Source organism: Salmo trutta, chromosome 4, assembly GCF_901001165.1.
Source record: "Salmo trutta chromosome 4, fSalTru1.1, whole genome shotgun sequence".
Classification (NCBI taxonomy): domain Eukaryota; kingdom Metazoa; phylum Chordata; class Actinopteri; order Salmoniformes; family Salmonidae; genus Salmo; species Salmo trutta.
This window is the reverse complement of record NC_042960.1, coordinates 13,061,947-13,119,436: the sequence shown is the minus strand read 5'-3', so window position 1 is coordinate 13,119,436 and position 57,490 is coordinate 13,061,947. Positions and strand designations below refer to the sequence as shown.

The 57,490-nt window shown below is 41.5% G+C and overlaps 3 protein-coding genes and 1 long non-coding RNA gene across 5 annotated transcripts; 2 read left to right on the top strand and 2 right to left on the bottom strand.

Moving 5' to 3' along the window:
• Positions 1–19,184: 19,184 nt before the first annotated feature.
• LOC115191383 (neurotrophin receptor-interacting factor homolog) lies at positions 19,185–38,338 on the bottom strand. Its single transcript, XM_029749261.1, has 6 exons — positions 37,832–38,338; positions 37,294–37,424; positions 36,971–37,135; positions 34,745–34,909; positions 21,725–21,836; positions 19,185–20,570 (listed from the first exon to the last, which is right to left on the bottom strand). Exons 1-6 carry the CDS (start codon positions 38,118–38,120, stop codon positions 19,618–19,620), a joined length of 1,815 nt encoding a protein of 604 aa, XP_029605121.1. The 5' UTR covers positions 38,121–38,338; the 3' UTR covers positions 19,185–19,617.
• On the bottom strand, positions 35,458–36,924 carry LOC115191368 (oocyte zinc finger protein XlCOF22-like). Its single transcript, XM_029749243.1, has one exon. It carries the CDS (start codon positions 36,722–36,724, stop codon positions 35,870–35,872), a length of 855 nt encoding a protein of 284 aa, XP_029605103.1. The 5' UTR covers positions 36,725–36,924; the 3' UTR covers positions 35,458–35,869.
• LOC115191391 (uncharacterized) lies at positions 38,065–46,846 on the top strand. Of its 2 annotated transcripts, none has more exons than XR_003877649.1 (4): positions 38,065–38,196; positions 42,759–42,861; positions 45,231–45,344; positions 45,708–46,846. It is a non-coding gene; the product is annotated as an uncharacterized LOC115191391 (long non-coding RNA). The 2 variants fall into 2 exon arrangements; XR_003877648.1 differs by having other exon boundaries at positions 45,231–45,577.
• Positions 46,847–48,129: 1,283 nt separating this feature from the next.
• Positions 48,130–49,611, top strand: LOC115191335 (zinc finger protein 214-like). The gene has a single exon (XM_029749214.1). The coding sequence runs from the start codon at positions 48,256–48,258 to the stop codon at positions 49,354–49,356; it is 1,101 nt and encodes a 366-aa protein (XP_029605074.1). The 5' UTR covers positions 48,130–48,255; the 3' UTR covers positions 49,357–49,611.
• The last annotated feature ends 7,879 nt before the right edge of the window (positions 49,612–57,490 follow it).

The following is a 57,490-nucleotide window of genomic DNA, read 5'->3' as shown; positions in this document are numbered from 1 at the left end:
CGCACTTTTAGATGTGGTGATTGGAGAGTGTATTTGTGAGAAATGCCATGTTTGTGAGATCAATCACCCCAGCCAGCAATGACATCCTTGTTTATATGACCCACCCAATTACTTCTCCTTCAACCACTTTGATGAACAGGTGAAAAGACTGTGGTCCGCCCGTTTTATAACATCGATGATCAGAGCCCTGGAGTCTATGGGTCTTGTGCCATCTATTGTTAGGGTTTATGGTGTAACAAAGGCTTTCCTACATGAACTGAAGGAGGCGATCTTCATCCATGAGAAACTCAAAGAAATCAGGAAAGCACTGGTGGACGACAACAAATACAAGGAAGCTTTGGTGGCTGATGTAGTGACTTTCTGGCTTAATAAGCCCCAAGAAAACGAGTTACATTTTTTTTATTTTTTTTTATTAGATAGTATGCAAATAGTTACCCATTGTTTTATATGTTAGAGAGAATAAATACATTTTTTCTTTTGAGAGAATTTACAACTCTTATTCAACAAATTATCGCTCTACACATCCAACAATAGAGGGGTTAATGCAGAGCGTGTGTTAAAAATGGAACAAATCATGAGTCATTTAAGACACACGGGGAAGACTACACTGGTCACAACAGGTATCACGTCTTGTGGATGATTCTGAAGAACTAGAAACATCCTTGTCTAAGATTTTAGTTTATTTGTTTGAACCATCATTTAATTGTAACATGTATCATATTTTTTGTTAATATACTTATATACTGGATGTATGTGTTTTAAAAATTCAGAGATATATGCCTGTAAATGTAAACCAAGTATACCATGTGTTGCATGCATGGGTCATTGAGAAAACAGGTACTAATATCTTGCTTCGTATCCTGAATTGTCTGGATACGTAATACTAAAAATGTATGCAAAAATGAAATGTTCTCGTTGTTTTAAATGGGCTCATTAATGTTATTGTACATCAGAGAGGCAAGAAGGACAGCTGAGCAGATGATGAAAAACATTTATTATACCCCCTCTAACCCCTTTCGGGGGAAGGAGAAGTTCCAGAGAGCTATAGCAGAAGAAACAGGTAGCAGGTTAGGCGACTCTCAAGTGAATGATTGGCTAGCAGAGCAGGATGCTTACACTCTGCATAAACCCGTGCGAAAACAATTTCCTCTAAATATAGTTTTTTCTACTCATTCCATGTCCCAGTTTCAGGCAGATCAATGTGACATGCAGGCCACTTGCTGATAAAAATGATGGAAATCGAGACATGCTAACGGTTATAGACATTTTCTCTAAAATAGCATTTGTAAGGGTCTTTAAAAAATAAGAGTGGGGCAGAGGTGACCTGGGCCTTTGATTCTATCTTGGAGGAAGGAGGAGCTCCCAAGAAAGTGCAGACTGACAGCGGTAAAGATTTTTTTTATAATACTTTTCAGAAACTCATGAAGAAGCACAATATCGTACATTTTGCTGCAGGTTCGGATTTGAAAGCTTCAGTTGTTGAACGCTTTAACAGAACTTTGATGGAGAGGATGTGGAAATACTTTACGGCTCACAACACCCATAGATATGTGGATATAGTTCAAGATTTAGTAAAGGGTTATAACTACAGCTACCATGAGAGTATACGTATGAAACCCTCTGAGATCTCTTACGAAAACTCTTCAAGTCTATAAAAATCTGTATGGTTTGTTTCCCTTTCGCTGTAAGAAAAAAAATGTGTTTAATTCATAGTGGGTGACTTGATACGTATATCCAAGTTGAGGGGTGTTTTCGACAAAAAATACGAGCAAGGTTACAGCGATGAGCTGTTCACAGTTACTGAATGTCTACCACATATACCTGTTGTCTACAAGTTAAAATATTATGATGGGGAGCTTATAGAGGGTTCCTTTTATGAGAAGGAACTCCAGAAGGTAAAGATGGGTAAAGACAAAGTGTTTCACGTGGAGGAGATTCTGGATCAAAAGAGAGAAAATTGTAAAAAAAAAAAAAAAAAGGGTTTTGGTCCGTTGGAAAAACTGTCAACAAAAGTTCAACAGTTGGGTATTAGAGGAAGAGGTGGTGGAGGCAGTGGGGGTTAACTTAAACCCTCATGCAGGATAAAAACACCTCCATTCGAGTGTACACTGGAGCACAGTGGATTTTACCTGACTCTCCCCAGTAATGCGTCTGCAAATATATATAGGAATAACAAAAGTTTGAATTATACAACCAATTTTCCAAAGCCTATAGAGTTATCAGAGGCTTGGGAAGTAGGTCTCAGCGAGATTACATACCCACATAGTTGATATAATATCAAGGATAAGGACCGTGGTTTTTTATTTTAAAAGGACATCTGAACCCCCTAAACCTATTAAAACCTCTTAGGGACCCCTTAACTGTTTGGGATAGGGGGCAGTATTTTCACGGCCGGATAAGAAACGTACCCGATTTAATCTGGTTGCTACTCCTGCCCAGAAACTAGAATATGTATATAATTAGTAGATTTGGGTAGAAAACACTCTAAAGTTTATAAAACTGTTTGAATGGTGTCTGTGAGTATAACAGAACTCATATGGCAGGCCAAAACCTGAGAAGATTCCATACAGGAAGTGCCCTGTCTGACAATTTGTTGTCCTTCTGTAGCATCTCTATCGAAAATACAGCATCTGTGCTGTAACGTGACATTTTCTAAGGCTTCCATTGGCTCTCAGAAGGCGCCAGAAAGTGTAATGGGGTGTCTGCTGTCTCTGGGCTAAGAACAGCAGGATAATTTGTTAGTGGTCAGCCTGGGAACAGTGACACTGAGAGGCGCATTCACGAGAATTCTCAATTTTTTTCTTTCAGCCTTTGAATGAATACAACGTCGCCCGGTTGGAATATTATTGATATTTTACGAGAAAAATAGCATAAAAATGTATTTTAAACAGCGTTTGACATGCTTCGAAGTACGGTAATGGAATATTTTGAATTTCTTTGGTCACGAAATGCGCTCGCGCGTCACCCTTCGGATAGTGACCTGAACGCACGAACAAAACGGAGGTATTTGAATATAACTATGGATTATTTGGAACCAAAACAACATTTGTTGTTGAAGTAGAAGTCCTGGGAGTGCATTCTGACGAAGAACAGCAAAGGTAATCCAATTTTTCTTATAGTAATTCTGAGTTTAGTGAGCACCAAACTTGGTGGGTGTCAAATTAGCTAGCCTGTGATGGCCGAGCTATCTACTCAGAATATTGCAAAATGTGCTTTCGCCGAAAAGCTATTTTAAAATCTGACACCGCGATTGCATAGAGTTCTGTATCAATAATTCTTAAAATAATTGTTATGTATTTTGTGAACGTTTATCGTGAGTAATTTAGTAAATTCACTGGAAGTTTGTAGAAAGCTGTTTTTTGATATAAATATGAACTTGATTGAACAAAACATGCATGTATTGTATAACATAATGTCCTTGGAGTGTCATCTGATGAAGATCATCAAAGGTTAGTGCTGCATTTAGCTGTGGTTTGGGTTTATGTGACATATATGCTTGCTTGGAAAATGGGTGTGTGATTATTTGTGTCTACATACTCTCCTAACATAATCTAATGTTTTGCTTTCGCTGTAAAGCCTTTTTGAAATTGGACAATGTGGTTAGATTAACGAGAGTCTTATCTTTAAAATGGTGTAAAATAGTTGATTGTTTGAGAAAATTGAATTGTGGTATTTTAATTGGTTTTGTATTTCGCGCCGTGCGATGCCATTGGCTGTTGGCTAGGGGTTCCGCAAGGCGGAACAGGGTTCCGCTAGCGGAACGTCGGTCCTCAACAGGTTAAAGAGGAGTCCATAATTTGCTTTCTAATGATCATGATCTTTTCTTCAAAGAAGTTCATGAATTTATCACTATTGAAGTGAAAGTCATCCTCTCTTGGGGAATGCTGCTTTTTAGTTAGCTTTGCGACAGTATCAAAAATAAATTTAGGATTGTTCTTATTTTCGTCAATTAAGTTTGAAAAATAGGATGATCGAGCAGCAGTGAGGGCTCTTTGATACTGCCCGGTACTGTCTTTCCAAGCTAATCGGAAGACTTCCAGTTTGGTGTGGCGCCATTTCCGTTCCAATTTTCTGGAAGCTTGCTTCAGAGCTCAGGTATTTTCTGTATACCAGGGAGATAGTTTCTTATGACAAATGTTTTTGGATTTTAGGGGTTCGACTGCATTTAGGGTATTGTGCAAGGATAAATTGAGTTCCTCAGTTAGGTGGTTAACTGATTTTTGTACTCTGACGTCCTTGGGTAGGCAGAGGGAGTCTGGAAGGGCATCACGGAATCTTTGGGTTGTCCGAGAATTTATAGCATGAATTTTGAAGATCCTTGGTTGGGGTCTGAGCAGATTATTTGTTGCGATTGAAAACGTAATAAAACGGTGGTCCGATAGTCCAGGATTATGAGGAAAAACATTAAGATCCACAACATTTACTCCACGGAACAAAACTAGGTCCAGAGTATGACTGTGGTAGTGAGTAGGTCCGGAGACATGTTGGACAAAACCCACTGAGTCGATGATGGCTCCGAAAGCCTTTTGGAGTGGGTCTGTGGACTTTTCCATGTGAATATTAAAGTCACCAAAAATTAGAATATTATCTGCCATGACTACAAGGTCTGATAGGAATTCAATGTATCTAACATTTTTCCTGTTAAGTGCTGGAACATGTGTCAACATGTCATGCATAACATTATCTTCAACATGCATTTGATCTTCAACCTGTAAGATCTCCGGTCCAGGCATTACAGGGGCATGGCTCTCTCTATGCTCTTCATCCTTTAAGGGTTCCGGTAGGGAAATCGATAAATGGTTGGTCTCTCTCTCGCCTTGTTTTACCTAGGCCAAATACCTTTGCAAGAGGTTTGTGTATTTTTAGATCTCATCATAGGGATTCAATCCTTTTCTGTTCAAAATATCCTTCATGGCCATATCCAAATCATTTTCCGCTGTTTGTCTGATATTTTCAGGACCCTGTAATTGTTGTTTAAGTCTATCCAACTCTTGTTGAGGCACTAAGTACATTTTATTGGCCATCATACTCTGTGTTCAACCCCCACGTCGGGCAGCAATAAGGCAGGTGATGAAGGGCACGGCTATACTTAGTAAAGGTAGAAGAAAACCCAGACTGTTGTATGGTATGTCTTTTCTTTTGAAGACTTGCCCTTTTATTGGCAAAGAGTTTGATCGCTGTCTTTTGTCTCTTTTTTAATTTTTTTAGGGTGAGTGGAATGCGTCCTTTGAGAAGATTCAAGCAATCTCACATAGTGATAATATCTGAAGAACAATGACCCAAGATGGCCTTACGTTCTTCATGGGTAGCCCCAACTAGGGATCTCAAGAGTGGTAGGTTTTCTTTTTAAACGCAGAGAATTATATATATACATTTTGTTTTTTTACTTTTTCAGAATGTAAACTGTCGGCCACTCCCACGGAAACAATCCTGTTATGAGCCTCAGGTGTTCTGGAGTATTTGATTTCAAATCCACGATTAAATAAGAAAATGGTGCTTTGGTAGCATCCTCATAGCTTTCCATAAAGTAGGATTTCCGTCCAGGGTACATCTGCTGAGCTAGAATGTTTATTTGTAGTTTGTCTCTAGGGTCATAGACTACCCGGAATCTTTTAGTAAGTGGGACATTACGTAGATGGAACCCCTTTTTATCCCTAACAATCTTTTTGTAGGAGTTCAACATTTCTAATACACTATTTCGGTCATTTATAAAACCCTCGACTAAGCATGCGATTGATTCCAAGTTTACACGCGGGGCATTTTCATAGTTTTGTGTCACGCCTTTGGCTTTCAACACCATGTGATTGTTTTTAGTCCTAAAAGCATTGCTTTTGGGGCCACAAGTTGTCCATTCTATGATATGGTCACCATCTTCGAGTTCACTTGTTAAACCACCCAGATAGTTGCTAAGAGCGGGGTTCCAATCACCAGGTTTGATACATAGACCACATAGTCTGTGTCATGGTAAAGAACCCACCTCTGCAGCTGCTCCATGAGGGTGTATGGTTCAAGTCGCCCATAGGCCGTGGTAAATGCTGCAAGAAACACATTTACATTACCCGGGGGTAGAACCCACTTCTTGTTACGTCTCCATAGCACCAGAGCTATGTCTTGACTCAACAAAAAAAATGTGAAATTTTATATTGGTCTGAAAAAACAAATTCCATAAATTCTTCGGTACCTTTAATGATAGATGTTGTTAACATATTGCTTCTCTGGGCCATTTTGCCCCAAAGCGAATTCAGAAATAATTTTGGTATATTTCTTTTGGTTTTGTTGACCTCTATTCTGTCAGGGTCAAGACGTATGCCTTCTTTTTCATGATAGTCCTGAATGTATCTGTCTTTGCTGTCTTGATCAGTGACTGATGCAGGATGCCCTGAAGCCATTTGCTTGCATCTCAAGAAGGTCTTGATGTACTCTTTAAAAAGAGTGTCTGATTTCCTGGGAAAGTTCCACACTTCAAAGATTTTGGCCACACAATACCCCTTCTCTATAGCCTTAGAGAATTCAACGGTGACCCATACACCGGTCAAGGCACTTTCTTGATCTGATTGATCACAAGGCATTTCCTGGTGGTTGTTTTCACTGCAGGTGCGACAAAGGGGAAAGAAAAGTTTTCCTTGAGTCCTTGTAAGGCAACACTGGCAGAAACAAGCCCCGGGGAGGGTAAACAGTTGCATTTATCAGACCAAAATAGTTTTGTGGTAAGTCAAAGTCACAGTGAATAATTTCAGGATGCCCTATAGGATAACGAGGAACTCATTACATGAGGATAAAGGGAAGTAAAATATACATATCCAATTTTCTCATCAGGTTGCACTATATACCTTAATGTCAAAGAATTGGTATGACCCCCAAACAAGGCCTTGCGAGTTTCCATGGGTTCCAGTATGTCAAAGGTGGGAAGGAAAGATCGAACATGAGGATCAGACTTTTTGAGTTCTGTCCACTCGTGCTCCCACATCACTGTCACTTTCACCCCATAAGCAACCTGTAAAGATTCCAATTCCATATCCACAAAAGTATTTTGGGTTAAGACACACATGGCCTGGGGCACAAAGCAAGATTTACAACCGTGGAAGAAACAACCGTTGTACTCATACACTGTCTCAGCACCGTCAATATGTGTGTGACCATCTACATGGTAGGGTCCAATCTTTTTTTCCCCTTTATTCAAAGCATGTTGAATAAAAATGTTTTTAGCCTGGGACAAGTACTCCAACCATTGAATGGAGCCGCTAGAGTATGACTTGAATTGTCGGCGGTAGTTGTCAGGCGATGGAATAGCTATATAGGCTGGAGTTAAAAAGTGTGTACGATAGGTTTCCATGCATGCCGATGCAATAGTTGTACAAGTCAAGGGGTCAATGCAGGCATCTTTGATTACCTCTTCTCTGAATCTGAAGCATCCTTCACGCAGTATAACCACATCCTTGTCACAGTATAATTCCATCTCTTTATGGAAATCAAAGGTATTATGACATACAGTCTCATACCATGTCATGAATCTCTCTCGCTCTTTGGGAGACATTTGATCACACCCGTACATTTCGGGACTGGTATAAGCTCCAATATGTTGTAGATTCTCCTCAGATGTGAAGAAATTAGGAAACCAACCTTTCACCGAGTTTTCAAAACCCAAGGCCTCTGGCATTGGAGCCAATCTCATGGGTAAGAAACGTAAACTGTCAATGTATCTCTGGTTGAAGGCTGGGTCTACAAAACACAAGATTGTACTACCTTGGGCTATGACACTGGGTGCAACGCCTTGTTGTATCAAGGGGTTCAAAAGAAGATAGGAATCATAGGCTCTAGAATTGTGAGCTACAAAAGAGAAGTTTTTGTACTGGGGTTTTCTGAAATGTTTTAGTAAGAGTAGTGCACAATTGGGGCCCTCTGCCGACCACATTTCACCCTTGAAAGTCATGGTAGATACAAAAATAGGCAGATGAACCCCTGATTGCTGATTACTCTCAAAGTCATAAAACACATATTTCTCTGAATGTTCATCTTCAGCCAAGGGCTGAATATAGAACTCATGTTCCACTTCTTGAACCACTTCAGTGTCTCTGCTTTTCAAAGCCCCATTACAGATCGTGCAGTGTATGATACCACATACGTGAGGTTGGGGGTTGTCTATTTTAAGGTTGTAATTACAATGGCATTTTGGACATTTCTTGTTAATGTCACAACTGCTTACAGATTTACATGCCTTGGGGTGCCATGTTTCAATTTCTTTTTTTTTTTGTAGCAGTAGGAGGAACGACATGTACGATGACAATCCTCACATGGTGTTAGGTGTAAGGGCTGCATCGGACATTTTTCATCCTGACACACTGAACAGTTATAACGACGAGTGCACCCCCGGCGGGTGTAGCCTGAATGACATGATGGACACACATATGGTGCTCCTAAGAAAGCTCTGATGTCGGTAATCCCATAAAAATGGTTGTTTTGCACATAAAAGTACAGAATACGAGGATGAGGTTGAGGGTTGTTCTGGAATTTCAAGAAAGCTGAATTAGCTCTACTATGGTACAAAACCACAATCTTGATGTTAAGCAAATTTGACTATGTCAGAGAAAGCCACAGGCTCATGTATACATAGACCTACATCCTTTTGGAGGTCACTAGCCTTTTATAAAACTCCTAGATCAGTACATCCAGGGTTGAGTATATGTGATAGGCCTACATCCTTTTGGAGGTCACTAGCCTTTTGTAAAGCTTCTAGATCAGTACATCCAGGGTTGAGTATATGTGATAGGCCTACATCCTTTTGGAGGTCACTAGCCTTTTGTAAAGCTTCTAGATCAGTACATCCAGGGTTGAGTATATGTGATAGGCCTACATCCTTTTGGAGGTCACTAGCCTTTTGTAAAGCTTCTAGATCAGTACATCCAGGGTTGAGTAAATGTGATAGGCCTATTGCAAAGCATAACTGATTACCAGGATTGTTAACGTTTATGAGATAGGCCTGCTTATTTTTTATGAATTCTGATTACATGAGACTATCAAGTTTCCTTCTTTGTCCACCTCCGCCTAGGGGTTGGCGGACTATTTGTATAACAAGTTCTAAGGTCCTATCAGCTATGATAGATAAATTAGATTGAACAAGATGTTCCAGCAGGGCTATAAATTGTTCAAGATCTGCTTCGCCATTAGGTAAAACAAGAGATAGTATGCAAAACACAGTATCACCACACATCACGAGTTTCTGCAAAATCTGTAGCCCGTTCTAAAAGTTCTCCTAGATTATCCAAAATCATCACATAAAAAACAGCATAATCATGGCTCTGATTCATACAGTGAAATAAAAAAAACGACAAATCTCTGTATTGTTAATTTTATTGCGATACAAAACACAGACACTTCTATCAATACCGCCCCCATCTGATTTATTACACAATTTTCCCATTCATCAAAATCATTGTGGGGTTGCTCATTGTCTTCATAGCCTGCAGGGGTTGTAGGTGCCATGTCTTGATGTGTGGGGGGTGTTGTTGAAAGAGGGCATATACTCGTTAATTTGGTTAATTAAGGAGCTAAGTTCTGGTGGGACCTGTGATAATGTGTAATTTGCATGATTTAAAAGAGGAGTTGAGGGTTGTTGTGTGGTGTTGAAGGAGGGGTGCTCTCGTTAATTTGGTTAATTAAGGAGATAAGTTCTTGGGGTATTCTAGAAGTATCCATGTTACGTACGGCTTTTATCGTTTGTTTGGGCGTTTATTAATCAGATTGATGCTTATCAAGCTTGGCATGGTTTTCTTCCAGAAAGCTAGGTTTTGGCTGTACTGCCGTCTTAGTAAAGCAACCATACGTTTGTGTCGCTGGACATTTCTGGCTTTTAGAGCCCTGTAAAAGGCTGTGAGAAACCTATCTCAAAGATCTATATCATGATCAGTGTCCTCATTGATGCCATCTTCAATCAGTATAGGCTCTACCTCAGAATTGATTGTATCAAGCTGATTAGCCGCATCATGCAACATCACATCATCTTCATCATAGCTCAACCCTTCATCATCCCCATCATTGACCTTAGCATCATTGACATTAACAGCATTGAATGTATCAACCTGTTTAGATGTTTTACTCAGTGTGTCATCATTGTTCTCGTCCTCCTTTTCCTCCTTTTCCTCTTGTTGTATTGGGTCTTCTATGTTTGTATAGGCCTTGGAGGAGTCTGAAAGAAAAATATATACAAAATAGTGTATTAAAAATAAAATATATATATAGTAATAAAAGAGAAGGCTTTTTTTAAACAGTACATTTTAAAATATATTAACACATCAATATATCCTAACTCCCTGTTTCTGTTTCTCACTGTTAGGCCTTGGAGTTTTTTAGTTAAATTACCTTTGGTTGTTTGATGCCAGTTTTTCTGAGGAGTCCTCGATGTTGTGTTTTCTACCCGATGTCCTCATGATGTATAGACTCGGCAAGATCCCTATAGGCATGGTCGGACTCTGGAAAAAAATATATATATATATTTGAAATTGTTTTAACATATTCTTTCAAAAAAATTATAACTATAATAAAAACAGGTCATACCATATCCATAAAGAGCATGTTTTTAATAAGGTATTATATAACCATATATATATGGTTATATAATACCTTATTAAAAACAGTAATTTTATAATATACAATATATATATATTTATAAACCTGCATCGTTAGATATCAAAAGCATTCATTATATTGTAATTTCAACTCACCTTCAAAATGCTCCATGGGTGATAAGGATTCACGGAGTCTCTTGAGATTGTTCTGTCAGCAGTCCTATGGTCCTCTGTGTCCTAACTGAGAAAATGTATGGACTCTCTTTTTATAGGTTGTATGGATAGGTAGCCTCTTTGTTTAAGAGAATGGCCTGATTGACTGCGACAACCACACCAGGACATATTCTGAGAACACATAAAAACTGTTTTCTGCCTTTTTTTGTTGTTGCTGACCCTACATATGGATATGCCGAGAAGTCTTTTGGAGGAACCCTTGGCTCGTGTGTAGAGAGAAACAGATCGGCGAGACAGGGAGAGAGACATAGAGCGTTCCTTCATTAAAGGTAAGATACAATTTTCTTTTTAAATATAACATTTTCTTCCAAAATGTTAATCCCGCAATGCCTACTGTACAGACCTTTAAACATATTATTATTAAAAAGTGTACCATTTAATATTAAACTATAGCTGTTTTTTTTACTAAAAAGGTATATTAAACATATACATTATTATCACACAATACTACACTTTAATACCCCTTAAATGTTTACATGCATAATTGTTTTGTTGTAAGAAAGACAGAGACATATGGCCCGAGGAAAAGCTGTCATTCATTGAAGTTAAATTACATTTTAAAACCCTTTTATTTTCCATCGAAATGCCTACTGTACAGACCTTTAAACATGTTACAATTATTAAAAATATGCCGGATTTTATTTGTATTTTTACTAAACATGTATATAAATCATACATATTATTTCCCAATACTACACTTTAATATCTATTAAATGTTTACAGTTATAATTATTCTTTAATTCCTTTCTTAGAAAATTATGTTCTCAGCAAGTTTCTCTGCTTGTAACCTAACGCCCTGCCACACCCACATGTTCACACCCCGAGGGGGGTGACAAAGGTCATGAGCTCCTCAGGCACCACAGGACCCCCACTGTTTTCAGACAGTTGTTTCAAAGACCTTCCACACACACAAACATGCACACGCACACTGACGCACACACACACAACCTTTGAGGGACAGAAACAGCCTGATATTTCATTCATTTAGTACCAAAATGCATACATATTACACGTTATTATTGAACAATACTACCGTCTAGGTTTTGTATGTTTTCTTTTCCATGATAGGTCAACCTTCTTGCCTTTAGCCCCAAGTTATGTCCTGAGGACAGAAGGGCTCATCTGCGTAAATGTTCGTAAATGTTCACGATGTTGGAAAGGATTTTCCACTTGTTTCATCATTTCAAGGACTTACATATATATATATTTTTTTATATTTAAAAAAAGAAAAAGAAAATGTATGAAATGTATGCATTCACTACTGTAAGTCGCTCTGGATAAGAGCATCTGCTAAATGACTAAAATGTAAAATTATTTTTATAATAATCTCCCCACCTAAAGCTAAAGACAGGCACAAAATAGTTGCCCTCTGTGCAGGCTTTTGAAAATACATATGAACTAACTGATTTGATTGCATTTGAACTATTGAATTTGGCACGACCAACAATTGTCACTTTGGAGTCTGGACTATATGCCACTGAAGAGATTCTTATGGCTTTCACATCTTCTCGCCCGCAGACTTCCTCTTCCAATGCGTACCCAGGCAGGGATGTTCCACTCAGGGCCTGTTCGAACTGACATAGAGCAAGTCTCATCTTAAGCCATTCTCTCATCCACAACGTAGGAGAAAAACTCACAGTTTTTGGTTGAAAAAGGGTGCTGAGGCAGCTGTTTGTGAAAATCTTCACCGTTGAATCGCCGGTTGGAAAATGTACTCCACATGTCCGTCACACCATTAAAACAATCAGGTGCATCACAAAGAATGGCTTCGATGGATTTGTCATTGTATTCATGGCATGAAGGACACAATACCCATTGGTCTAGGAGCCATGTTTTATTTCTTCTTTAGTCTTCGGTGGTTTATCTCTCGAGGTTTCTTGTCGCTCATAGTGTTCACAGCTCTTACTTATACTCAGGCATACCTACCCCAGAAATGACTGTTTCATATACAAGATCCCTAAACAGCAGAGCCATAAGTTCACTACAAAATTTCCCAACTCTTTCAAATGTTCAAACACATTCCAGAGCTCAACAAGGTCACTACACAGCAATCACCAGGACAGCTTTATTGCAAACACATGCTTTACCCAAAACAGCTGCACTATCAGGTTATATAAGCACTCCATCTATAGCATGAGAACATCCGGACAGGATGTACATAAATGGGCATAACCACGTGACACATAAAATAGGTCATCAATCACTTTCGGACACATGCCATCTACTGTATTCTCTTATCTTGATCTCAGCCTCTGGGCATCGGGTGTAGTGGTCCAATATCCATAGCCATGGCATTTAACAGTTATCACTGGCCCTTGCTCAGCCTTACTCACCAAGAGCCAACGCCGAGGCTTCTTGCTAGCAAAGTCACTGATCAGCTTGTTTTTCAACATCCTCACTTTGTCTGTCTCTTTCTGTGCACCTGCTCTCATTTGCTCCATCATCATCATCTGTATTGGTACTGCCGGCACGGTCTTTCACCTCTTCCTTCACTTCCACACTTCTCCCTGACAAAACTGTATCACTTGAAGAGGTTCCTGGCTCTGTAGAGTGTACATGACACATATGATAATATATCCTATAATATAATACCATTTGTAATAACATCAACCAAAATTTCAGTTACTTCCATTTTGTTGATTTAAATTAACTGCATGCATCATGGAAAAAACGAAACTGCACTGAATCTTGCAGAATATGGACCCAAATTACCAGCAGTTGCGTATTACCACCACTAGATGTCAGTAAACGACCATATTTCAGTCTGCTTCAAAGCCATGGAGACATACCTTGGCTATTTTTATTTATTTATTTATTTATTTCACCTTTATTTAACCAGGAAGGCCAGTTGAGAACAAGTTCTCATTAACAACTGCGACCTGGCCAAGATGAAGCAAAGCAGTGCAACAAAAACAACAACACAGAGTTACACATAATCAAACGTACACTCAGTAACAGAAAAGAAAAATAGAAAAAAATAGAACATCTATGTACAGTGTGTGCAAATGACCTGAAGCCCTGAAGGTATTATTTTAATATTGGCTGTCACTTATACAGACTGAGTCACTCTGCTTCAAACTATCCAGCATCCAATACAGACTATAGGCTGTTTTTGTTTCATATAATGATCATTGTGGAAAAATAATTAGTGTTTGAATTCTTATCATTGAAAAGGATTTAATCATTTTCTTTTTTCATACAGAGGCTCTCTGGATGTTTACTTTTTGACAAAAACAGGAAAAGAAACCGTTAGTTTTATTAGTGCATTGTAAATAAAAAATTATATTAATGATAGGCCATTTTTTTTCAATTTTTAACCTAATGTTCTAATAATTTTTTAGGGCTCCTGTCAGTCACAGGCCCTTAGAATCGTCCTAACTTTACCCCCATACGGCGCCGTATGGGTCGATCTGCGCATTCTCGTGCCATCTTCAGTTCCAGTAGCTGTAGTTTCCTATGCAATCCCGTTCTTTCTGGCTTTGAGTTATTTCCAAACAAAACACAGCATAGTTGTCGTCTACGAGTTTACAGATATCTGCCACGGCAGAGATCTGTAGGCTATTTGAGTGTAAAAAAAAAACACACAGTTAGCGATTGTTAGCAACTAGCGTAAACTAGATAACATCTATCAACTAAGTCCCATGGTCACAGGAAGTCAAGTCGACAGCAAAAAACAACTAGATACAAAATAGACAAAAAAAACAACATCCCAGTCCTTCATTCATATCCCTTTGACAGGATTTCTTACAATGCTTCGGCTGTAAACTCACTGAGTCCCAAAAAAACATTATGCTGCACTCTGATTTCTTCGTTTGTGCTGTGCAGTTCATGACCATTGCAAAAAATGCTACAAAGTTCACCCGTTTCACATGTAATATAGTGCATTCAGAAAGTATTCAGACCCCTTGACTTTTTCCACATTTTGTTACCTTACAGCCTAATTCTAAAATTGATTAAATCGGTTTCCCCCCAAATAAATCTACACACAATACCCCATAATGACAAAGCAAAAACAGGTTTAGACATTTTTGCAAATTTATAAAAAATGTAAAACTGAAATACCAAATTTACACAGTAAACTCAACAAAAAAAGAAACGTCCCTTTATCAGGACCCAGGACCCAAAGATAATTCGTAAAAATCCAAATAACTTCACATATCTTCATTGTAAAAGGGTTTAAACACTGTTTCCCATGCTTTTCAATGAACCATAAACAATTAATGAACAAGCACCTGTGGAATGGTCGTTAAGACACTAACAGCTTACAGACGGTAGGCAATTAAGGTCAAAGTTATGAAAACTTAGGACACTAAAGAGGCCTTTTCACTGACTCTGAAAAACAACAGAAGAAAGATGCCCAGGGTCCCTGCTCATCTGTGTGAACGTGCCTTGGGCATGCTGCAAGGAGGCATGAGGACGGCAGATGTGGCCAGGGCAATAAATTGCAATGTCCGTACTGTGAGATGCCTAAGACAGCGCTACAGGGAGACAGGACGGACAGCTGATCGTCCTCGCAGTGGCAGACCGTGTAACAACACATGCACAAGATTGGTACAGCTGAACATCACACCTGCGGGACAGGTACAGGATGGCAACAACAACTGCCAGAGTTACACCAGGAACGCACATCAGTGCTCAGACTGTCCGCAATAGGCTGAGAGAGGCTGGACGGAGGACTTGTAGGACTGCTCGTTCTGTGCGGGATTTCCTGCAAGACAGGAATGTCAGTCTTCTGCCATGGCCAGCGAAGAGCCCGGATCTCAATCCCATTGAGCACGTCTGGGACCTGTTGGATCGGAGGGTGAGGTCTAGGGCCATTCTCCCCAGAAATGTACGGGAATTTGCAGGTGCCCAGGTGGAAGAGTGAGGTAACATCTCACAGCAAGAACTGGCAAATATGGTGCAGTCCATGAGGAGGATATGCACTGCAATACTTAATGCAGCTGGTGGCCACACCAGATACTGACTGTTACTTTTGATGTTGACCTCCCCTTTGTTCAGGGACACGTTATTCCATTTCTGTTAGTCACATGTCTGTGGAACTTGTTCAGTTTCTGTCTTAGTTGTTGAGTCTTATTTTCATACAAATATTTACACATGTTAAGTTTGCGGAAAATATTTACACGTTAAGTTTGCGGAAAATAAACACAGTTGACAGTGAGGACGTTTCTTTTTTTGCTGAGTTTATTCAGACCCTTTACACAGTACTTTGTTAAAGCACCTTTGGCAGCAACTACAGCCTCGAGTCTTCTTGGGTATGACGCTACAAGCTTGGCACACCTGTTTTTAGGGAGTTTCTCCCATTCCTCTCTGCAGATCCTCTCAAACTCTGTCAGGTTGGATGGAAAGCGTTAATGCACATCTATTTTCAGATCTCTCTAAAGATGTTAGATTGGGTTCAAGTCCGGGCTCTGGCATTCAGGACATTCAGAGACTTGTCCTGAAGCCACTCCTACGTTGTCTTGGCTGCGTGCTTAGGGTTGTTGTCCTGTTGGAAGTTGAAACTTTGCCCCAGTCTGAGGTCCTGAGCGCTCTGGAGGAGATTTTCAATTATAATTTTTTCTTCAACTCCACTTGCTCCTTCTACTCTTCTCACTGCTTCCAGATAGAAGGGGCCGCAATGGAGAGGCTCAAGTTCCTCGGCGTGCACATCACTGAGGAGCTGAAATGGTCCCTCCACACTGACAGCGTGGTGAAGAAGTAGTGCCTCTCAACCTCAGGAGGCTGAAGAAATTTGACTTGGCCCCTTAGACCCTTTCGAAATTCACCATTGAGAGCATTCTGTCAGGCTAGTATCTCCACTTAGGATTTTGCCTGTGCTTAGCTCCATTCCATTTCTTTTTTATCCTGAACCCCCCCCCCCCAGTCCATAACGATTATAAGCATACCCATAACATGATGCAGCCACCACTATGCTTGAAAATATGGAGAGTGGTACTTAGGAATGTGTTGTATTGGATTTGCCCCAAACAAGACTTTGTATTCAGGACAAAAAGTTAATTGCTTTGTCACATTTTTTGCAGTATTACTTTAGTGCATTGTTACAAACATGAAGCATGTTTAGGAATATTTCACTAGGGCCAAGCTTCCTGCCATCCAGGATCTCTATACCGGGCGGTGTCAGAGGAAGGCCCTAAAAATTGTCAGCACCATGTCTAGGTCCAAAAGGCTCCCTAACAGCTTCTACCCGCAAGCTGAACAGTTAATCAAATGGCTAGCCGGACTATTTGCATTGACCCCCTTTTTTACGCTGCTGCTACTCGCTGTGTATTATCTATGCATAGTCACTACCTACATGTGTATATTACCTCAATTACCTTGACTAACCTGTACCCCTGCACATTGACTTTGTACCGGTACCCCCTGTATATAGCCTTATTTTATTGTGTTACTTTTTACTTCCGTTTATTTACCCCCTGCATATAGCCTTGTTATTGTTATCTTTAGAAAGAACAGTGTGTCAGAAAGAATAGAGTAGAAAATCATGGAATTACTTTATTCCATCAACATCACATCAGTAAGGTAAATATTAAACTATACTTGTTCTAGCCTATTTTTACTCTCTCTCTTAAAACAGGTATTTACACAAGCCTGTTTCAAATGACAATTTAACAAAGGGTTAAAATGATGTACACTCCATTTTGTAGAGAACAGTCAGTCTGTAATATCAAGTACAGGGTTACATTCGTTCATGTTTAATATTTCACCCGTCATCACAAGACCTGGAGCCTTCAGGCCATTTACTGCAAATAGCTTGAGGCCAAGGACTGTTTGTAAAGATCCCATACCACAGATGATAGATAAGAAAAACTCCAGAGTTCACAAGCTTAACAGAAACAGTTAAGTGGGACTTGACTTGAGAATGTTTTGACGTACATCAGTATAAATATAGCCAACAGTGTCTGAGTAAGTCAATTATTGAGTGGCAATGTTTGCTACAGCCATAACAGATATGAGAGACTAAAAATATCTGATTAAGGAGAACTCCTACCTACTACCCAGTGCCATGGGAGGGCAATAGGGGAAAGGGACACAGTAAGGGGTTGTCTTTGGACCTCTTCCCCAATGAAAGCATGACCTCAGGGTCATCTCATCTCACCTGACTTGTTATAAAGATGTTATAAAAAAGTATTTTATGAATAGAACATAAGAAAAAACACATTCAGAGGGGAAATATAGTCTTACTCTTCAATAACATGACAGTGTTTTGGCTATGCCAGCATACCAAACAAGTCTGTATCATGTGAGAGTGTGAGCATATCCAGATGCTCAACTGAGGGATCGAAATAAAAAACGAGTTCCCAGACATCACTCGTATACATCTCAAGCTATGATTTCTCCCTGTTGTGGACATTCCTATGTCTGATAAGGCTACTTAGGAAGGAGAAGCTCTTGTAACATAGTTTGCACTTGAAGTTGTCCTTGGTGTGAACGGTCTGGTGCTGCTTCACATATTTTGCCTTAGCGAATCGCTTCCCACACGTAGGGCAGGCGTATGGCTTGTCGGCATCCGTCCCAATGCTCGGGCTCCCACGTTTTGACCCAATGACACCAGAGAGCCCTCCATGACATGGAGCCATTGTTTGGGTGTTGTTGGGATTGTGTGCTGTGTTATAGGCTAGGTACCTGTTGTGGTGACTGTCCATACTGACCCTGTCTGTATTCGTGGGGTAACTATGAAGCAGCTGAGGAAGGCTAGACCCAGGCCCAGGGGGATCTCCCACCACTCTCTGTGAAGGCTGAAGCCCAGGTTGACCTGCTCTGTTCATCATGGATACTGTGGTGTTTGTATCATAGGAACAGGAGGGTCTATCTCTATCAGCCCCAGGCCCTGCTCCATCCCTGCACTGAGACTGTGAAGAGAAGGGTCTGGGCTGCAGACTGGATCCCTGACTGGAGCCTCCGTCTCTCTGATGACCACCAGGACTGAGGTTGTTCAGTCCACCTGTCCACTGGTTGTGTTTTGTGTGGTGGTGGAGTCTCTGTCCCTCGTGGTTCGGTCCTAGTTGCGACTCGGGAAGGAAGAGCAGCGGCTCCGGATCCAGGGTTCTGATCCGGTGCCAGGGTTTGTGACCAGCCGCCTCAAGGGTCCGGTCTCTCCCGCCAGGAACACCAGTTATCAGCAGGTCCTCATGGACGGCAGACTGTAAACACATTGTACAGAAGATAATATACAGGTTTATAGAAGTAATTCTTTGCTGTACAAACAGAAACATGACATGATATTATCAAACGTTAGCCACAGTTAAGCCCATCTCTAACACTGTGATTCAAGTACCCAAAACTATGGAGCCATTGGAGTTTATTATAAATAATGTCCATATGTGTTGGTTCGACTGTGACAAGGGAAACTCAGTCCCTGAAATGATACAAAAATAACCAAGTCAGTCAGCACAGAGTCAATTTTGTATTTAATTTCAACAAGATGGTGATACACTCACATAACGTGAAGAACAGTACTTTTATTACACAAAATGATACTTGACAAGTATAACTTCTCACTATGGTAACTAGAATACTTTGGAAAAGGTTCAACATTACATTACACACATCTTCACTACTTTATGTAAAGTAAACATGAATTAAGGCACTCATTATAAAACACCAGATCAAACAACAGGACAACGTTGTCACTCATCAGTGAAGCATTTTTAGACACCCTCACACCAACCATCACCATATCATCTACTCTGCCTCATCATACTCATGATTTCCTCAGTTCACCTCATCCAGTTCCCCACTACATATAAAAACAATATAATTAACTACATTACATGTCACTATACGCTATACAAACGAACTAGTACTACATTACATGTCACTATACATGGGCCGTGTGCATTTTCTGCTGGTGTATCCTGAGGTAGCTTCTCTCTAAGAACCTCTTCCCGCAGTGCGTACAGGCAAATGGCCTCTCTCCCGTGTGGACCTTCAGGTGCACCTTCAGCTGGTGCTGGCGGGAGAACCTCTTCTCACACTGGGGGCAGCTATAGGGTTTCTCCCCTGTATGGACTCTCTGGTGCCTATTCAGGCTGGACGATTGAGAAAAACTGGCCCGGCACAGGTGGCAGCCAAACGGTTTCTCCCCCGTGTGCATCCTCTGGTGGATCTCCACCTGTTTGGGGAAACTGAAGGCTTTCCTACAGAATGAACACTGGAAGCGCTTCTCTTTGGCGCTGCCACCTTTACTGATTCTGTCTCTACTATGGTCATTTGTCAATGGTCTTGTGTAGCCATTTAATGTTGAGGCACCGGCATTGTCTGAGGTCTGGTTTAACATTAGAGGAGTGTGAGGAGGATGAAGGCCAGGGAGTGTCTGTGTTGTTGCAGGGTCCATGTTCCAGTTGATAGATCCTATAGAAGGCAGGCTGAAGGCAGCATCTGTTAGGGGGGTAACCTGAGGCACCATCAGTCTCTCTGAATCACAACTATAGGAGCAGGACGGAGCATCAGTAGCCGAGTCTGTGTCTGTTCTCATATGGACACCTCCCTGTCCCTGCAGACCAAATCTACGCCTCGTCCTGGTTTCATCCAGTCTGTTGTCATGGAGACTAAGTTTGGATGTTGTTTTGTATTCGACTGTCTGTTTCTGGTTGTGGTTAACAGTGTTGTTCCCCAGCCCAGAGTTGAGGACGCTGTCCCATCCACTGACCTCCACTATCTCGCCTCTGGTCCTGGCCTGCTCAGTAATGTTGACCCCTGGGCCCTTGGATGCAGCAGTCTGGGTATCCAAGATGGCCACCCAGTCTCCTCTGTTATCCTCCAGCCAATCACCTGCAGGAAAAGGTTACAAAATAGACTTTACAAACATGCAGAGAACTCTACATATGGAGTTTGAGTCAAATAAATCATCAAGTTTATACATTATGTGCTTCTACACCTGCAATGCTTGCGGTTTGTGGTTTTAGGCTGGGTTTCTGTACAGCACTTTGATATATCAGCTGATGTAAGAAGGGCTATATAAATACATTTGATTTGAGTTATAAACATACACTGAGTATACAAAACATTAAGAACACCTGCTCTTTTAATGACAGACTGACCAGGTGATAACTATGATCCCTTATTGATGTCACTTGTTAAATCCACTTCAATCATTGTAAATGAAGGGGAGGAGACAGGTTAAATAAGGGTTTTTAAGCCTTGAGACAATTGAGACATGGATTGTGTATGTGTGTGTCACGGCTCCTCCTCTGCAGTGCAGGGGCGGTTCCTCCTGCAGGCAGAGCAGGGTCGTTAGTGATTGGAGCCACCTGGGCTCACGGTATTAAACTGCTCCACTAACCACTCTCTCTCTCCCTGCTCCTCCAGGTATGATCCTGTTTTGTTTGTTCCTTTGTAGGTTTACTTAGTTTCCACTCAGTCATGTTCACACACAGATTCATGCATCCATGCACCTTACATACACCCTACATTATGACATTTCCACACCTCCTTTTTCTTTAAAGTTAATCGTTTTTTGTTTTACAATAAAGAACCTTTTGATTGGCCTATACCTGTTCATGTCCCCTCATTTTTGCTACAGGCTATGAGCCGGCCTGTGACGTGCCATTCAGAGGGTGAATGGGCAAGACAAAAAATGTAAGTGCCTTTCAACGGTTTGTGTCAAACTGCAACGCTGCTTTTTTTTGTTTCACCCTCAACAGTTTTCTGTGTATCAACAATGGTCCACCACCCAAAGGACATCCAGCCAACTTGACACAACTGTGGGACAGCATCCCTGTGGAATGATTTTGACACCTTGTGGAGTCCATACCCTGATGAATTGAGGCAGTTCTGAGGGTAAAAGTGTGGGGGGGGTGCAACTCAATATTAGGAAGGTGTTCCTAATGTTTGGTATACTCAGTTTTATTGATTTCATTTTATGTAGATGCATCACTATTCCCATTGAAGTATATCTATGTTCTGTATATGTATGTCTCCCTTACCTTGCTCCCCCATCTTTAGTTCACTCAGCAGATCAATGCTCTCTGGTTCATCTTCTATTGTCTCCTCTTTGACCAGCAGCAGATCAGGCTTCCCATCCTCCATGTCTACTGACTGTAAGAGATACAGAGTGAGAGGATGTTGGATCAAGAAATCTGATATGAGCATCTTCTGATTGGGCAATGAGGGATTGCTATGAGTACTATGCAAACATGTTAGGTGATTTGCTTACTTGACACTATTTAAAAGGATAGTTTGGGATTTTGGGAATGAAGACCTTATCTACTTCCCTAGAGTCAGATGAACGGGTGTATACCATTATGTCTCTGCATCTAGTATGCAGGCAGTTTGAGGTCATTTGCAGAGCCAATGCTAACTAGTTTAGGTCAAAGAATGGAAGTCTTTGGGTACACCTAGCATGCTTGCTGTACCCAAATACGTCCAGTGTTTAAGCTGAGCTAGTTAGCACTGGCTTGCAAAATTACCTCTAACTTCCTACATACAGAGACGTAAAAATGGTTTCCACGACTTCATAGGTCTCTGGGGAAGTAGATAAAGAGCTTAGTTGCCAAAATCCCAAACAAACCCTTTTAATGGTTTGATAATTCAAAGTCATGGTCCCAGACTTAAAGGTCCAATGCAGCTATTTTTATCTCAATATAAAAGTATTTCTGGGTAACAATTAAGTACCTTACTGTGATTCTTTTCAATTAAATGGCTTCTTAGCAAAGAGCAATTTCTCAAGCAATAATTTAGCTAGGACTGTCTGGGAGTGGTCTGAGTAGGGAGGGGGAAACTGAAAACAAGCTGTTATTGGTGGAGAGGTTTGGAACTCTTTTTCTTATTGGTCTATTAAAGGGATACTAGGTATTTGTGAATTTCTTAACCAGAGTCAGACGAACTCATGGATACCATTTGTGTCTCTGCGTGCAATTTGAAGGAAGTTGAAGGTAGCATATTGTTAGCTTAGAGCAATTGTTGGTAATCTATGGGTATCTGCTAGCCAGCTCCTCTCAAAAGCAGGGAAATAGACCTAACTTCTCCATAGCTGGGTGGTTGGTAATTTGTCTTACATAGTAATCAATATTTATACATTTAAAATTACTGATAATCGTAAGAAATCAGATTCTATGAACTTCCTGATTTACGGACTACTTTGGGTTCTGCCTGCTCCCTCTTCCTGGTGGGAGCAGGGAAGAGATTGCCTGCTCCCAGAAATTGGGATCTCAGGGTAAACCACGCATATTACTGAGCAGCTGGACCCGCCTATGATCTGAGAGGTAGCGGGCACGGGTGGATACCGGATCTCAAACAGAGTACTGAGAGAGGTAGGCTTGGACAATCAATAAGTGATGAAAATATAAAGAAAAAATGTAAATAAGAAAAACATAAAAGCCCCTGTTGAGGGTACGCTCAGAGTGAGGTCTTCCTTAAGAGGGCCACAGCTGAGGTAACTAGCAGGACTGAGTTGAGTTGATAAGAGTGGACTTAAGTGAGGTATCCTTGTTAATTAGCCAGTTGCGGGCAACCAAAAGTCCAGATCCGTCGTACTGAGATGATCACAGTAGGACTGGTGAGGTTAATGTGGAGTGAAGGACTAGAGCGTGGGTAATCTTGAGAGAGAACTCGGTTTGGTGAAGCTCGTTGAATGAGGGACTGTAGTGCAGGTGATGCCTTGTGAGGGCATCTGGCTTGCTGAAGTTCAAATGATAAACTATGTAATTGATTAAATGTTTTGTTGATGAGGTAAACAGGTATGCCCTGGGTTACTATTGTTAGGTGTTATTGTGTTTTGTTATTCCTGATACTTAGGAAATACGAGGTAAGGTTGGATTTTTGGGACAGTGTTACATAATTAGATAGGAGACACGGGTACTCTGTAGGTAGTTTTGCACATTTGGATAGACATAAAATAATCTATACCATAGTAATTGCAGTAGGCGGCATCCCAGTGTGGATGCAATACCCCGTTGTGGGACCACTAATTAGGCAATATTTTGATAGTGGTATGGTTTCCCTGTTTTATATAGACAAGGTTTTGAAATCTAAAAACAGCGCTAACCGTTTTCCTCTTGTCCGTCTCATTTCCCCTGTGTGTACTGTGTTTGTGAATGGGATATGATAGTGTGTGAGGGTAAAAATAAATGTTAATCTTAAATTTGAATAATAAGATATAGAAATGTGTATAATAAGCTGATTTTAAATTTTGGATAATAAGTTTCGATATCTTGGGGTTCCATTCAACACTGCCCATCATAGAATATCAAGGGGTGGTATTAAGTGCTAGATGTTATTCTATAATTTATTCTATAGAATTATTAGAATATCCTATAGTAACCGTGGAGCATTATTCCCATAAGGCAGCGTCCGGGAAAGTAACATTTTTGGGTTCCGCTGGTAGTGTATGTATAAGTCGTTGGAAATGATTTCCTACGTTATACATTGATTCTGTGAAGGTATGAAGAAAGAAAATGAATGACAAATAACCATGTGTGTATAATCGATTACTTAAGATTTGATCAATTAACACTGGGAATATGAGATGCAACTTAAACAACCCATACGTAGATGAAAGTAGGTTCAGAGTGGTCTCTACGGATCATTTGTTAGAGATATGGTTAAAACATTATATGATTGTCTAAACGCTTAAGGGATTTTTCCGTCAAGTAATACATTTCAGGTAATACACCGCCATCGATAAAAGACGGTACTGTGTAGCCGTCTTCATCGACCTGGCCAAGACTTTCGACTGTCAATCACCGTATTCTTATCGGCAGACTCAATAGCCTTGGCTTCTCAAATGACTGCCTCGCCTGGTTCACCAACTACTTCTCAGATAGAGTTCAGTGTGTCAAATCGGAAGGCCTGTTGTCCGGACCTATGGCAGTCTCTATGGGGGTGCCACAGGGTTCAATTCCCGGGCCGACTCTCTTCACTGTATATATATCAATGATGTCGCTCTAGCTGCTGGTGATTCTCTGATCCACCTCTACGTAGACGATACCATTCTGTATACATCTGGCCCTTCTTTGGACACTGTGCTAACTAACCTCCAAACGAGCTTCAACACCATACAACACTCCTTCCGTGGCCTCCAACTGCTTTTAAATGCTAGAAAAACTAAGTGCATGCTCTTCAACCGATTGCTGCCCGCACTCACCCGCCCGACTAGTATCACTACTCTTGACGGTTCTGACCTAGAATATGTGGACAACTACAAATACCTAGGTGTCTGGTTAGACTGTAAACTCTCCTTCCAGACTCATTAAGTATCTCCAATCCAAAATTAAATCTAGAATCGGCTTCCTATTTCGCAACAAAGCCTCCTTCACTCATGCCGCCAAACATACCCTTGTAAAACTGACTATCCTACTGATCCTTGACTTTGGCGATGTCATTTACACAATAGCCCCCAACACTCTACACAGAAAACTGGATGCAGTCTATCAGTGCCATCCGTTTTATCACCAAAGCCCCACCACTGCGACCTGTATGCTCTCGTTGGCTGGCCCTCACTACATATCCGTCTCCAAACCCACTGGCTCCAGGTCATTTATAAGTCTTTGCTTGGTAAAGCCCTGCCTTATCTCAGCTCACTGGTCACCATAGCAACACTCACCAGTAGCACACGCTCCAGCAGGTACATTGCACTGGTCATCCCCAAAGCCAACACTTCCGTTGGCCGCCTTTCCTTTCAGTTCTCTGCTGCCAATGACTGAAACGAATTGCAAACATCTCTGAAGCTGGAGTCTTATATCTCCCTCTCTAACTTTAAACATCAGCTGTCTGAGCAGCTTACCGATCACTGTACCTGTACATAGCCAATCTGTAAATAGCACACCCGACTATCTCATCCCCATATTATTACTTACCCTCTTGCACCCCAGTATCTCTACTTGCACATCTGCACATCTATCACTCCAGTATTAATACTAAATTGTAATTATTTTCGCCTCTAGGGTCTATTTATTGCCTACCTCCATACTCTTCTACATTTGCACACACTCTACATAGATTTTTTTATTTTGTTTTGTGTTATTGACTGTACGTTTGTTTATGTGTAACTCTGTGTTGTTGTTTTTGTCGCACTGCTTTGCTTTACCTTGGCCAGGTCGCATTTGTAAATGAGAACTTGTTCTCAACTGGCCTACCTGGTTAAATAAAGGTGAAATAAAGAAAAAAAGAGAAAAGGCCTGAAAATGTGTTTTTCGCAGTAAGAGATGAGATGCTATATTTATTGTATAAATTATTTTCCCAAGCTATAGAGGCACTATTAGAAGCGCACAAGCATTCTACCAATTCGGCATGAATATAAAAAAAATCTAATCATGGATCGAATTTGGCAGCATTTCCCTGCTGACAGGAAATCTAATAGAGAATTCAGGGATGCAATTATGACTTGGCACAATGATATAAAAGAAGAATCATTAGCTCAATACACCAGTGTATTGATATTAGCGTAATCGCTCTAACCGTACTGTTTGAAGTCATTTGAGTATGTAGTATGCTTATTGGTCTTAAGATATAAATGATTTGTTTTAACTAAGTATGAAATTTGTTGCTTGCGCTATCTTTATGAACTGCATAGTATATCATTGCATCGAGCTAGTATATTAACTATATGCTATTCAACTGCCCAGCGTTTGTTGACTTGACTATTCACGTCATTCTTAGCTTAGCTAAATGGTATATGGTGCCTTGCAAAAGTATTCATCCCCCTTGGCGTTTTTCCTATTTTGTTGCATTACAACCTGTAATTTAAATGGATTTTTATTTGGATTTCATGTAAGGGACATAGTCCAAATTGGTGAAGTGAAATGAAAAAAAATAACTTGTTTAAAACTTGTTGGGGCTAGGGGGCAGTATTGACAATTTCGGAAAAAATATGTGCCCATATTAAACTGCCTCCTACTCAAACTCAGAAGCTAGGATATGCATATTATTAGTAGATTTGGATAGAAAACACTGAAGTTTCTAAAACCGTTTGAATGGTGTCTGTGAGTATACCAGAACTTATTTGGCAGGTGAAACCCCGAGGACAAACCAACCAGGATTCTTTTTCTTTTTGAGGTCACTCTCTATTCAATGAGTTTTCATTGGGAATCTAGAATTCTAAGGCAGTTGCTTGCAGTTCCTATCGCTTCCACTGGATGTCAACAGTCTTTAGAAATTGGTTTATGTTTTTCCTTTGCGTAATGAAGAAGTAGCCCTGTTCAGAACGAGGGTCGAGGGAAGTGTATTGTTTGATAGAGGCGCGTGACCTGAAAAGCACGCTCCACTTTGTTTTCCTCCGGTATTGAACGCAGTTTATCCCGTCTTAAATTTTATTGATTATTTACGTAAAAGAATACTTAAAGTTGTATTAGGAAAGTTGTTTGAAATGTTTGGACAAAGATTACAGGTAACTTATGAGATATTTTGTAGTCATGTTGCGCGAGTTGGAACCGGTGTATTTTTTGAATCATACGTGCCAAATAAATTGACATTTTGGATATATAACGACAGAATTTATCGAACAAAAAGACCATTTGTGATGTTTAATGGACATATTGAAGTGCCAACAGAAGAAGATCTTCAAAGGTAAGGCATGCGTTATGTTATTTCTGACTTTTGTGTTGTGCCTGGCGGGTTGAATTATGATTTCATGTGTATGTTTGCTGGGATGCTGTCCTCAGATAATAGCATGGTTTGCTTTCGCCGTAAAACCTTTGTGAAATCGGACACTGTGGTTGGATTAACAAGACGTTTATCTTTTAAATGGTGTATAATACTTGTAAGTTTGAAGAATTTTAATTATGAGATTTCTGTTGTTTGAATTTGGCGCCATGCAAATTCACTGGCTGTTGTCGAGGTGGGACGCGTCCCACATAACCCAGAAGTTAAATAGGTCAACATTCACAAGGCCGCTGGCCAGACGGATTACCAGGACGTGTACTCCGAGCATGCGTTGACCAACTGACATTTTCAACCTCTCCCTGTCTGAGTCTGTAAACCAAACATGTTTCAAGCAGACCACCATAGTCCCTTATGCCCAAGAACACTAAGGTAACCTGGCTAAATGACTACCGATCCGTAGCACTCACATCTGTAGCCATGAAATGCTTTGAAAGGCTGGTCATGGCTCATATCAACACTATTATCCCAGAAACCCTAGACCCACTCCAATTTGCATACTGCACCAACAGATCCACAGATGATGCAATCGCTATTGCACTCCACACTGCCCTCTCCCTGTTCACTCATGACTGCACGGCCAGGCACGACTCCAACACCATCATTAAGTTTGCTGATGACACAACAATGGTAGGCCTGATCACCAACAACGATGAGACAGCCTATAGGGAGAAGGTCAGAGACCTGACTTTGTGGTGCAAGGACATCAACCTCTCCCTCAACGTGATCAAGACAAAGGAGATGATTGTGGACTACAGGAAAAGGAGGATCGAGCATGCCCCCATTCTCATTGACGGGGCTGTAGTGGAGCAGGTTGAGAGCTTCAAGTTCCTTGGCATCCACATCAACAAAAAACTAATATGGTCCAAGCACACCAAGACAGTCGTGAAGAGGGACGACAAAACCTATTCCCCCTCAGGAGACTGAAAAGATTTGGCATGGGTCCTCAGATCCTCAAAAGGTTTTACAGCTGCACCATCGAGAGCATCTTGACGGGTTGCATCACTGCCTGGTATGGCAACTGCTCGGCCTCCGACCGCAAGGCACTACAGAGGGTAGTGCGTACGGCCCAGTACATCACCGGGGCCAAGCATCCTGCCATCCAGGACCTCTATACCAGGCGGTGTCAGAGGAAGGCCCTAAAAATTGTCAAAGACTCCAGTCACCCTAGTCATAGGCTGTTTTCTCTGCTACCACACGGCAAGCGGTACCGGAGCGCCACGTCTAGGTTTAGGGGCAGAACTACAGATTTTGACCTTGTCAGCTTGGGGATTCGATCCAGCAACCTTTTGGTTACTGGCCCAATGCTCTAACCACTAGGCTACCTGCCGCTCCAATGGTTGTTTTATGAAATAGAGTAATAGATAACGTCTCATCTTCCTGGCATCTGGGAAACTAAGCCGGGTTGTGGGTAAAACACCATCCTGTGTATATAACCAAGGTGCCTTAACGGAGTTGGAACCAGTCTGACTAAGCATTTTTAGGTCCTATATAATCAGTTTTCATTTTCAGTTAGGCTCTCAGCCCAACAGCTGTTGGGTTGACGGTTTCATTATTGCAATAATTAATCGATATTAAATAAACATGATTGTTTGAAGCAATGACAAAGTCTCTCTCAGTACTACATTTCCACGACTTGTAAACTCACTTTTGAGAAAATGGCTTTGAATGTTTTGGTACTACAAATGGAGAGCGCTTTGTCTACACCCATTCAGCACCGTTCACACTCTTAAGCTTTAAAGGTTGATCCGAGTGTTCTGTACTAACTTGCTAGCTACTTCCAGACACCTAAGTGAGAGAGAACGGCTCACTGAACATTACTCGCCCTAGCAGAGCTCGTTAGGCCGCTATGTTATCCAGAGCGTTGGTGACTGCAACTGTGCTCTCAGATTGTCCATTCATAAATTCATAGCGTTTAGCGTTCAGAGCTCACACTGGACGCTCTGGCCGATGAGTAGGGTTGATCCAAACGTTCTGACCTCACAACGGCAGTCAAGCACCCAAGCTAACTGGCTAACATTGGCTAGCTACTTCCAGACAGATAATGAGAGAACACCCCACTGACCATTTTATTCGACCTAGCAGAGCTGTTTGGGCTGTTTTCATATTATCCAGAGCGATGGTGACTAACTGTGCAGCTGGCAACAATTTAATTTAGCTTTTTTGCCGACGTTTACTGACACCGGCCATTTTCAACGGGTGTTGAGTGTTAATAAATTCATCCGTAATTCTGAGCTTTGGCACACTAAGACGAGAGTCTTTTGTTAAGACATGTAGCTAGCTAGGTAAACAATGACCCATAACCCCAACTCATGACATTACTACCCTGCATGAATCTGCAGGTAGCTAACCAACCAGGTTCAATGTTACCTAGCTAACATTAGGCTGTAACTAGTCAAGCAAATGTGTCTAGAAACGTGTAATATCTGAAAATGTAGCTAGCTAGACTATCTTACCAGTATACATCATGGTTGGACGCGACTCCTATCGGATGCCATGGTTGCCCTTAGTTTGAAGATGTAATCCGGAGACAGGTGTTTACTCCATCTCCTTAGATATCATACTCAAATTCCACTGATTTCAAAACTCGGTCTCCAGAAAGTAGAGAGCATACACATAACGTTAGCTAGCGAGCTAGCCACCTAACACTAGCTAGTTAACAGTACACTTTAACTTGACATTAGGTTTATACATTTTTACTACAGGATCCATTTAAAAAAGCAGCAGCATTAGACAGGATAACCTAGACATACTGACCAGCTCAAATAGACAGAAGCGTGCTATATGGCAGACCAATCGAAACTAATCTCTGCATGTCCAGCCCCCTCATTATTTTAGCAACCTTCCCGCTAGCCATGATTTGCTGTCTTTTTTTCTGGCTAAACCAACTAGGTTTGTAATTTAACCATTTTATTTGTATTTACAGACAGCATACAAGTTTGGGTCACATATTGGAAGACCTGTCCATTTAATTTTCATCAGCCAACAATATGAGTAGGCCTAACGAACAGCAAAAGCACTATTCAATCTACTAGTACAAAGGTCGAGCTATTCCATTCTGTGCGAGAAATAAATATTCCAAACAGTCTGGGACAGTTGTGGAATGCGATAGATCTCAAATTAATACAACTACTAGCATCCCAAAAACTTTTTTACGCAATGTGACAGATCAGAACGCTTAGCTTAAAATGTTGATAAACTATTAGGCTATGTCTTCACATTATAAGCGCTGCAATGCGCACATGGTAGTAGGGTATAAGCGCGAATGTTCCATTAGCGGAAAACACCATTATCAAAAGTGATCGCAAAATGCAATTTTATGGTGAAAATGATCTAACCCAAACTTGAAACGCACTGCTTATGTATGCCAGTTAGGCTCTACACCCCTTGTAAAGTGCTAAATTGTGCTAATGTGCTAAATTTTAAGAAGTTATTTGGCCACTTTAGTTGTGATACAAACCTTATTGAAACATATAGGCCTATGGGCTAGGCTACATGAGGTGTGTGACTATGATTCGGAAATGTTGCAAAAAAAATGCATTGTTTCTTATGCTGGGCATCATTCACAAGTGATAGGCTAATATTGTCACCCATCAGACTATTCTTGATTTAATCTTGCCTTTACATATTATTTAGTATGTGTGTGAAATTTGTTTTTATTTAGAATGGACCATTATCATGCACCTGTATCGAAACAGGGTCAGCGGGAAAAAATGTAATCTATGCACATAAATACCGAATGGAGGACACTTTCCCCCGTGGTTTATTTTCATGCCAGCCAGGTAGGCTATACTCCTGTTGTAAATATAAGCAATGTGCTTAATATTAGGAAAGTTGATAAATATATATAGTAGGCCTAGCCTATAGAAAGCTGATCCTCCTATTTTTAGTAGAGGTCACTGTTTTCTCACACAATTGCATGGCCTTTTGAAATGTTGCACAACATGAGCTCATGGGAGCTCAATAAGTGTTTGATTAGATTTTCCAATACATTTTCATTGATTTCAGTGTGATTAGAGGGACAATAGAGTGCTGAGTACCAGGCAGTTAGCAAGTTTGGTAGGCTAATAAAGACCATCAGCAGCATCAGAAGCCTAATTACCGCAACTAAATGGTCACGTGGAATTTGACTGCCTTCATGACTCGTGACCGCCGGTGTGGCGGTAATACGGTCACCGCAATAGCCCTAGGTTTACCTCTATTTCTACAACCAACTTTACCTGACTGCGATCAGATAAAAATGTTATCCATTGTCACTGATTGTAAATTGGACCAAAAAAACTAGTCTAGTCTGGAGTAGACCTTGTGGACTGGAGAGTAAAATGTATACTCTGTCTACTGGATGTAGTATTCGCCAGATGTCTAAAAGCCCATTGTTATTGATCGTATCTAATAGTAATATTCTAGATTTTGTAACTGGAAAGGCCTTCTTACTTGATCTGTCCTCCACATTCAATATTTGATTAAAATCCCCTCCTATAATACATGGTATTTCTGGGAAATTGTATAGTAGACACTGAATATCAGAAAAAAAGCAAAGTCATATCCTCATTATTTAACCTTTATTAAACTAGGCAAGTCAGTTAAGAACAAATTCTTATTTACAATGACGGCCTACCCCGGACAAGCCCAAACCCGGACGATGCTGGGCCAATTGTGCGCCGCCCTATGGGACTCACAATCACGGCCGGTTGTCATACAGCCCAGGATCGAACCAGGGTCTGTAGTGACGCCTCTAGCACTGAGATGCAATGCCTTAGACTGCTGTTCCACTCAGCAGCCCATAAATATTCACAATAAGCACTTCTGCATTGCCCAATATAACATGTTTGAAAATAAACCGACCGTTGAGCTCAACATACTGAGACTTTAACTTGTGCTAAATAGTTTTCTTGAACAGCACTGCCACTCCCCTTGCTTTGGGTGATTATAATAGTATTTTGAAGATAAATACACAACGCAGAGGACGAGAGTACTAAAAACTAAATAGAGTACTAATGGTAAATAGAGAATTGTCAATGGAAATAGTTGGTTTTCAGTTAAACAGCTGTTTAGAATTTGTGGAATGTCAGTCCTGAACTCAGAGCTACGTGTGCCACGTTTTCATTGGTCTGTACATTGAGTCTGGAGCAGGACATTTGTTATTTGGCCATTGGCCCAATTGTACTGCAAGGTCATCTGACTGGTCAACCCAAGGCTAGGGTGGGGTGTTATAAGTGGCATCCTGTTTCTTTGTTCTGTGGAGAAAATCTGAGGACAGGGGGAATGAACATCTACCTCACCGAATAACATCTATGATTTGTCCTTTTCAAATAAATATATTTTTCTCCCCCTGATTTGCTTTGGAGTTTGTGTTATTGAAGAATAACATCAACTGCTAACAGTGACTAAGATGTTAAATATATTTCTCCATCAAAATATTTTTTCATTTGTTCCAAGACTTGTCCCATTAAATTAGTTTCTTGCAACAGGGCTATGACACATTTTAATTTCTTAATATAATTAATTATTTGTTTCCTTTTAATGTGATGTGCCATAGATTTCACATTCCATGAAACTATGTTCAATTCATTACCTGTCTTCTGTCTACTGGCCATAAATTAAAATACAAATGAGTAAACAAATGTCATAGCTGTAGTACCATAGGATGAAGTAGCCTCTCAGAGTAGGAGTAATCTAGGATCAGTTTAGCCTTTTAGATCATAATGAGTAAGGTTATTTGGAAAGATCAGCACTCTTACTCTGAGACTTTGTGGATACGAGCCCGGGTCTTGATAAATTTAGTCTCAAAAGGCCCTGTGCAGTCATATGTATTTTTCCTGTATTTTATATCCATTTCCACACTATTAGGTTTGAATAATACTGTAATATTGTGAAAATTATGATAATGCCTTTTAGTTTAAGAGCTGTTTAAAAAGTCCGCCTGAAATTTCAACCTGTTTTGGTGGGATGGAGTTTTGGCCTGCCTGGTGAAATCACCAGTTGGTAAATTGGTTAAATGGATACTTCAGTATCTTTGGTGATTTCATAATCACCCAGTCAGACAAACTCATGGATACCATTTTTATGTCTCTGCATGCAGTTTGAAGGAAGTTGAAGGTAGCATATACTGTAGTTAGCTTAGTGCAGTTGCTAAGTCTATGGGTATCTACTAGCCCGCTCCTCTCAAAGGCAGGGAAATAGACATTGTAACTACTTCAAAGCTAGGTGGTTCACACTTTGTACTCTTATTTTAACGTTAGTTGTTTGAAAAACATTTATTTTTGTAACTATTTTCTCCGAACTACGCATTTCATTAATCCGCTGGGACAGTGGGTGCAAGGATAGGCTGTGCGTGAGTGTCAACACAGCTAAGACAGCGGGACTGCGACAGTTTTGAATGAGTTTGCTAGATATCAAGTAAACAAAGTATGAGAAGAGTACATCAACAATAAACCCCACAGTCAAAAACGTATTTAGACCAGGATGAGAGAGAACGATGCAATGTGTTGAAATGTGGTGTGTTTTGATGTTGGTTGAGTGTGATAATGTTGTAAAGAAATAAAAAATTAAAAAATTAAAAAGTTTTTCTCAGAGTAGAAGTGCTGATCGAGGATCAGGGCCCAGATTCACAAAACCTTCTTAAGAAGAAATGTGTTCTTAACTGCCATTTTTTCCTTAACTATAGACTTAAGAAGAAAGTTAAGCAAAGTTGCTATTTCTCAAAAAGGTTATTGGAAATGTTATTGCGCTATTTCTAATGTTTCTCCTTAAGCAAAAAGTTAAGAAGAAATTAGATTCTTGAAAATGAAGTTATTGGAAATGTTCTTAATTACAAGATCGCTAAACCCTTGTCTTAAACTCAGGGCAGTGAGAGAAAAAGCTCATGAAAGCAATTGAACATGTTTAATTCACACAAACTTCATCTGAAAGTTCAGCATTGATTATTTTAAACCCAAGAACATGTTTTAGAACAGTCATCTCAGTACGAAATATGCCAACATGATTGCCATTGCCAGCTAAATAGCTAGATAAAACGGTTGCCTAGCAACAAATATCTTAAGATTCGGAGGAAGATATTTGAGAAGCTCGTAAGAAAATCATTAAATCTTAAGACATTGTTGAGGAATTGCACTTACTATCTTATGAACTAAGAACAAGAAGGATCCCCAAAAAAGTCTTAAGATAGTTCGTAAGTTTTTGCGTAAGATGTGTTTTGTGAATCTGGGCCCAGGTCCCCACCTGTCTATATATATTCATTATGATCTAAAAGGCAAAACTGATCTTAGATCAGCACTCCTACCCTAAAATGCTTTGTGGATACGGCTCTGACCAAACACCATTCAGACAGCAGTTCACAGTGCACTCACCTCAGTGAGACTGTGTGTGGTCCTGTGCTGCTCAGCTGGTTCCTCTGTGGGTTCAGGAGGAGGTGTAGTCTCGTTGTCCTCCATGACCATGGTCCCCTCAGGGTTCCCCAGACCCTCCTCATACCCCTCCTCCTTCACCAGCAGCACCTCTGGACCCTCCTCCTCCTGGAAGAGGCAGGTGATACAGATTACACAGACATACTCCCTCAGGAACGTACACACAGATAATAAACACACTTTCAACATGGAGTGTTTACCCATCCCCACTATGTTTGAGTCCTATACTGTAGTTACAGAATGACTTCATTGTTTTTAAACCCATCATGTTGGACATAAATATGTTGATAAGCTATGATAAGTCAAAAGTCAACATCAGACATACCTGACTAAAATCTTTTGACGTGTACAGTAGGTGTTTGTTAGGTATTGGTCGTCCCTAATTAACACAGCCACACAATAAAAAATTGGCTATAACATAAACATTAATGAAAACAAAAATGTGCTTTTTGGTTTTAATTTAAGATTAGACATAAGGTATAGCAGTGTAGTTAAGTGTATAATCTAATTTTAAGAAGATACATTTTAGAAATAGACAGGGTTTAGCCATAATCATGACTTTGTTAACTAGTGACTAACTTGGCTATGAAGCTCTGTAATGTGTATGCAGAATAGGGTGAGATGTATACTTAAGAGAGTCTCAATGAAAGTCAGAATAAAAAGTCCCATTTTGTGTTTATTAAACATAAACCAGTTTTAAATACACCATATGAAAACCACACATACACACTCAACAAAAAATCTGCATGAACTAGATAAACTGCATACATTTTCTCATTACAAGTGTCTTAGGAAAAACATTAAGTAGTTGAATGTAAGTAAGGAACTAGGCATTTGTGAACATTATATAGGCACCACAGAACAAACACTATGTAACTGACTTTTTCGGCTTAAATATGCCATATATAACACACAATGTCTGGATGCAATATTCTACCCAGAAATATTCAACACTGAAATCTATTACTATCATTATCTTTTTGCTGACAACTAAAATTAATCTTTGCCTTTAATGCAGGGTTTGAGCTAAACGTCAGAAGCTATCGAGTGGAATGGATACTTTCTATGCTATAGAGTGGAATGGTTTTTCTGCTGGTGTATCCTGAGGTAGCTCCTCTCTGAGAACCTCTTCCTGCAGTGCGTACAGGCAAATGGCCTCTCTTCCGTGTGAACCTTCAGGTGCATCTTCAGCTGGTGCTGGCGGGAAAACTTCTTCTCACAGTGGAGGCAACTGAAGGGTTTTTCCCCTGTGTGGACCCTCTGGTGCCTCTTCAGGTCACCAGCCTGAGCAAAGCGCATTTGACACTGGGTACAGCTGAAGGGTTTCACCCCTGTGTGGACCCTCTGGTGCCTCTTCAGGTTGCCAGCCTCAGCAAAGCACATATGACACTGGGAACAGCTGAAGGGTTTCTCTCCTGTGTGGACCCTCTGGTGGATCTCCACCTTCTGGGGGCAGTTGAAGCCTTTGTTACAGAACATGCAGAGGAACCGTTTCTCTTTACTATTGCCCGATGTGGCTCCCCCTCCCAGAGCCTGGGCTATAGCCCTGTCGTTTGAGTTCAGTACCTGATCGAAAAGAACACTGCCATGTGAATCGGAAAGTGCCTTCGACGTGAATACGGCATCGTGATCCCTGAATGCGTGTAAAGGGGAGTGAGTCTTGACATTTAGATTTGTATCTAAGCTTTCCCTGTAATCAAAGAAATCTCTGTCCTGCGAGTGTCTGTCTCCTAGGTGACAATCTGCATTCCATGTGGGAGGAGCGTTGCCCTCCACTTTCACAGTCACGTCATCTACCACTATAACCTCCCCTTTCTTATCTAGGCACCCTTCAGAGTATACACTACTAGTGTACTGGTTCCAGTCCCCTCTAGACAGATCAGTGTGTCTCTCTAAACACAAGAGCATGTTGCCAGGGTTCATCTCTGTAGCGTAAGAACAAGACGGATCATCACCGCCAGTGTCGAACGTGTCACCATCTCCATGGGAATTAACTGTCCCCTGGCTCTGGTGAAATACTGGTAAGTATTCTGAGCCGGGAGCAGGACGACTGCCCAGTCTCTCTGGGTCTGATCTGTGGTCAGATCCTGTGTGTAAGAGCCTTTGTGTTACAGTTAAAGTCTCTGTGTCTGTCTCTGACTTGAGGATGGTGTTCAGCGTTCCACTGACCTCCGTGATCCTGTGTCGGGTCCTGGCCTGGGGCACAGCGGCGAGGTCCTCGGTGGCTACAGAGGGCGCCACTCCAGCCGCTGCTCCAGTCTGGTGCCGTGGGTCCTTCTCTCGTTCAGTCCTCTCCAGCTTGACCCCAGGACCTGCTGCATTTTCATCTGCAGACTGACATAAGAAAAGGGGAGGCTATTACTGGTTCATGAGTAGAATTGGATAACAATGTTGTGGGGATGTGAGCAAGTGAATAGCTGAGGTGAGCCTTTCTGAAATAAACTGGCCACATTTGATTAACTGTAATTTTGATGTAATACTATTACACTAACCTCTATCACAATAACATGCTGGGTTGAGGTTCCACTCCCCTCATCAACAATGATTGGTTGGTCATCTCTCCACGCATTGTGTCCTGCAGGCTTCACAAAGCCCCTGTGGCCTCCAGTGAGATGTCCTTCACCTGAGAGTGATTGGGGAAAAGGTTGGTTAGGTACTGTCAATGCTGAACGCTAAATTGTACACTATTGACAGTTTTGACACTGTCTACAATTGGCAAGGATGTAAGGTAACACTTCTTATAATTCCTTGATTTACTATGTATTGATATGATGCATGGAACATAATACATCTATTGTTTTCTATTAGTAAATGGGAAATACAAGTAAATCAATAATCTGGTTGGAATATGATAGTGTTTTTCTGCAAGTTAGCTAAGTAATTAGGGGAATTATTGCATACTATCCCAAAACTGACCAAGACCCAATTCTGATTAACCATATGTTGTAAACACATCTAACGTCACACATGCGCAGATGTGATCGGGGCGACAGGCCCCGCAGCATCGGCCTTCTGCAAAATGTAGCCAACCTCTTGCCATTCCTTTGTATCGGTCGGGGATCTTGACACTACTGGGACCACCGGCGAGAACGCGTTCTCGCGTCGTTCTCTCTGCGCGCTCCCGTGCCACCTTCATTTCAAGTAGCTGTAGTTTTCTCCGCAATGCCCTGCTTTCATTCTGGCTTTGAGTTATTTCCAAACGAAACACTGCATAGTCGTCGTCTACGAGTTTACAGATATCTGCCACGGCTGCATTCGCTAGCACCTCCATGATGGAGGCTATTTGAGTGTGAAAAACCATAGGCCTACAGTTAGCCATTGTTAGCAGCTAGCGTTACTTTAATAACATCTATCAACCAAGACCTGTCTCCAACGCGAATTTAACACTGCCTGGGGTAAGTATGTGTGGCTGTGCAGTTACATAAGTAATATTTGGAGTTTCAAGGCGATAATAAAAGTCTATATAACAACAATTAAAACGCTGCCGTGGATATTGTTCTTGGTTACTTTTCACTTCCGTTTACAGTTCTTCTTCAGTGGTTTTTAAATGGCGGTTGGCAACCAACTTTAGTGGATGCATTACCGCCACAAATTGAACTGGAGTGTGGACCAGAGACGGCGAAGGTCAAAAGCCTAGTTCACCTCCCTACCCAATTAAACCATTATACCTAAGGAAATTGAATACATTATTAAATACAATATCACCTTATGGTTTTCTGAATGTTAAAGAGTAAGCTGTTCGATCCATGTACGGATCGTTCAATCAATATCTGAACTTCTTGACCGGAACCTTGGGTAAACCACTAGGAGCAGAGCGCCAAGATATAGAACTGTCAAACGTTCACTCCGTGAGATGGATAATGAGAGCAAAATGGAAATTGTGTTTGTGAGAAGAGACTTTCATGCATGGGCAGGGTGTATTTGTGAGAGTGCAGAAATCTCTGCATGCACTCGGACTAATTTATTGCATTCGACAACGATTTTGAACTTGTTCAATATCAATGTTTCAAGCTCTCAAGTTTAATTTCCAACCCTACATATGCACGATCAAAGTAGTTTATGCGCTCGCGCAACTAGTTTTCTTAGATGCATATCTGCTCGCGCTGTGATTTATTTTCTTGCTCGCGTGATCCATCTCGATTTGGCACTCACGCCATAGACAATCAGGATACAGAACCAATTAACATTGTAGCTATAGTATTGCCTCTAATGATTAATGGTTCAAATGAAAGGGATTTGCATACAACTTGTTATTTGCATTTAAAAAAGAAAGTTGTTCATTTTTTGTTGTTGTATTTTACCCCTTTTTTGGATCTTGTCTCATCGCTGCAACTCCCCAACGGGCTGGGAGACAAAGGTCGAGTCATGTGTCCTCCGACACATGACCCGCCAAACCGCGCTTCTTAACACCCGCCGGCTTAACCCAGAAGCCAGCCGCACCAATGTGTCGGAGGAAACACCATTCACCTGACAACCGACGTCAACCTGCAAGCGCCCGGCCCGCCACAAGGACTTGCTAACCCGGATGACGCACTCCCTCCCCTGTAGTAACACCTCTAGCACTGCAATGCAGTGTCTTACATGTTGACCACACCGCTCGCGTCCATGTTGATTTTGGCCACCCACATCAGACGCGATCAGGAGACGCAGGTTGAAATATCAAAACGAACTCTGAACCAACTGTATTAATTTGAGGACAGGTAGAAAAGCATTATACATTTATGGCAATTTAGCTTGCTGTTGCTAGCTAATTTGACCTGGGATATAAACATTGGGTTGTTAATTTGCCTGAAATGCACAAGGTCCTCTACTCTGACAATTAATCCACAGAGAAAAGGGAAAACAGAGTTTGTTTCTAGTAATCTCTCCTCCTTCTTTGGACTTTATATGGCAGTTGGCAACCAAGTTTAAGGTGCAGTACCACCACCAACAGGACTGGAGTGTGGACCTCAGTTCACCTTTCAAATCACCCACGTGGATATAAACTCCTAAATACCAATGAGGATATGGGAGAGGCTACGCAGACGTGCGCAAGCAGTGTGGTGCAATGATTGAATAACATGTATGTACATTTATTTTCCAACGCTTGCGCAATTATACATGCGGACCACACTGCCCGCGTCATGTGCGCGAGCATGCAAAATAAACATTTTATAGATTGTCAATCATTGGAATGAGAAAAGCAGTCACTGTAGTGGGTCATGTGACCAACCCTGAGTTGAAATTGGCCTTACAGTAACTTCCACATCTTTTACAACCTTAACGACTAATCTGTAGCCTACAATATTGTGGATAGGTTCTATAACATGCCACCGATCACCACAAGCTTCAGTGCCTAAGAGTTTAGACAACATGACCACATGGGCAGTCAGCTGCGATCAGGTGAAATTCGCGCGTCATGACCAATGATATATATATATACCAGGGTTTTCCAAAGTTGGTCCTTTTGGGGACGGACACCACCTTAGAACATATTAAAAAAATAACATGTAAAACCAAAATGTGTGCAGTCGAGGGGTTAGTTACTGTATACAGTGCATTCTGAAAGTATTCAGATCCCTTGACTTTTTTCACATTTTGTTACAGCCTTATTCTAAAATGTATTCAATCATTTTTTTCCCCCTCAAATTTACACACAATACCCCATAATGACAAAGCTAAAACAGTTTTTATCAATTTTAGCAAATTTATATATACACTTAAAAGAAAATAATTTACATAAGTATTCAGACCCTTTACTCAGTACTTTGTTGAAGTACCTTTGGCAGCGATTACAGCCTTGAGTCTTGGGTATAATGCTACAAGCTTGGCATACCTGTATTTGGGCAGTTAATCCCAAGCTCTGTCAGGTTGGATAGGGAGCATCGCTGCACAGCAATTTTCAGGTTTCTCCAGAGATGTTCAAGTCTGGGCTCTGGCTGGACCACTCAAGGACATCAGACTTGTCCTGAAGCCACTCCTACGTTGTCTTTGGCTGTGTGCCTAGGGTCGTTGTCCTGTTGGAAGGTGAACTCTAGACGTGACGCTTGGCTTTCAGGCCAAAAAGTTCAATCTTGGCTTCATCAGACCAGAGAATCTTGTTTCTCATGGTCTGAGAGTCTTTAGGGGCCTTTTGGCAAACTCCAAGCTGGCTGTCATGTGCCTTTTACTGAAGAGTGGCTTCAGTCTGGCCACTCTACCATAAAGGCCTGATTGGTGGAGTGCTGCAGAGATGGTTGTTCTTCTGGAAGGTTCTCCCATCTCCACAGAGGAACTCTGGAGCTCTGTCAGGGTGACCATCGGGTTCTTGGTCATCTCCCTGACCAAGGCCTTTCTCCCCCGATTGCTGAGTTTGGCCGGGCAGCCAGCTCTAGGAAGAGTCTTGGTGGTTCCAAACTTCTCCCGTTTAATAATGATTGGAACTTTATATAGGTGTGTGCCTTTCCAAATCATGTCCAATCAATTGAATTTACCACAGGTGGACTCCAAGTTGTAGAAATATCTCAAGGATGATCAATGGAAACAGGATGCACCTGAGCTCAATTTCGAGGCTCATAGCAAAGGGTCTGAATACTTATGTAAATAAGGTTAATTATTATATATTTTTTTGTACCCCCTTTTTTCTCCTCAATTTTGTGATTATGAACTTGTCTCATTACTGCAACTCTCAACGGGAGAGGGCAAGGCGTCCTCCGAAACATGACTTTGGTCGTCAGTTGAACAGTGTTTCCTCCGACGACACATGGTGCAGCCTCCGGGTTAAGCGAACAGGTGTTAAGAAGCGCGGTTAGGCGGGTCATCCGTCCTCCGAAACATGACTCGACCTTGCCTTCTCCAGAGCCCGTTGGGAGTTGCAGTCACAATGTGTTAATCTGATTAGGCTACTTCAAAAGTCCCCTGTAGGCTACCTGCCCATGTTCATCCACTCTAATATAACTCCAAACTGCACAATGGCCATTCGATTAATGGAACGAGACATCTGTTGCAAAACACCAAAAAGTTGAATGACATTCAAAGATTGTCAAACCAAGCCTTCGATACTGAGTAGGGATGGATGTATTTTTTGTTTGTCGAGATTGACGTACTCTACTTGATTGTGGCACAAACCATGATGAGAAGCGCTAAAAGTCGGTAATTGGTATTCAATTGTGCGTTGCTGATTGGTTGTGTGTGGTGCATTCGTACAGAAACCTGTTCGTGCAAAATTCATTGCATATATTTGATATCATGAATATAGCATCAAAATGTTGATATTCTGACTTCCCCCTAGCTGATCATTATCTGCAGCCGGCTCTGATCATAGTGTAATGAGACAGGCAGGGAGAGTGAGTTTGTCGGTTGTGGTCAGCGAGTTAGCCCTGCGTGGCATCGACTGTGCCACAAAACCATTCTGAAGTGGTAAAGTCGATATCCAAGTTTACAAACACAGGGTTGCATCAGTTATTGTTATTCATGGTGTTAATAATCATTTTAGAGTTCATTTTATGAGGGGGGAGGGTGTTTATTTTAACTGTCCCTAAACAATTCATTGTAATTTATGGTAAATTCATTAAACATATAATTTAGACCCAGTGTTTATTTGAAACAGGCCTTTATTTGCTGAAATGTGTGCTGTTGTCCTGTTATTAAAAGGGACAGGCGGCGAAATTTGAGACTGCGTTTAATTGAAGGTCAATATTCACAAAGCCTCTGAGTAGGAGTGCAGACCTAGGAACAGTTTTGCCTATTAGATCATAATGAATACTTTTACACTGAGAATCTTTGTGTAAATGGGCCAAGGTCTTGATTAATTTTGTCTTAAGTGTGGGACCATTACTTTGAATTATAAAACCATTAAAGAGTGTCAAGTAATCAAATCAACTAACATTTGCATAATACTCATAGAAATCCCTCATTGCCCAACCAGAAGATGCTCAATAGCAGGGTGCTCATGTCAGATTTCTTGATCCAACATCCTCTCACTCTGTATCTCTTACAGTCAATAGAGATGGAGGATGGGAAGCCTGATCTGCTGCTAGTCAAAGAGGAGACAATAGAGGACGGACCAGCGAGCATTGATCTGCTGAAGATGGGAGAGCAAGGTAAGGGAGAAATACATATAGCCTACATACAGTAGATCTTGTCGTGGAAATTCATACTAAGAGAGACTGTCATTTCTTCAAACAATGATCTTAATTCAATATCGATTAATTATTGCAATAATGAAGCTGTCGACCCCACACTCTAAAATGTGTTGCTGAGGCTTAACCTTTACAGACAATGCTGGTTCTTATATAACTGACACTAAGAATGCTTAGTCATGGCTGGTTCCACCCCTCCCATGCCGATCATGCCGATCGGCGGCATGGGAGGGGTGGAAAGCCTTTGGTGCTGTTTCCCAGATGCAAGAATGATTAGACACAATAAGGGTTTTCTTCTATTCTTTTAGGCTCTCTCTCTCTCTCGGTTACACCCACCACATCTTATCTATGGAATGCCAGCTGTAGGTTTTTAGGCTCCTCTCAGTTCACACAGACACAGATGAGAGAGTACCCATCAAAGCTGTTCGATGCATAAACAGTATTATAACATAATCTTGTAATTTCTCTCACAATCTTCAATGGTAAAGTGATGCGCCTGGCTATTATTTTGTCTTTTTCATCATTCATAAAATTAAATCAATGCAACTTATGTTACAAAAACACACATTATAATGTATGAACTTGACCTACCACCTATTTGTGACCTATGTAGCAAAATTAGAAATGGTGTTTTTTACATTGGATAAAAGTAGAGAAACTGGTATATCATACAATGTGAAAGTAATTCTGCTTTGAAAGTTGATAAACTTAACCCCACTTTTGAGAAAATGTCCCTTGAATGTTTTGGTACACCTACTGGAGCGCTCTTCTTTGTCTACACCCATTCAGCATAGTTCACTCCCTCTTAAGCCTTAGCCCCACCCATCTCTTTAAGGATTCACATGTGAGGCCATGTGGTAAACATAGTAAGATAGCATAGTAAACAACCAAAGATTTCAAGTCTTCAAAGCAGTGAAAGTAGTATAAAAAAGTAATAGTAAAAATACACTATCTAGTCCTTGGCCTATATCCTAATTTGGCTTTGGTGCAGGTCATGTTTTTCTTCACATTACCGTCTCTGGTAAACACACACTATGTCAAATAAAATCAACGTTTATTTGTCACATGCACAGGATACAGAAGTTGTAAACGGTACAGTGAAATGATTACTTGCATAGTGGAGTGTTTTGTTTAGACAGGTAGGTTGGTAGGTAGGTAGCTAGCTAGCTAAACAATGAACCATAATCCCAACTCATACTACCATGCACCATGCATGAATCTGCAGGTAGCTAAAGCTAACCAACTTGGTTCAATGTTAGCTAGCTAGCTAACATTAAGCTATAACTAGCAATGCAAATGGCTTTCTGAGAGACAAATAATATTACTACACAGATCATACACGTAACGTTAGCTAGCGAGCCAGCCAGCTAATCTTAGCTAGCCAACAGTACACTTTAACTTGCATTGAAAACAACTTTCTGAAAAAAATTCTAACATATATGAAAATGTATCTGGACTCTTATCCGTATACATAGATGAACGCTTCTCCCTCTCTGTCATGGATGCCATGGTTGGCCTTAGTTTGAAATGTAATCCAGAGACAGTTGTTTTATACAACCGCCTTCAGGGTCCTCTTTTTGACTCCCTTCGCAATTGCAATCATACTCTGCTTCCACCAGACATTCCACTGATTTCAAAACTTGGTCAACTTCTTCCATGACAACAACACTGTTAATCGCCGTTTCTTCCACATCACTGTCATCAAAAGACTACAATGTCTGGTTAAATGAAAATGTTTTTACCTAAGTCAGGGATTTCCTCATTGTCTGATTCATTTTAAGAGTCCTAGAGTCAGCATGGCACGATCGTCCTCCAGAAAGTAGACCTTCACAACTCTTTCTCTCTGATCGTTGTCGATAGCGCCTGTTTCATTAAGGGCAGCAATGTTTAGAGCAGTAGCAATACTTTTGCAGTTCTTCATGACGTCTTTCACAAATCTGTGGTAGAAATTATTATCTACACATACTGAGAAGCTCATGTTATAGATGGAAGCATGCTACATGGCAGACCAATCCGAGCTCATCTCTCTGCATGTCCAGCCCATCCATTATCTTAGCCAATCATGGCAAGCAGGAAGGTTCCTGTCTCTTTCTGTGGCTAAACCAATTAGGCTCGCAATATAACAATTGTATTCATATTTACAGATGGCATACAAGTTTGTTATTAAGGCATATGAAAGTTTACATGTTCCAGAAGGCATTTCTGCACAAAAACGCATTTTGATAAAAAAAACATTTTGTTATGTTTAAATGCCTCTCCTGTGAAGTAGTGACATGCGACATACGCCTAGCTTCCTGAAACAGGTCACATTTTCTAACCTCTTTCTGTAGGTGGTTGGCTGGGGGCTAACAGATGAGACTGCGTGTCCATCTTGGATTCCAAGACCCAGACGGGTGCAGCCAAGGGCCTAGGGGACGACATCACAGATCAGGCCAGGACCAGAGGTGACATGGTGGAGGTCAATGGATAGGACAACGTCTTCAAATCTGGGCTGGGGACAACACTTTTCACCACAACCAGAAACTGACAGTTTAACACAAAACAACAACCAAACTTAGTCTCCATGACAACATACTGGCTGAGACTAGGGCGAGGCATAGATTTTGTCTACTTCATTCTGGAATCAACACATGGACTTTTTTTTTTTTTTTTTACTCCAATGGCTCCATATTGTTAGGTACTTGAATCCCAGTTTTAGAGACTGGCTTGACTGTGGTTAACATTTTATAATTATCATGTTTCTGTGTGTACAGAAAATTGTTTCTTATATAAACCTTTATGCATTTCTGTACAATTTGTGTTTACAGTCTGTAGTCCATGAAGACCTGCTGGTTTTCGGTGTTGCTGGTAGGAGAGACTGGACCTCTGAGGTGGCTAGTCACAAACCCTGGCCCCGGATCGGGACACTGGATCAGGAGCCATCTCTCTTCCTTCCCGAGTCGGAACTGGCACCGAACCGCTAGGGACAAAGACTCCACCACCACACAGATCACCACCAGTGGACAGGGGGACTGAACAACCTCAGTCCTACTGGTCATCAGATAGACCGAGGCTCCAGTCATGGATCCAGTCTGCAGCCCAGACCCTTCTCTTCAGTCTCAGAGCAGGGATGAAGCAGGGCCTGATAGAGATAGACCCTCCTGTTCTTATGATACAAACACCACAGTATCCATGATGAACAGAGCAGGTCACCCTGGGCTTCAGCCTTCACAGAGAGTGGTGGGAGACTCCCCTGGTGGCAGTCTATCAGGAAGTCTGTTTTCTCCTTCAGCGTCTCATCTAATGCCTCGTGACTGGGTTCATAGAAGGTCTGGGCCTGGACCTAGGTCTAGCCTTCCTCAATTAGAGTACCTCATGGTTACCCCACCAATACAGACAGTGCCAGGATGGGTATTCACAACAAAAGGTACAGTGCATTCGAAAATAATTCATACCCCTTCCCATTTTCCACATTTTGTTATGTTACAGCCTTATTCTAAAATGGATACAATTTAAAATTGTGTGTTTATCGAACATATGATTAAATGTACTGATATGCTGATTGTGAAGAAGGTGGATTTTATGGTGTTTATCGAACATATGATTAATTGTACTGCATAAACGAACAAAAAGTCAAAGAAACTGGAGCTGAAAGGTTTTTGGGTTTCCAGGACTTCACTGCCGAAACATGGCAAAGAATACTGTCCGAATATGCTCTTCTTCTCAGGCCACAGAGCCTAAATAAAGGAGTACATTGAGTTTTGCCTTGTTTATTTGTATTTTGTTAATTATTTGGGCGGATATACAGCCAAAACAGTAGGTGGCGGCATGCACCTACAGCATTTGTTTTCGGACCGCCATAATATCAAAGAAGAAGACCCCGTACCCCGTAAGTGGCTGCAATACATCAATAGGTGTAATCGGCCATAAAACTTTAAAGAAGAAGAACGGAAGTGAACAGTGACCAGAAAGAAGCGTTGTTATTTAGACATTTAACATAATTACCCCAGGCAGTGTTTAATTCGCATTGGTCCCGGGGCTTTGTTTATAGATGCTATCTGGCTGCTGGTTAGCTAAAAATGGCTAACGTTAACTGTGTGGATTTTCACACTCAAATAGCCTCCATCATGGAGGTTCTAGCGAATGCAGCCGTGGCAGAGATCTGTAAAGTCGTAGACGACGACTATGCAGTGTTTCGTTTGGAAATAACTCAAAACCAGAAAGAAAACAGGGGATTGCGGAGGAAGCTACAGTTATTGGAACTGAAGGTGGCACGGGAGCGCGCAGAGAGGACAATTCGAGAGCGCGTCCTCGCCAGTCGTTCCAGTAGTGTCAAGATCCTCGACCGATACAGAGGAATGGCAAGAGGTACATTTAGCAGAAGGCCGAGGCAGCGGTGGCTGTCGCCGTTCATATATAGCCTAGTCCAACCGGCCTTTTACATCATTTGGCATCCTACGTCCAACTTTAATGTATTCGGCCAGCAATACACTTGTCTCCCATGGATCGGCTGGTACATAAAACAACTTCAGGCTGCAAAGGCTTCAGTTTCCTTCTTAACTTGAGTTAATGGCTCGTCTGTGGGGAAAACACGGACGAAATGTGCGTACTATACTAATAATTCGACCACCACTTTCTGATGTTGCACACCACGTGAGTCTGGCAACATCAGGAAGTAGCATTAGCCACCCTAGAAGACAGTACACATTTTTTATTTGTGTCCTTTGATCGCGGTGGAGGCACTAGTAATGTCTCCAGTTTTCAGTTTGGCTATTTGTTTCAAGTGTATTAGTCTATAAATAAATCTGTTTGCCAAAATTCGTCATCTCTCCCATGTCTTATTCGACTAGTAGTTGTTCTGAAATGTTTATTGCTTGCCTACATTTTACTCCCTTCTCTATGTTTAATATAACACACATGCATTAATTATTAATTTTGGTTGCCTATTCTGACGAAGTTTGTTCCCCAATCACGTTCTCAGGTGAAGGACATCTAACTGGAGGCCACAAGAGCTTTGTGAAGCCAGCAGGACACAATACATGGAGAGATGACCAACCAATCACAGTTGATGAGGGGAGTGGAACCTCAACCCAGCATGTTATCATGATAGAGGTTAGTATCATAGTGTGACATCAAATGTGGCCAGTTTATTTCAGTAAGGCTCCCCTCAGCTATTCACTTGCTTACATGTACATCTTTATCTGCCATAGGGGAGCTTGTGAGACTTCCCTACAACATTGTTATACAATTCAACTCATTTACCGGTAATAACCTCCACTTTTCTTGTGTCAGTCTGCAGATACAGGTCCTGGGGTCAAGCTGGAGAGGTCTGAAGGAGAGGAGGACCCACGGCAAAGCAGAGACATTCAGACTGGAATGGCTGGAGTGCCCCCTGTAGCCATGCAGGACTCCACCACCGCCCCACTGCAGCCCAGAACCCGACACAGCATCACGGAGGTCAGTGGACCACTGAACACCGTCCTCAAGACAGAGACAGATACCAATACTTTAACTGTAACACACAGGCTGTTACACACAGGATCTGACCACAGATCAGACCCAGAGAGACTGGAGCCACTGGGCTGTCCTCCTGCTTCTGGCTCAGAGTATTTACCGATATTTCACCAGAGGACGGTTCATTCCTTTGGGGATGGTGACGCGTTAGACACTGGTGGTAATGATCCGTCTTGTTCTTACACTACAGAGATGGACCCTGGCAACATGCCCTTGGTTTTAGAGAGACACACTGATCTGTCAAGAGGGGACTGGAACCGGCACAGTAGTAGTGTATACTCTGAAGGGTGCCTAGATGAGAATGGGGAGGGTCTGGTCGTAGATGAAGTGACTGTGAAAGTGGAGGGCGACGTTCCTCCCACATGGAATGCAGCTAGTCACCTAGGAGACGGACACTCACAGGGCAGAGATTTCTTAGATTACAGGAAAAGCTTAGAGACAAATCCAGATGTCATTACCCACTCCCCTTTACACATGCTCGGGGATCGCGACCCAGTGTCCACGTCGATGGGGCCTTCCGATTCACACGGCCATGTCCTTTTCGATCAGGTATTGAACTCAAACGACAGGGCTAGAGCCCAGGCTCAGGGAGGAGGAGCCACATCAGGCAACAGTAAAGAGAAACGGTTCCTCTGCATGTTCTGTAAGAAAGGATTCAGCTGCCTCCAGAAGGTGGAGATCCACCAGAGGGTCCACACAGGGGAGAAACCCTTTAGTTGTACTCAGTGTCATATGCGCTTCACCCAGGCTGGCCACCTGAAGAGACACCAGATGGTCCACACAGGGGAAAAACCCTACAGCTGTACCCTGTGTCACATGCGTTTCGCCCAGGCTGGTGACCTGAAGAGGCACCAGAGGGGTCACACAGGGGAGAAACCATACAGCTGCCCCCTTTGTGAGAATAGGTTCTCAGAGAGGACCTACCTCAGGATACACCAGCAGAAAAAACATTCCACTCAATAGAAAATAACCATTCCACTTGATAGCTTCTGACTTGAGATAAAACCCTTCACTAAATCCAAGGATTCATTTTTATTTTTGTCAGCAGAAAATACCCACAGATGCATTTGGAATAACGAGATTATCAGATTTCAGTGTTGAATTTTGCTGGGTAGAATATTGCATCCAGACATTGTGTGATATATAAAGGCATATACAGTTGAAGTCGGAAGTTTACATACACTTAGGTTGGAGTCATTAAAACTCGTTTTTCAACCACTCCACAAATTTCTTGTTAACAAACTTTAGTTGTGGCAAGTCGGTTAGGACATCTACTTTGTGCATGACACAAGTAATTTTTCCAACAATTGTTTACAGACAGATTATTTCACTTATAATTCACTGTATCACAATTCAACTGGGTCAGAAGTTTACATACACTAAGTTGACTGTGCCTTTAAACAGCTTGGAAAATTCCCGAAAATGATGTCATGGCTATAGAAGCTTTTGATAGGCTAATTGACATCATTTGAGTCAATTGGAGGTGTACCTGCGGATGCATTTCAAGGCCTACCTTCAAACTCAGTGCCTCTTTGCTTGACATCATGGGAAAATCAAAAGATATCAGCCAACACCTCAGAAAAAAATTGTAGACCTCCACAAGTCTGGTTCATCCTTGGGAGAAATTTCCAAATGCCTGAAGGTACCACGTTCATCTGTACAAACAATAGTACGCAAGTATAAACACCATAGGACCACGCAGCCATCATACCACTCAGGAAGGTGACGCATTCTGTCTCCTAGAGATGAATGTACTTTGGTGCGAAATGTGCAAATAAATCCCAGAACAACAGCAAAGGACCTTGTGAAGATGCTGCAGGAAACAGGTACCAAAGTATCTATATCCACAGTAAAACGAGTCCTATATCGACATAACCTGAAAGGCCGCTCAGCAAGGAAGAAGCCACTGCTCCAAAGCCGCAATAAAAAAATCCAGACTACGGTTTGCAACTGCACATGGGGACAAAGATAGTACTTTTTGAAGAAATGTCCTCTGGTCTGATGAAGCAAAAATAGAACTGTTTGGCCATAATGACCATTGTTATGTTTGGAGGAGAAAGGGGGATGCTTGCAAGCCGAAGAACACCATCCCAACCGTGAAGTATGGGGGTGGCAGCATCATGTTGTGGGGGTGCTTTGCTGCAGGAGGACTGGTGCACTTAACAAAATAGATGGCATCATGAGGTAGGAAAATTATGTGGATATATTGAAGCAACATCTCAAGACATCAGTCAAGAAGTTAAAGCTTGGTTCCAAATGGACAATGACCCCAAGCATACTTCTAAAGTAGTGGCAAAATGGCTTAAGGACAACAAAGTCAAGGTATTGGAGTGGCCATCACAAAGCCCTGACCTCAATCCTATAGACAGTTTGTGGGCAGAACTGAAAAAGCGTGTGCGAGCAAGGAGGCCTACAAACCTGACTCAGTTAGACCAGCTCTGTCAGGAGGAATGGGCCAAAATTCACCCAACTTATTGTGGGAAGCTTTTGGAAGGCTACCTGAAATGTTTAATCCAGGTTAAACAATTTAAAGGCAATGCTACCAAATACTACTAATTGAGTGTATGTAAACTACTGACCCACTGGGAATGTGATGAAAGAAATAAAAGCTGAAATAAATCATTCTCTCTACTATTATTCTGACATATCACATTCTTTAAATAAAGGGGTGATCCTACCTGACCTAAGACAGGGAATTTTTACTAGGATTAAATGTCAGGAATTGTGAAAAACTGACTTTAAATGTAATTGGCTAAGGTGTATGTAAACTTCCGACTTCAACTGTATAAGCCTAAAAGTCTGTTACATATTGTGTTTGTACTGTGTAAGCCAGGGCTGGGCAATTGTCGGCAATTGCTTTAAAAATGCAACATTTTCTCTACACCCAATGGCAAAATGTGTATAATTGCAGGGAATTTTGCACGTACATTCAATTTTCATGTGTTCCATCGCAAAATGTCATAAACAAACCTCACAAGTATCAGACACCGCAAGCTCCCAGCTACTATCTAATCACCACTGTATTGACATTATCCACCCCTGGTTAGTCACTATTGGATGAAAAAGCCAAATTTAACACTATCTCCCAATACATTTTCAGCAATATTGCCTCTGTCTGTCTGTGTGGTGCAGGCATTTGTCTATCACTCTGTGTGTAGCCAGTTGATGTGATAACTGTCTTTTGAGTTTCCCAAAAACCTTTTCAATTAAATATGAACTGTTTATCTATTATTTGTTATTTGCTAACTTTGCCATGAAATGAGCAGCAGCAGTACAGAACCATCGCTAGACTCATAATTAAAGGGCCAGATGCGCAGTTAAAGGGGAATATTGTTTTGGTATTCTTCCAGGCAGACCAAAAAAAACAACTTTGGGGAAAAAAATCTGATTTTATAGGGCCCCCCTAGTTGTTTATTAACCATGAATTTACCAGGTATATTGACAGAAAACACGACTTTCTCTTATACAATAAGGACCCAGGGAAGAGTTGCAGGGGAGAGAAGAACGTGCCTATTTGAAAGCTAGGAAAAAAAGTGGCTTGTGACATGTTTCATCTTTTTCCGTAGCTCATGCTAGAAAAGGTTGGAGACCCCTGCTGTATGCTATATGATGTTCTCAAATGCATGTTTCATTTATTCCATTCAACTACTTAATTTTTTCCCCCAACGACACTTTTAATGACAAAATGAATTAAAAGTGTCGTTGCAGATTTTTTTGTTGAGAGATATGTGTAGTTTTCATATGGAGTATTTAAAACTTGTTTCTGTTTAATAAAGACTTTCATTGAGACTCTCTTTAGTATACATCACATCTGATCTCACACTATTCTGCAAACATACAACAGCGCTTTTATAACCAATATACACTTACTAAATATACCTACACATACCAAACACACTAACAAACACCTGTACACGTCAAAATAGTTTAGTCAGGTTTGTCTGACTTTTGACTTCATAGCTTACTTGTTTTTACCCACATCTTTATGTCCACCATGATGGGTTTAACAACAATTAAGTAATTCTGTAACTACAGTATAGGACTCAAAAATAGTGGGGATGAGTAAACACTCCATGTTTAAAGTCTGTTTATCTGTTTGTACGTACCTGAGGGAGTATGTCTGTGTAATCTGTATCTCCTGTTTCTTCCAGGAGGTGGAGGGTCCAGAGGTGCTGCTGGTGAAGGAGGAGGGGTGTGAAGAGGGTCTGGGGAACCCTGAGAGGACCATGGTCATGGAGGACCACCAGACTACACCTCCTCCTGAACCCACAGAGGAACCAGCTGAGCAGCACAGGACCACACAGTCTCACTGAGGTGAGCTCACTGTGAACTACTGTCTGAATGATATTAGGTCAGGGCCCGTATCCACAAAGCCTCTCAGAGTAGGAGTGCTGATCTAGGATCAGCTTTTCCTTTTAGATCATAATGAATAAGACTATATAGACAGCTGGGGACGATCAGCACTTGAACTCTGAGACTCTTTGTAAATATGGGCCCAGGTCTTGATACATTTTAGGTGTGGGACTATGCCTTTGAATTATCAAACCCTTAAAGAGTGTCAAGTAATCAAATCAACTAACACGTTTGCATAGAATCAAATAAATTGACCTGTTTGCATAGTATTCACAGCAATCCCTAATTGCCCAATCAGAAGGTGCTTCATAGCAGGGTGCTCATATCAGATTTCCTGATCCAACATCCTCTCACTCTGTATCTCTTACAGTCAGTAGACATGGAGGTTGGGAAACCTGATCTGCTGCTGGTCAAAGAGGAGACAATAGAAGATGGACCAGAGAGCATTGATCTGCTGAGTGGATTAAAGATGGGGGAGCAAGGTAAGGGAGAAATACATATAGCCTACATACAGTAATAGATCTTCAATGGGAATAGTGATGCACTTGGCTATTATTATTTCTTTATTTTCTTCATTCATAAAATTAAATCAATACAACTTCTGTTTAAATACAAAACACACATTATAATGTATGAACTTGACCTGGTAAAAAAATAAAAACTCCATGTGTAGAGTTCTCTGCATGTTTGTCAAATCTATTTTGTAACCTCTCCCTGTAGGTGGTTGGCTGGAGGCTAACAGTGGAGACTGGGGAGCCATCTTGGATACCCAGACGGGTGCAGCCAAGGGCCCAGGGGACAACGTCATTGAGCATGGCAGGAACAGAGGACACATAGTGGAGGTCAGTGGAAGGGACAGCGTCCTTAATGCTGGGCTGGGGAACAAACTGTTAACCGCGACCAGAAACAGACAGTCGAACACAAACCAACAACCGAACTTAGTCTCCATGACAACAGACTTGCTGAGACCAGGGCAAGGCCTAGATTTGGTCTGCGAGGACAGGGAGGTGTCGGTGTGAGTCAAGAGAGAACAGACAGAGACTCAGCTACTGATGCTCCATCCTGCTCCTATAGTTTTGATTCAGAGATACTGATGACTCCTCAGGATAACCCCCTAACAGGTGCTGCCTTCAGCCTGCCTTCTATAGGATCTATCAACTGGAACATGGACCCTGCGACAACACAGACACTTCCTGGCCTTCGTCCTCCTCACTCTCCTAATGTTAAACCAGAACTCAGACAATGCCAGTGCCTCAACACTAAATGGCTACACAAGCCCATTGACAAATGACAGTAGTAGTAACGCTATCAGCAGATCTGGTGGCAAAGAGAAGCGTTTATCGTGTTCGTTCTGTGGGAAAGCCTTCAGTTTCCCCAAACAGGTGGAGATCCACCAGAGGATGCACACAGGGGAGAGATCGTTCATCTGTACCCAGTGTGATATGCACTTCGCCCAGGCTGGTCACCTGAAGAGACACCAGAGGGTCCACACAGGGGAGAAACCCTACAGCTGTCCCCACTTTGAGCAGAGGTTCTCCCACCAGCACCAGCTGAAGAGGTACCTAAAGGTCCACCCGGGCGAGAGGCCGTTCCCCTGTATGTACTGCGGGGAGAGGTTTTTATTTCTTCTTTAGCTACCTCATGGTTACCCCATCAATACAGACAGGGTAAGGATGGGCGTTCACCACAAGAGGTACCTAGTTTATATCACAACACACAATCCCAACAACACCCAAACAATGTCCAGAGATCAAGGTGGGATCGCAAAGACTAACCACCTGAGGGCAGTGGCTCCTGCTTCTACCTCTCGTGTCAATGGGTCACAACGTGGGAGGCCGAGCATTAAGACAGAAGCAGACAAGCCATACGCCTGCCCCACGTGTGCGAAGTGCTTTACTGAGGCAAACTATGTGAAGAAGCACCAGACCGTTGACACTAAGGAGAGGCACTTCAAGTGCAAAGTATGTTACAAGAGCTTCTCCTACCTGAGTAGCCTTATCAGACATAGGAGTGTCCACAATGGGGAGAAATAGTAGCAGTGTGGCTTGAGATTTACACAGAGGACATCTGGGAACCTTTCTGTAGCTGACGTACAATGCATTCGAAAAGTATTTAGACCCCTTGACTTTTTCCACATTTTGTTACGCCACAACCTTATTCTAAAATGGATTCAATAAATTTTCCCCCTCATCATTCTACACACAATACACCATAATGGCAAAGTGAAAACAGTTGTAAAAATGTTTTTGCAAATGTATTAAAAATAAAAAACAGTACATTTTAAATAAGTATTCAGACCCTTTACGATGAGGCCCAAAATTTAGCTCAGGTGCATTCTGTTTCCATTTATCATGCTTGAGATGTTTCTGCAACTTGATTGGAGTCCACCTGTGGAAAATTAATTGATTAGACATGATTTGGAAAGGCACACACCTGTCTATTAAAGATCCCACAGTTGACAGTGCATGTCAGAGCAAAAACCAAGCCATGAGGTCGAAGGAATTGTCCGTAGAGCTCCGAGACAGGATTGTGTCGAGGCACAGATCTTGGGAAGGGTACCAAAACATTTCTGCAGCATTGAAGGTCCCCAAGAACACAGTGGCCTCCATCATTCTTAAAAGGGAGAAGTTTGGAACCACCAAGACTCTTCCTAGAGCTAGGCGCCCGGCCAAACTGAACAATCTGGGGAGAAGGGCGTTGGTCAGGCAGGTGATCAAGAACCCGATGGTCACTCGGACAGATCTCCAGAATTTCTCTGTGGAGATGGGAGAACCTTCCAGAAGGACAACCATCCCTGCAGCACTCCACCAATCAGGCCTTTATGGTAGAGTGGCCAGATGGAAGCCACTCCTCAGTAAATTTCACATAACAGCCCGCTTGGAGTTTGCCAAAAGGCACCTAAAGGACTCTCAGACCATGAGAAGCATGGTCAGGACCTCAGACGGGGGCAAAGGTTCACCTTCCAACAGGACAACAAACTTAAGCACATAGCCAAGACAACGCAGGAGTGGCTTCGGGACAAGTCTCTGAATGTCATTGAGTGGCCCAGCCAGTGCCCGGACTTGAACCCGATTGAACATCTCTGGAGAGACCTGAAAATAGCTGTGGAGTGAAGCTCCCCATCCAACCTGACAGAGCTTGAGGATGTGCAGAGAAGAATGGGAGAAACTCCCCAAATACAGATGTGCCAAGCTTGTAGCGTCATACCCAAGAAGACTTAAGGCTGTAATTGCTGCCAAAGGTGCTTCAACACAGTACTGAGTAAAGGGTCTAAATGCTTATATAAATGTTATTTTTTTATTTGTTATAAATGTGCTAATATTCCTAAACCTGTTTTTGCTTTGTCATTTTGGGGTATTTTGTGTAGATTGAGGGGGAAAAAAGATTTTAACAATTTTAGAATATGGCCGTAACGTACCAAAATGTGACAAAAGTCATGGGGTCTGAATACTTTCGAATGCACTGTAGTTATGTTTAGTGTCTTGTGCTAAGAGGGTAAATAACCACATACCCCTCATTAATCCTTTGTTAATTTAACATTTGAAACAGGCTTGTGTAAATACCTGATTTTAGAGAGACAGTAAACATTGGATAGAACAAGGACAATTTAATATATATCTTACTGAGGTGATGTAGATGGAATAAATGTATTCATTATCAATTTCTCCTATCGTCTTGAAAGATACAGATCATAAGAGATTTGATGTGTAACGTAATAAGCTGTACCGTAATTCACAGAACAGCGCGCACGGCCTTTTCATTTAACCACACCCTTTAAGCTATGACGCCAAACAAACGGAAGTGACCAATAACAATTTCCACGTTAAGGTTTTTATTGTTATTTCGACATTTATTAACACACTGGAACACTACTAATTTAACTGCACAGCATCACATACTTAACGTTACCCCAGTTTGTTTCATTCGCGTTAGCTAACAATGGCAAACTGTGACGGTGTGGTTTTTCACACTCAAATAGCCTCCATTATGGAGGTGCTAGCGAATGCAGCCGTTGTAGAGATCTGTAAACTCGTTGACGATGACTATGCAGTGTTTCGTTTGGAAATGTCTCAAAGCCAGAAAGAAAACAGGGCATTGCGGAGGAAACTACAGCTACTGGAACTGAAGGTGTCACGGGAGCGCGTCCTCGCGAGTCGTCCCAATAGTGTCAAGATCATCGACGAATACAGAGGAATTGCAAGAGGTACATTTTGCTGAATGCCGAGGCTGCGCGGCCTGTCGCCCCGTTATCCTCTGCTCGTGTTCAGATGTGTTACCCAGATTTGGAACTTGGTTCGTTTTTGGATAATATGCAATACATCTCTGATATCCATCTTGTACAATGTTTGTATTTTACCAGGAAGGTCAATTTAAGAAAATGATTCTTGCACCGACAGAATTGCTTTGTCCGAATACATATTTTTGCGTTTTAAATGGTATGCCAAAATAGTTTTATAGTATGTGAATTTTCGAAAATTGAGTATGCTTTGAGTGTCCGTATGTTATACTCATGTCGGCTTTTCATCTAGTATAAATCAACGTTCACTTTCGAGTAAGACTCACGTGTGTTTGACAACAGCTGATATGGATGAGTTACTAAATTAACGATTGGCGGGAAACATCGCAATTAGATGACGCGTTCTCTGTATTATGCTGGGTTCAAAACAACTCAGAACAAGTACATCTCAGACTTCCAACTTCTCTGCATTCAAAACAACTGCAGGTAGAATCGACACACTATCTA

What these genes read in the sequence shown, in the direction of transcription:
- LOC115191383 (XM_029749261.1), bottom strand. Translation starts at nt 38,120, where the DNA reads ATGGCTAACTGTAGGCCTATGGTTTTTCACACTCAAATAGCCTCCATC. An exon ending in CCACACACAGTCTCACTGAG is followed by an intron (nt 21,837 to 34,744) that starts GTGAGTGCACTG and finishes TATCTCTTACAG; the next exon opens with TCAGTAGACATGGAGGATGG. An exon ending in ACTAAAGATGGGGGAGCAAG is followed by an intron (nt 20,571 to 21,724) that starts GTAAGGGAGACA and finishes CTTTTCCTGCAG; the next exon opens with GTGATTGGCTGGAGGATAAC.
- LOC115191368 (XM_029749243.1), bottom strand. Translation starts at nt 36,724, where the DNA reads ATGAACCCTGGCAACATGCTCTTGTGTTTAGAGAGACACACTGATCTG.
- LOC115191335 (XM_029749214.1), top strand. Translation starts at nt 48,256, where the DNA reads ATGGCTGGAGTGCCCCCTGTAGCCATGCAGGACTCCACCACCGCCCCA.